The sequence below is a fragment of the Tachypleus tridentatus genome, chromosome 10 (assembly GCF_004210375.1).
Source record: "Tachypleus tridentatus isolate NWPU-2018 chromosome 10, ASM421037v1, whole genome shotgun sequence".
Classification (NCBI taxonomy): Eukaryota; Metazoa; Arthropoda; class Merostomata; order Xiphosura; family Limulidae; genus Tachypleus; species Tachypleus tridentatus.
In genome coordinates, this window is record NC_134834.1 from 77,068,050 (window position 1) to 77,140,138 (window position 72,089).

Genomic DNA, 72,089 nt, shown 5'->3' on the forward strand with positions numbered 1-72,089 from the left:
CGCTGTAAGTGCACGGAAATCTTGGACATAGTATCACTACTTGTTAGAATTACCATCATAGTGTTACTACTTGTTAGAATTAGCGTCATAGCACACTATTTGTTAGAATTAACATCATAGTGTTACTATTTGTTAGAATTAGCATCATAGTATCACTATTTGTTAGAATTAGCATCATAGTATCACTACTTGTTAGAATTAGCATCATAGTATCACTATTTGTTAGAATTAGCATCATAGTATCACTACTTGTTAGAATTAGCATCATAGTATCACTATTTGTTAGAATTAGCATCATAGTATCACTATTTGTTAGAAATAGCATCATAGTATATACTATTGGTTAGAATTACCATCATAGTATCACTATTTGTTAGAATTAGCATCATAGTATCACTACTTGTTAGAATTAACATCATAGTACCACTATTTGTTACACTTAATTTCATCATTTCAGAGACACCAAATCTCTTTCCGTAGAATATAAATACAGGACAGAAATGTTACGAACTATAATTTATCTCGGACGATTCTCTGATTTATTATGTTGCATTGTGCTTGATAACGACTTTTTCGGCTTCGAGACATTTACTTTCTTTTTCCAATTCCGTACTAGCTTGTTTGGTCTCGCTTCGTTTACATTGTCTTTCCGTTTCGATATGGGTTTGCTCTTTCTCTGCTTCGATGCGGGCTCGTTCAAGCTCGATTTTTCTATTTTAACAGGATTTCTAAGTTATCTTTATCACTCAACTCTAATTGGCTAATGCCTCCTCAGATAACAAATCATCATCGATTAGTGTTTCAACAATACGTTTTTTAATTATTTTTAATTTGATTTTTAACCTCTAATTCTTTTTCTTTTTCATTTCAGGCAATTTACTTTTGTTATAATATAACTTTCTAGTTGTTTGAGGAAGGGTGATTCAAACAAACCTTGACAATCAGACATGATCATGTCTTGTTGGCACTGATAATTATTGTTTGTTTTCGAATTTCACGCAAAGCTACACAATAGCTATCTGCGCTAGCCGTCCCTAATTTTGCAGTGTAAGATTAGAGGGAAGAGAACTAGTAATTACAACCCACCGCCAGCTCTTGAGCTACTATTTTACCAACTAATAGTAGGATTGACCGTCACATTATAACGCCACCACAGCTAAAATGGCGAGCATGTTTGGTGCAACATAGATTCAAACCCGCGACTCTCAGATTACGAGTCGAACGTTTTAGCCCACCTGGCCATGCCGGACGGATATTTATTTAACTTCTGAGTTTGAATTATCATTTAATTCAGTTTTAGGGTATTCGAAATTATAATATGTTACATAATAAATCGAAGGCTCGTACAGGACAAATTTTGATAAGTAACTATCTTCTTCGTTATATAGAAGACTTAGATACGCAATAACTGTATATCTAAAAGGCATAGACATGCGATTATTTTACCTCAAAAAAAAATGAAAATTAGACACGTGATCTATGTATATCCAAAACAACTAGACATGATTTCTATAACCCCAGAACTCCGACACTTAGTAATGTGATTTTTATATATCTGAAGAAGTGATGTCTGACAAAATTTAAATAATTTCATAATGATCATATGCGTAAACCATATCACCCCATTATGTGAAACTTTGATTCATACAATCTTACTCTTCACCGTGATTTCTACAAGCAGTAACTTAACCCCAAAAGTTCGAAGAGTTAATAGGAGACTAAACGTTTGGTCTCAGCAAAAAAATGTCAAAACGAAAGGTACTTCCAAGCATGACAATAGTACCTTATATAATCATGTGCTAATATTAAGCTACACTGAGAGATACCAATGTTCTAAAACATGCTGCTATGAATTGTACTCCTAGTAATAACAGTAGTAAAATAAGATGATAAGAATGTTATTGAAAAAAAACAATAAAAAGATGTTCTTTGCAGTCCTAGCATAGCTTAGTGTCAGGGGTACAGACTGTTGGGGATTCCCGTTATGTTGCCGTATGAATAAAACCGCACTTTGAAGCTGTAAGTGCTTTACAAGTCCTATTATTAGATTAGAGTATCCAAAAGATTTTGGTGAATACTTTTGACTGAGCTCTTTCCTTGACGTATATCAGTTCAGAATAAGGGACGGCTAGCTCAGATAGCTATTATGTAACTTTGTGCGAATATCTGAAACAAATCCAATTTTTTTTCTATATAAAAGAAATTTCATCATGACCTTCACTATAATGGAACACTTCAGATGTTCATTGTAGAAAATGCGATTCTCATACGTAATATAATAAAAAATGAAATAGTTGATATCAAGTGGATTTTCAAACTAAAGTTTAGGAATAAATATGCAGTGAAAACGTTGAATAACACTTGAAGGTAAACCCATACTTAAAGTTAGTAACATGTTGCCAATATTCGAAAAGAACTTATGTATAAAAGTATTCGTTAGCTAAATATTGTTTGTTTGTATTTTTAATTCCGTGTTAAACCACACGAGGGCTCTCTGCACTACATTAAAACTATCTGCGCTAGACGTCCCTAATTTATACGTGTAAGACTAGAGGGATGTAGCTAATCATTACCATCCACCGCCAACTACTGGCTTACTGTTTCACCAACGAATAGTGGGATTGACCGTTACATTATAACGCCACCATGACCGAAGGGGCGAGCATGTTTTGTGTTATGGAGGATTCAAAACCGGGATCCTCAGATCATGAGTCGAGCGCCTTAACCATCTGGCCGAGTCGTTAGTTAAGGAAAGTATTTAATTAAGTGATACTGGAAATTTTACCTTCATTTTTATTTGTTTACTCAACACTGAATTAATATTTTCTTAATTACTTTTATATATATTTTCTTACATGGCCCACAGATTCATATATAATATGAGATTTATTCACAAGAAAGAAATTTGTGAAATATTTATTTACTATGGAAAATTAAATTTTGAAATACTTAAAGCTATGCTGTAACATCATTAAAAACAAAAAAAACTCTTATAAATCCAGATTTATTTTATCATTGCAACACGTATCATAGAACCGCATGAAGTTTAAATGATGTGAAAATATATCTGGATTTTATTTTCACCTCAAAATAATTTAAAACGTTTTCTTTGTAGCGTCTCCAAAATGTATTTGTATGTGAATAGCAAAATTTATGGTATTTTCTTTATTTGTATTATTTTGCGTTAAATTGATTCTACAACATTATATGGGATGTGCCTGGAGTTTGAACGTACAGTTTATACTTAAAATATCAAAGAGCAACCATTCGAAATTGCACTTGACTTCTAAGGAGATTGGATAATAATATTGAAGCTCTAAGACGTATTTTGACTAGAAGACTTGAAATTGTCAATCAGCTTTGCCTATGTATATTTCAGGTAAAGTTTTACAAGCTTTCTGGCGTGGAATAACTTAAGCCCTCATTATATTATAGAAATATACTTGAACCTTTACGCTCCCAATTATCTCATTGACAGCGTTCACCGTGGGATGTTCAATATGTATCACATAAGCTGCTAGCATTCAGAAATACATCACTATCACAGTCACCTAATAACTGACATATTCTAAATTCCGCTCCAATCAAAAAAAGACATCAATCTCTTGGATAACCAATAGACATACTTGAAAGATTGTTCTGTGCCTTCACGTTTTGGTTGGTATTATATTTACACATTCTGTGAAGAGAAATAAGGAGTCAAACTATTCCAAACAAGAACAAAATGTTGTCCTTTTTTGAAAATCTAAAATTAGAAATAATAATTTCTGTTTCATTCCGTTGCCTTCTCTTATTCTATATAATAAACATGAATTGATCAAAGTAAAGATAACTTTTGATTTATTAAAAGAATTGTAAAAAATGCATTTCCTAATGACATTATCCTAAACAATAATCCCCTAGTTACAACAACTAAGTCTGTGTAAATAAAGCAGTACATCCTCAGCGTTTATAAACAATAAAAACTTATTAAACTTATTTCAATGCACAGCAGCTATTATAATAGTTAAAGTTTAAAATAGCACAACAAATGAGCTTTCCTTATCATATATTCAAGACGATGGGTCTCTAGCATCTACAAATAACACATAATCGCAAATAAGCTTTAGTACACTACATTAGTATATACTCATCTATACATTGTTAAAATTCGAAAACATTCCAGCCTAGCTCTCTAATGCAAAAGAAAACCAAAAATACTTGTTACATAGAACCTTGATTTCCAAATTTAACCAATAGTAGCAGGAAATTTAAATGTTATTCGATTTTCTGGAAAATTGAAAAAGAATCGATTATTCAAACTATTCAAATAAGTGTTTCTGAAGCAGTAAAACGAGAGTAAATGTACAATGATGCAATAATACATGCTATATAATGATCTAATTATAAAAGAAAATCGTTTGACAGGATAAATGTGAATTGTAGATAAATTAGATTTTAAAATAGCAAAGTGCACTGTAGCAAATTTTCTGCCTTTAAACAATGTTACCTGCCTCATTTTCTTTCGTCTGACCAGAGTAGCTTAAACATAGAATATTAATATAACAATTAGTGTATTTCCTTTAACCTGAACTGCTTTTGCTAAGCCAATACCCAAATCCTATGACTTAGCTATGCTCTTAAGACTAACAGCATATGGTTAACATAAAAACATAACCAGAATTAGACCGGGAGACAAAAGCCTGGAAAAAACGGTTTTACACAAAAGGTATGATTGTGTATTTAAATAAAGTATACCTTTCTGATAATCCACAACTTGTAACAGAATCAAATTGTGGTGTCAGCTATTTTTCCAGTTGTCCTTTTTCAATATGGCCACCATCGGAATCACGATTTCAGGCATTTCATCATATCTTCTGTTCTAGATAAAAATTTGATGTGATTCCAAATTCCAATAAATTGTATTTGACTTAATGGCCATGATGATTCAGAACTGAGCATAAAAATTGAAAATATGCATATTCCATTTCAAAATAGCCATGGGTAAATATTGTTTTTTTTAATAAAGCTTGTAAAGAAAATCTGGTTTCTAACCTCAAATTATATCAAGTAGTGATTAATTTGGGCCAAATACCATATGATAATTAAGAAGATCTTAAATGAAAAGCAAAGTTAAAAACTTAAACATTTAAACAGTTATTTAATATGACTCAAAACCGCTACAATGAGATATCTGATGTTAAACCGCTAGCCATAAGGCATTATCAAGTGACATTATAAATCGTAATAATAATTTAACTTTAGGGTGTAAGTCTATTTAATTGTTTGAAAATACAGCCAGATTATGACATCTAGGTATAAAACCATTTATAAAGTATGCTGCACCACAAAACAAAAAGGATCCTATTTTAAAAACAAAATGGCAACAGTGGCTTATATTTTTGGGAAACCATACTAGTTTTTGAAAGCTGAAGATTACTATTTGTTGAATTTTGTACTTCCAGAATTAACATGTTATCAGTTTAAAACATACACCAAAATTACAAGGACGTATGTCACAAATGCTCGGACCTTCTTGTCAGAAGTTTCTTCTACCCATCTAGAAGGAAGGATTTATCGCTTATTGGATCATTCTTCACGTGTTAGTTTTACACCTGTTGAATCAAGTTCTACAATTATTATCCAACTCAGTAATCAACACAGGTTACTAGAGATAATGGCTTTGCTACTTCCTCAATGATCTGAGATACATCAAGAATGTTGCAAGAGGTACTTTGACAACCCTCGAGTTTATACTTGATGATTTTGGTGACCTTGGAGAGTAATGGACGTTCATCCCTTGTGACATCCTGACAGGATCTCGTTCTGTATGAAACACAGGAATTATGAAAATTCCCATTTCTAATCTGTAGGTGTTAGTTACAACATCTTGTCGGGATATAACCCTAAAATAAATTAGTTGAGCCTTGTTATCATATGGCTGATGTAATACTACGTCTCCTTTGAGAAAGTTGTTTAATCGAAACTTTAATTTCTGCGTTGTGTGCGAAAATCCATCCCACACTCTTTCACTTAAATATTTCCTGAGTGGTGTCACCACTTAATATGCTCTACTTGCACACAACTACTCCTGAATATCAAAAACCAGAGTGTTTAATGCATTTTTAAGGTTTCAGCGTCATCATATAACACATCAGTCATATAGAGGCAGATCATTACCGATCTCATGTAGAATGACTGACACCTCATTGTCATCTTTTGCTCCAGCTTTTGAAATACATCATTTGTTAACACATTTATCATCTCCCATTTTTTATATTAATTTTCTCGACAAAACAAATGTCAGTCAAAGGACAATGTTGGTAAGCGAGATACAGTCCACTGATGGCCACAAATTCAACGTTACGTTAAGGGAACAAGGAATAACATTCTACGTCTCTCTTTGATGTGATCAAGATTGTTTGTATTGTAGTAGTGCAATAACATTTCCTAAATGTTCATAAACATCATCGACCCTCTGATGTAGCGCATCCACCATATTAGTGATAGATTGTGATGTAGCGCATCTACCATCTTAGTGATAAATTGTTGCTTAGCCTTCGTTAAAGTTTCTGTTGCGTCTCTCTGACATATTTCACAATTGTTAAAGTTCATTGGGTTTAGTGTCCTCTTTGAAAAAAAGCTGTAAAGTTAATGTCTGTTCTTCATTCACCTGTAGGCTCAGTATGCAAAAGTATGAAAAACTAAGAAAAAACGACATAATATCTTAAGGCGTTTAGTTATTTTTCCGGTGAGGCTTAAATATTTATATACTCTTATTCATTAATTACATTTTAATTACTACTTCTTAATTAGTCTTGTGTTGTCCACTGGAATAAAAAATATTGCAAAAAAGAACAGTTAGGATGATTTACTAACATGATCATTTATTTGGAGAATTTATCATGCACATTTAAGAGTAATGGTATTGTGCAGGAAAAAAGCCAGATCTATCTTTAACACCAATTTATACTGAAAGATATAAAGCCAGTGTCTCTTGCATCTGAACGAATCATTTAATAGCAAAAAAAATTATGTTGCTATGCACAGCATTAAGAAGTGAAAAGTCACGTTTGAACAAGTACATATTAAAGATAAAAATACAGCTGAGGTTGTGTTGGTGCCACTCGATAAAGTACACAAAGTACATACTTAAAATGCTTTTAGGTGGAGGTGTTTTAATTATTTACTGGCATGATTATCGTTAATAAATGATAACTGAGAAGTAGCATCATACAAAATATTAATTTTAAGACTTAAAATGCCGCCATTTTGAAATAGAATCTATAAAATTTCAAATTTTTATTTTACGTTCTATATCCCTATAGGCTACGAAGTCATGTACGATTGAGTAGAGTTTGAAATAACATTTTCATACAGAACAGAAGTTATGGTCAAATATACGAAATAATGATTTCGATGGTGGTCATATTAGAAAAAGGCCTCTATAAAAAAGAACAACTGATTCCACAACTTAACTCCGCCGCAAGTTGTACAGTGATCAGAAGGTTTAGTCTACCTAAAGGTAAAATAGAACTTTTTTGTACAATAGGTTGAATAAACTTCTTTATTAGAGCAGATACACAGAATGGCTCCCGATCTGAATGATAAAACTTGTAAGCTAAAAGCATTCTAGTGTTTCTTGAAGCAACAATAATACAAGACTTGAAACATATAAAAAAACAGGCGTTATATATACATTATTAATTACCCAAGAGTATATTTCTGGTATCAGTCTGTGATTTACTGTTGCATTATTTAATAATATAAAACATTTTCAAGAGAACGACACTGACATAGAATACACGTTGGAAATCTAAGTCGTAACCAGAGGAAGAACCTTTACAGCCTCCCTTTACAAATAAAAGCTACAGACAAAAGGAGCTCTGAAAATGTCTCAGAACAATACAAAACCGTATCCGATGACGCAGTATTTTCCTTTGTTATTAACAATTTTAAATTGTTGATTTTTTCTTATTACGAAATCGCATTAGTTGAGAGCTGTCACCAGATTTATGACGAGCCAAAAGTAAACTTTTCCTTCATTTTTTCAAGACTCATTACCTAAACATCTTATTAGACATTACGTATACTATACTCGTGTGCAGTTTGTAATTACCGAAGCTAAAGACATGATAAAAAAATGTTTTTAGAATGAGGCCCAAACTGTCTGAAATATCGTTTTTGTTCCAAACGTTTATAGCCTAAGTAATTTGCGCCTGGCATGGCCAGGTGGTTATGGCACTTGAGTTAATCTGATGGTCACTGGTTCGAATCCCCGTCACACCATATATACTTGCCCTTTCAGCCGTAAGGTCGTTATTATGTGAAGGTCAATCCCACTATTCGTTGGTAAGATTGTATCCCAAAAGTTGGCGGTGAGTGGTAATGACTATCTACCTTTCCTCTAGTCTTACACTGCAAAATTAGGGACGGTTAACGCAGATAGATCTCGTGTAGCTTGGCGCGAAATTCAAAACAAACCAAACGTTTATAGTTTAAGAAATTTGTATTGTTTGCCAGTCTACATATTTTTGCAAATGTACAGAGAGATTAAAAGTCGTATGGGAACTATGTACGTAAGTTTCTTGAGATCTAAATAAAAGATAAAAATTGAAGTCTGAATGCAGTTTAGATAGAGTTTTTCACTTCAAACTGTTTTTTCAATATTGAAATTAGCGCACTGGATAAACCTTTTCTATATACGCTAAGAGTATATTTATGGGCTATCCAAAATGCTGACCAAGATAACACATAGTGTATAAAACAAACAACCTTATTCATATTCAGTTAAAATAAGTCTTTTTTTTTTTTTTGTTTTAACCATGTAATGGAAAATAACATAGACTTATAAATACGATGAACAAATATTTCATACTCATAAACGTTCATTTACAGTTTTGTATTACAAGAAAAATATTAGCTTCAACCTTGATCTTTAAGAAAATTAACGCTACTCGCAGATAATATTATTAGGTAAATTCTACGTACATTTTGCACACTCATAAAGAAATAAATTCTTCCTACTGCCTTGTGTAATACATGTTCCTTTCGTGACAGTGAGGAAATCAGTTGCTTTGAATTTAAATTGCTCTTTAAACAGAACTATGTGTAATAAAAAAAGATCAGTAAATCTATTAAGCATGAAACATGGAAATGTATTCAATCCATCTTAATAATCAGAGACAGTTTTGTATTTCCATTCGTCTCTGCAGTAAAAGTTCATTACAAAGAAAAATTATTATTTTTCTATTATTCATAAATTATTGGCTGGTATATGAATTTTATAAAATTGACGCATACTAAATGGATACGTGGAAAATGAAGATTATACAAACGACACGTGTTTTTGTTTTGTTTATTAAATCTGTACCTTTAAGATAATCACTTGAAATACAGCTTTACGCATACAAGTTCCCCACGAAATGAGTATCGATTTCTAGCAAGCTGATTTACAATGCGATGAATAATCAGCTGTGGTGTATTAATGAACCGGTAACCGTCTCTAGCCAGATATATCAGATTTTATCAATAAAGTTATGTTAGACTCTATTCGAGGATATTTGTAGACGAAGTTTCATTTAGTTGTCTTGTTGATCGATAAAAGTTACATTCCTTGTTGAAAAAGATACAGTCTTTTATATGGTAAGATATTGATCCACAGATTAAGAGAAATTTGTAGCAGTAGATCATTTTACTCTTTACAAGTATTGAATTGAATGAATCAGAAAATAAACATGCATATCTGATATTAAATTAATCACCCATCCCCTAATATTATTATTAACTTTCACATGATTATGTGCCTAAATTATTAACTTTCACATGATAATGTGCCTAAATTATTAACTTTCACATGATTATGTGCCTAAATTATTAACTTTCACATGTCTAAAACTATAATAGTCACTGACTAGTCTTTGACTTATGGTTTAATCTGTTATTTTATACTGAAAGATCATCGTGTGCCCCAACAGATTTAGAAGCAAAGAATTTTCTAGGCAAGAGATTCGGTGTGCGACAACGTCCAGGAGGTTTAGTGCTTTCAAAACACTAAAGTCCATAATCAAGCTTTCATTATGATTTCATAATCATACTTTCACATGATTATGTGCCTAAATTATTAACTTTCACATGTCTAAAACTATAATAGTCACTGACTAGTCTTTGACTGAGGGTTTAATCTGTTATTTTATACAGAAAGATCATCGTGTGCCCCAACAGATTTAGAAGCAAAGAATTTTCTAGGCAAGAGATTCGGTGTGCGACAACGTACAGGAGGTTTAGTGCTTTCAAAACACTAAAGTCCATAATCAAGCTTCTCTCATCCAGAATGTTCAGTGCTTCCTAAGTTACTGGGATCTATAACTAGCCGTCTTTTATCTAGCATAGACTAGATTTCATAACTCAATCTAAACATTTCAAATACATACCAGAAAAAATGGCTACCGTTAATAGAATTTACTGAGCCCAATTAAAAACATGCTAATTAAAGAAAATGTTCATATGATAAAAAAAATACCCATTTTCAGAGCAGACGGACTTCTAGCCTTTCACGTGTTTGGTATCAGAAAAACATCAGAAATGATAATTAATATTTTATTCATCATCAGACATGATTTATGAAAACGATGTAGAGGATGGAAGTAGCTTATGCCACAGTATGTTCTGACTTCTAGTAAGTGTAGTACATTTGTCATAATATGTTCTAATTTCTAACTGGTGTTGTGAATTTGTAGCTTATGTCACAACAGGTTCTGAATTCGAAATTGTGCTGTAAATGTGTAGATTAAGTCACAGTATATTCTGACATCAAACTGGTGTTATAAATTTGTATCTTTGTTTTCAGCACATTCTGATTTTGAAATGGCGTATAGAATGTGTAACTTATAACAACGTATGTTTTGGCTTTGAATTGTTATTGTAAATTTTTAGTTTTGGTCTCAGTGTATTCAGACTTCAAACTGGTGTTGCAAATTTGTAACTTATGTCACAACGAGTTGTGGTATAAACTACCAATCCATAACACTAATTCGAGGTCACAACTCAAAGTCAGAGTATCTCAATGAGCCTACAGCTTAGTGACCTAGAATATGTTACATACATGAAAGGTTTTAGTCATTGACCTGTGTATTAATGGATCATTTATAAGGTCACGCAATCTGTACCACCATGATCTACAAATTTATGTAGGTCTTTTTGTGAGTGATTCTACTGCTCTAATTTAATTCATAGTTCATTGTTTTTCAATGTAAGAGAGGTATTACTGTCTTGAAAATTTTAAATACCTGATCAAGCGTATCTTTATGGTCTGAGTGAATTAATGTCTTTCCTTGGGGATATGTGGACTCAGCAGATAGCCCGATGTGGTTTTGCTATAAGAGAAACACACATACGCACACACTTTGGAGATATCTTTCCAAATGTGATCATTTGTTACTGCCATCCAATTAGCATTGAAAAGTCGAACAATGTCACAAACTATGTAGTTCTGATACTCAATAGTGATATAAACTTTTATTGCAGTATGACTTGTTTTACACATTTAAATCGTATGGGGAAAAACAGCTAGACCACAGTACTCACCACAACTTAATGAGATACTTAATCTAATAGAATTTGATTATCAATTTCATAACGTACTCAACCCACAGGGCCTCAAAATACAGAGGTTAATCTTGTAGCAACGTAACATGAACCGTACGCCCTCATACATACCATCTGGCAGTCCAACCGCTGAATGAAACATTAAGTGACAGAAAAACTAAACCGTGAGGGGAGAAATATCAAAATTCTAGTATAGCCACCTTTACTTCTGACAAGTTGAGTGCCTCAGTCATAGGCCATTTCAGGACTTGATTTTATTGGCCAACAACTCATAGCAGTGAAAATACAAATGGTAAGGTCTCTTTGTTTTATAGCAAAGTCACATTGCGCTATTTGCTTCGTCCATCACGGATAATTGAGCCCTGGATTTTTACGTTGCAAGTCAGTAGACTCACGGCTATCCGACAAATAGTTGAGAGAAAATTATTATTGTTGATTTAAATAATTCAGGAAGTTCATTTGTATGTCAAGTGCAATATATTAAAATATATATATGCATTACTGACACATATAAGTAGTGTCCTTTGTTATGTGTTGCTTCAAAAATAAAAGTGGAGTTTGATAAATATTGAAGCCATATATTGAAGAACAGAACTAAACATGTGTCTTTTTTGTTTTCATTGAACTGAGGGCCCGGCATGGCCAATCGTGTTAAGGCGTGCGACTCGTAATCTGAGGGTCGCGGGTTCGCATCCCCGTCGCGCCAAACATGCTCGCCCTTTAAGCCGTGGGTGTGTTATTATGTGACGGTCAATCCCACTATTCGTTGGTAAAAGAGTAGCCCAAGAGTTGGCGGTGGGTGGTGATGACTAGCTGCCTTCCCTCTAGTCTTACACTGCTAAATTAAGGACACTAGCACAGATAGCCCTCGAGTAGCTTTGTGCGAAATTCAAAAATTCAAAATATACACGTGTTAAAATAATAAGCCCTGAAACTGATTTCATTAACAGTTAACTAGTATATTTCTTCCAAACAATATTGGAATCTACAGTATAGTTTGGACAAATAGCCTATAGAACTAATATGTTATTTAAATAACACTATTGATCAATATTTTAAAAAATAGGATTATAAAACAAGGATGTTTCAACAGCAGCTAAATTTTAATTATCCTATTGGTCATGTTTCATAATAACTAATTTTTTTCATCTGATATAGAATAACATATGTAGTAATAATTAGCTTAATGATTTAGTTAACATACCTTATTATAGTTATGATAAGGATATTATCAAATTCGAAACTGAGGAATCTTCAGACTTAAATGAAAGTATCTATTTGTCAGTACACTTTTAACTTAGATTTATTTGAATCTAAATTCCCAGGCTTTGAAAAGAAAGGCGAAAGTTGCGGTAGATGAAACATTTATTTTTATTTCTAGTTTAGACAAGAGAGCATTTTATAAATATTCACTTACATTTAAAAAAAATGTTTTCACAAACTTTCATAGAAGCTTAACAATAGAAAAAATGTTATTGTATATCGCCATTTTCCTGATTTCTAGTTACTTATAAAATATCAATGATCAAAGAATATCTTCAAAGGAAGATGTAATTTGAGAATTATCTGTATTAACATCATGTAGTTCTCCACTGGGGTCAACTATTTAGAGGTTTATTTGACAGATTTTCCTAGCTTCTAGTTACTTATTATAAAATATCAATGATCTTAGAATGTCTTCCAAGGAAGATGTAATTTGAGAATTATCTGGATTAACATCATGTAGTTCTCTACTGGAGTCAGCTATTTAGAGGTTTGTTTGACAGATTTTCCTAACTTCCAGTTACTTATTATAAAATATCAATAATCTTAGAATGTCTTCCAAGGAAGATGTAATTTGAGAATTATCTGGATTAACATCATGTAGTTCTCTACTGGAGTCAGCTATTTAGAGGTTTGTTTGACAGATTTTCCTAACTTCCAGTTACTTATTATAAAATATCAATGATCTCAGAATGTCTTCCAAGGGAGATGGAATATGAGGACTTTGTGGATTAACATCATGTAGTTTTCTACTGGGGACAGCTATTTAGAGATTTGTTTCACAGCACCTGAAAGATATACACTCCCTCTTTCCACCAGTGAAATGACTGTGATGTTTTCAATGCATGCATTTTCGAAGAGACAAAGCTATTCCGCATATAATATCGAATTTTATTGAGCTTGGAGAAGTTGTTGTTAATATTCATCCGTAACATCTCTCTACATTAAAAGAGTGCTGCCGATTAGAATCTTCGCTCACTTATCTTTCACTTGTAGTTCATAAAAATAAATTTTCGTTTTGCTTTACATTGTGGTGTTTTTATTTTTTACCTCATTTAAGACAGAAATTTAATTTCAGTTTCCCATTAGATTTTTTACCGAGAAGTGGGTCGCCGTGGGGGTTTAAATTTGGCTTCGACCCTGAACAACTTATAAATAAATTTGTTTAATGCCAGGTTACGAAATTATGAGTTAAGCATACAAGCCACCAGCTAGAGGAGGTTTACAATTGGAAGAGAAAAAAAACAACAACAGAGACAGTGGCGTAGCTATGGGGGGGGGGGGGCAAGGAAGGACACCTGTCCCTGGGCGCAGCATCGGGGGTTGGGGATGCCAAATTGATGTTACATAATTAGGAAAATTGTGTAACTGAGGGGGCGCGAAAATTGACTTTGTTCCCGGGCACTAAAAACCTTAGCTACGCCTCTGATCAGAGACTGTTTAACACAAGCGCAAAACAATTTCAATACAAGATATTCATATACTCGTCTGTGTCAGCGTTTCCGAAATTATACTGAAAGAATTCAATATTAAAATTATTAAAGTCTTCGTTCTAAATGGCAATGTGTTCATTGCTTAGGCCTTTATTATATTAATTAATATTAAAACTACAATTAACTAGTTATCAACCAAGTTATCTCGAGATATTCTTTCAGACATAATTTCGTTTGTACAATTGTATTAATATTTTTTCTAAAATGTTTATGAGATGAAAATTAACATTAACTACTTAGAAGTGGTCTGTACGCGAAATCCCTGCAATTCTATGTAGTATAATAATTCTGAAGTTGGAAGTACAGCAGAAATTATGTGCAGGTCTAGATTAGTTTGAGAACAACAAGATATCTTGGCAAGTCAGGAAACAGCGAAGAACCCCTTTCAGAATCACATTCACAGCCTTTTTGTACTACTTAATTAATATAATTACGACTCATCAAGTAGTTTAATCTGCTCAGTTCTGCTCGTGATTCTTTTAATTTTACTGGTATTTTCACTTTCTTGTATCAAACAAAACCCGTAACGAGTTGTTAATTTATATCTCAGAACGGCTGGTATGGGTATTAACACTTTTACTGATAAGGAGAGAACAACGTTTCGAACTTCCTAGGTCATCTTCAGAGTGTATATCTCCTTAACGTGAAGATGACCTTGGAAAGTCGAAACGTTGTTGTCTTCTTATCAGTAAAAGAGTTAATACGTTAAACCGGCCGTTCTGAGATGTATTTTTATATCAAGTGGGTTTCTCGACATCAATAATTAGTTGTTAATATGTTTGTATGGAACTATGCTGCGGCAAATATTCGTCCGTACTGGTGTACATATCCGAAATTACTAACTCAAGACGTGTGGATACAAACCGATTAATTTTGGTCATTTTTACACATATTATTCCATTTGTTACTTTTCCTCAAGGTTATGTTCGGCGCTAATGAGCAAAACCACAAGTTGCTATTTCTCACGTTCCACTCTGGAACGTGTTTTCAGCTAACTCATATAACGTATTTCGTGTTTCATGTAACGGTCTGATTTGATTAATGGTTTCATGTCATCCACTCTCCATTAATATATCTCTTAAATTGTTCTCAAAGGTTTAAGACATACAATATTTGTAATTTCGACGAATCCTTCAGCCCTATTTCCTGTTGTAGCGCCGCTATTAAAGTAAGGTAATCAATACACGGAAAAATACAACAGAAATATATAATGATGTGAAATAGTGTGCACTTACTACAAGTTATTTCTAAGGTATCGCTGTACTTACTTTCTTCTTTTTTTTCCATATCATATGGAATTGTTTACATTCAAAACAGTAAGTGAGGGGATTTATCTATCTTATTTATAAAGCAGGAAACATGAACAAACCTAAATGTCTATCGAATAGTAAGTTTGACATTTTCATGTAAATATTATGTGTATAGAATTTCTCAAAGCTTGTTATTTACGATAGCGAAATACTACGTTCTGTAAAAGAAAGACAGAGTTATTTGTATAAGTGAAAGAAATGTATTTGTTGTTGTTTTTTTAGAATAAAGCCACATTGGGTTATCTATTGTATCCACTGCAGGGAATCGAGCGCCAGGTTTTAACATATTAAATCAGTAAATTTTCTGCTGTCCTACCGAATGAAAGAAAGACACCTTTTAAGATAATTCGTGTTAAGCTTTGGAAGATTTATTCAATCAATAACAGACATAACATTTAGTTTAAGTCGTGTATGTCAAAACATCTTGTCCTTCAAACAGATTAGATTTGTTGATGAATCATTAAAAAATATTTGAGTCTGTTTATAAAGAATATTTTCAAAAAAACATTAAGTACTTACGGTGCTGCTAGTAATGCTTAAATACGATAAAAAGTTTATGTTGATGTAAAATCATACGTACATACTACTTAGACTTTTACAGTAATAAACTAGGGATGTGTATTAACGCTATACAATACTTGTGAGTGATTTACATATCTTCCCAGCTATAGAGAACAATTAAGAAATGTATACACAACAAAACGTTCTTATTGATGTTTTGTGATGCGTTATTTATAATTAAGAATAGAAATCAGATTACTCGGTTGGTTGTGCTGAACCGTTTTTCAACACGTTAAAAGTTGTAGAAGTTATTTATTAATACGAGTAAAACAAATTTTGTTTGATTCCAAAATGAATCAAATAGTTTCAAAATTTTGAAGAGTTGAGATTGGATGGTGGTGATAACATAAATATTTGGCTTTTACTTTCAGTCCAGAGGAGCCCTAGTGGCATAAAGACAAGTTTGAAGGCTTATAATGGTAAAAACTGTATTTTGATACCCACGGTGAACACAGCTTAGTTAGCCCATCGTGTAGTTCTAAGCTTAGATAAACATATACAAAGTTCAAAGGTTTTGATTTGTTTTAATTTTGCGCGAAGCTACACGAGGGCTATCTGCGCTAGCTGTCTCTAATTTAGCAGTGTAAGACTAGAGGGAAGGCAGCTAGTCATCACTCGTCTCTAATTTAACAGTGTAAGACTAGAGGGAAGGCAGCTAGTCATCTCTCGTCTCTAATTTAACAGTGTAAGACTAGAGGGAAGGCAACTAGTCTTCACTCCTCACGGCCAAATCTTTTACCAACGAATAGTGGGATTTTCCGTTACATTATAACGTCCCACAGCTGAAAGGACGAGCATGTTTGGTGTTACATGGATCGAAATCGCGACCCTCGATTTACAAGTCGAGTGCCTTAACCACCTGGCCATGCCGGGGCAAGTCCAAAGCAACTGGTTATAAAAGTCAGTCTTGTAGAATTAGTTTAGGTGGTAAAAAAAACATAAAAAATAAAAATTGCTTCTACAGATAGGAGTTGTGTGTTGAATTATATCATAAGAATGTTTGTGCCGAAAAGTTATACAAATTTTAAATTATGGAGCGGTGATTTATAGATGCCATCCACTTCCTAATATAAAGCATCGCATAAAACGGAAAATAAATCTACATTACTATATATTCAGGTCATCCGTATTTTCTGGTTTGAGATTTAAAGATTCAATCCATTTTGTGATACAGAGCACGGGATAGTAAAGTACATTACGGGAAGATTTAGGAAGAACAAAAATACAATATTGGTAAATATGTTAGAATACTGAAGTAGCAATTTAGTTTGCGATTACTAGGTTGGTTGTTTGTTTGTTTTGAATTTCGCGCAAAGCTACTCGAGGGCTATCTGCGCTAGCCGTCCCTAATTTAGCAGTATAAGACTAGAGGGAAAGCAGCTAGTCATCACCACCCACCGCCAACTCTTGGGCTACTCTTTTACCAACGAATAGTGGGATTGAACGTCACATTATAACGCCCTCACGGCTGAAAGAGCGGGTATGTTTGGTGCGACCGGGATACTATGTTGCAATAAGTAACTAAAATATCATTACCTAAAATCGGGACCACTTGAAAGCTAAAAGTAGGTTCGCATGTCAGACCCAAAGTCAGTGTTAAATCGATATAGTATGGCGAAGATGTGATGAAAGTGTAATATATATATGTATGTCTTGTCTTATGATAAACTTCGGCGAAAAATGAATATCATAAAAGGGTTAAGGATGGAATCGTTAAACATTGTATTCTATTGTAAAATTTACATTTAATGTTGAAAAATAACTGTTTTGGGAAATTAAGTGTTAGTGTTATGTTAAAAATGATTTAACAAATTTTAAAGTAGTTTTTCTATAAATTACATTTCTCATTGTATCATATTAACTAAATTCAGTTAATAGGACTTAGCAAAAAGAAAGATTGACTAGAATTTCTCGGTTTTTTTATAACTTGATAAATGCTCCTGAAGATGATAGAGAATATATATATTTTATTAATCAATTGATATATATATGTATATAATAATACTACAAGTATATATAATATAAAACCATTGAGAAGAACTGTTACTATTTACGAAGCTCTATGATACATGTTAGTTATCACCATTAGATTCCATCTTGGAACATAGGGCCGCAATCGCTTGCGGATTCTTCAAAAGTATTTAAGTGAGTAGGTTATTAGCCTACTGCACCGAGCCGTCCCTAATTTAGCAGTGTAAGACCAGAGGGAAGGCAGCTAGTTATCACCACCCACCGCCAACTCTTGGGCCACTCTTTTACCAACGAATAGTGGGATTGACCGTCAAATTATAACACCCCCACGGCTGGGAGGGCGAGCATGTTTGGCGTGATGCGGGCGCGAACCCGCGACCCTCGGATTACGCGCTTGGCCATGCCAGGCCCCTATGATACATGATAAATTAAAATTGAACTGCCAGCATTAGTGTAAGGTTCAACTTGTTAATTTTCAAATATATATCTTTATATGTATTATCTGATGCTATCGTTATATGTATTTTTATTAAATATTTCTTAATGAAAGTCTGTCTGTGTTCAATGTTAAATTTAAAATCTGAAGTATATTGCTCTTCAGTTGTAATGATTTTATTTAAAAATAAAAAAAAAACCTTGAAATACCAAAAGATCAAATATAATTTAAGCAACATCATGACAAAGAAAGAAATTACCATAAATATATAATATACAAAAAACTGAGCTTTTGTAAGCTTAGCAAATATGATTGGTAGCACTAGTTTTTAAATGTTACCTGTTATAATTTATCTCGGACGAGTCTTCGATTTATTGTGTTACGTACGTTACGAATTGCGATTTCAGATAGTCGGAAATTTTAATTTAGAAGTTAATTAATTGTCGATATGGATTAAATTTATGATATTTGCCAACAAATTGACAAACATAATTTTCTTTCTTAACACAAATACACTTTAATATACAAAAAAACAGCGAGTAACCACCACCCACCGCCAACTCTTGGGCTACTCTTTCACCAAAGAATAGTGGGATTGGCCGTCACATTATAACGCCTCCGCGGCTGAAAGGGCTAGCATGTTTGGTGCGACTGGGATTCGAACCCGCGACCCTCAGATTACGAGTCGAACGTCTTAACCCGCCTGGTCATGCCGGGCCGTTTTTATGATGATATTTAATGTTCTCGTAGAATTACTAACGTCAGAAGTTAATTCGCTTAAGTGTATAATGTTCGAAATCTATAAAAGTTCCTGCTCAAATTCTGTAGTTTTCCGATTAGTAGTCATGTATCACAATTATAGCTTCAGAAGCTTATAATATATTTACTGTAGCGACCAAAAATATTCTGTAGGCTATCTCTTGGCGCATCGGTTTATTTACTCATTAGGCGAGATTCTTCAAAGTTCAACAATATTCTAAGACACGCTAGTGTTTTCGTAAAACATATATTGCTGATTCTTGATCTCTAGAGTCTTTACAAATTTAGAAAACAGACGAGACTTGCGCAATACACATCCGACAAATACGTCACGTGCATCAAACTGAAACAAACGAAAATATTGAAATAAATGTATAACAGTATATCCGTTAAAACAAGCTCATTACTATTAAAAATCAAAAACAAAATAAGTCATACACAAGTTTATTTATTGTTAATTGTCTAATACTTTTTTCTTAACTTCTCACAGTTGGAGCGATCACTATACAACATACATTAAGAACCAAAAAAGAAAGTATTTTATAAAAACATGAAGTAATGAACATGAAAATATCTCCACACATATGAACATGCATTTACGGAAATATATACACACAGAACAGCTTTTTAAGTTGTATGACATACCACATTTCAACCACAGAAAGTAACTAAATTTAAAAATAACTATATCATATAAGCTAAGTTTAAATTTTAGAATAGATACAGCTATAGTTTAAATTTTTTTATTAAGAATTTAGGCTTCAACAACTTACCAACATAGTTTCTTGAGTATCAAAATGAAATTAGTTTTTATCACACAGTAAACAAAAAGTTATGAATACACTATCAGACAACTTGTTTGTACACTAGACATTCTGGACAAGGTTATCTTTGCCAGAATAACCACTATATGCACGACACGATTATGAGAAGTTGATGACTTACTGTGGATTTCAGGGAAACAATGCAAACGATTGTCCATGTAAGAAACAGACTTTAACTTCACAGTTTACAACAGAGTTGGTATTTTTGACAGTAACACAAAAAGTGCTGCAACATTTTCACATATCATTCAATCATTAACTTAGATTTGAGTCTTGAACATCATATGAAAACAAAATGCTTATTGTAGCATTATTGAATACGATAATTTAGTGTTATAACAGTTATGGTTTGGAATTATTATCAATAATATATAATGTTATATCACTTGATCTACTGGTATGACATTTTATATGGTTAACTTGACAAGAATAATTGCTGGTACCATACTACTATGACTGTGATGGATTTCTCTGAGATGTCACCGACAAGGTAGGAAAAATACGGATGTAAATTATGTAAATTACACTTGACATTACCCTATATATTATGCAATCAACATCTTAATTCACCATGCAACAACAAAGTGCTTGTTACGTTGCAGCGGCTGACAAATGCGACAAGTTAATCATTTAAGTTTCTGCTTACACTCCCAAAAATTGGTGTTAATCCTAGAAAGATTCACACTTTTCATAGTAAATTACTTTTTGCTGAGTGTGACTTTCACACGAATTAATTCAGTCAGACCATAACTCTGACCACTGTAAATATGTAAGCACTCATATTGCAGAAAGTATAAACAGCTATGTACTGTCAAACAAACTGCTTAATTACCTATATTCGTTGAATATATAGTGATACTATAACATATAATATGACATTCTGGAATAACGTGTGGCCTATTGGTCCATTTCTGCTGTTCCATCCTCTAAACTACACTTACACTATTAATAAATAGGTATAAAAAAATCAAACAAAACCTTAAAGTCAGTCCTTATCATTCATACCTTTATGTTTTCTCTGAAATTCACTTAAATGTATTGCCTCCACAACATCCAAAGTCAAACCATTCCAAAGGCCAACCACTCTTTCAGAAAAATGAAACCGACTTAGTTGAAGATGGCTCATACTTTGCCAAAAATTTATATTTGTGTTTCCTAGTCCTACTATTCTCACTGTCAATAGAAAATAATATCAGAGATTTCAACCTCTCATCATATGATATCCCCTCTCTCCCAGACACCATTCTAGTAACCCTTCTCTGAACTGTTTCCAACAACACAATGTCTTTCCTAGGGTAAGAAGTCTAACACTGTACACAGTATTCCAAATGTACCCTAACCAGTAACTAATATGTTGAAATTATAAACTCTTTAAACTAGTATTTAATATTTCTGTAGATACAACCTAAAATTCTATTTATCCTACCACTAGCAACAGCACACTGCTTGGATGGCTTTAGAGTCTGATCAACCATTATGCCAAGACCCCTTTTAATAATGACACTGTTAGGGTTATTCCAATTCATATTTCACTTATATTTTAAATTATGGTAACGTACATGCATTACTGTCAATTTATTATAATTAAAACCCATTTGCCATTTATTTTTCCCAATTCACTAAATGGTCTAAATTCTTTAATAAATCAGCAGTATCCTCTTTACAATTAGAAACACCTTATTATCAACTGCAAATGGAAATAATGCATTGACTCTTCCTTCATCTGTGTCATTGATATAAACCAAAAATAGGAATGATTCTAAGACTGAACCCTGGAGTAACCACTTGTGACATTAATTTCCTAACTCATTTCAGCTCATAAGAATAACTTAGCCATAAAATCCTGCTCCATTAATTCTGGAGCAATTGTTTTTTTTTAATGTACTTTGGGTAATTGTGTCACATTTAGTTAAAAATATAGTAAATACTGTGTGTAGTTTGAAAATAAAACAAGACACAACCATGAACAAAAACACCTAAAATTAAAATTTATCCAAAGATTTTACATACATATATATGAATAACAATTCAGCATCATGCTTCAAAACTGGAACTATCAAATGGACACGAGGTGTTATAAAAGAGGTATACTGCCTATCAATTTTTAGGAACACATATATGTGTAAAATATTTTTTTTAAAAATAAGCAAAACAGAAAATTATTCAAACAAAATAAAAATAATAAAAGAAAGATGGTGAAATCTTCTTGTATCTCACACATTACATGCATGCTAATATAGTGGAAGTTTTGAGGTATATATGGAGAGAAAAAGAGACATACACATTACCTATGAAACCGATATTAGGGATAGATAACATAGGTGAATTCCTAGGAAGCTAAATACTTGAGGGATTTAGTGTGAGAAAGGGCAAAACCTTAAATTATACCTATGGTGCTGGTTAATCTAGTGTTAGCCCTGGTTGTGCATGTGTGTACGAGATGAAATGAAATATGGGTAAGCAATGACACAGAGAAAGGAATAAAAATATTATATGACAGATGGGTACAGGCATACACACACATACACGCATAAACACACTGTTACTTGAAGTTACGTTTATATAATAATATTATAAATTGGTTTTCAATGATATTACACAAAATAATTTAAAGTTTTATATCAGTCACAAGGTAGTCTTCTGAAAATTATTTTGAAGGTTTTATACACATCCCAATCATGTATCACAGGTCACTTTTTATGCTATGTTTACATTTTATCCAGATATTATAATATGAAGACTTATTGTCATCAAGCTTTATGATACAGTTAACATTACAACCACTAAATTCAGCATAAATAATTTAATAGGCCACTTGCCCAAATCCAAGGTGGAAAATGATTCAAGTAATACTTATTTATGTAACAAAATTCAAAATTATAATCAGAACAATAGTTTGTTTGTTTTCTTCTTTTATGATTATTATAGGCTTAAATTACAAACCTTATTCAGATAGATAATACTGTAAAATTAGATACAAACACTTAAAAACTTTGATCTCTCCTGTGATTAGTAACATATGCAATTAAATGCATGAGTAATAAAACTAGAACTGCAAACTTAATTAATACAATATTGTAATTGTAAAATAAGATGAAAAAGATACAATAAAATCAACTATGATCCTTTTCTGTAAGAGACACACACACGTATATTTATGCTTATATACAATGCTTGAGTTGTAAAACATTAACAATGGAAGTCAGCTTTGATATCCAATTTGTGAACAGCTGTCCTATGTAGCACAAATCACTTGAGTAGTTTAACAACAGAAACAATTTGATATGAAAAACAGATAACACTACTTTTACTTTTATTCACATATTTTAAAATAAAAAGAAAATAACCATCACAGCCCAATGATAAACTTTACTTATTTAATGAAGTTTTGAACCTTCATATACAACCAGGATGAAATTCTAGGTATACTTTGTATTATATATATATTTATGTATATATATTATACAGTATATACTATACAAGTAATTTTCAAACTTTGGTAACTGAAGGAGCCCTTTTAATTTAAAATATTTTGTGAGCCCTGATGCTTTTTCCTTTGAAAGAAAGATTCCACATATATGAAAAGCTGTATTCAAAAATTAAATGTTTTATTTCACATCTCTTTAATGTTATGAAAAATATGTTTTTATTCTACAAATCACACTTTAAAAAATACTTTTATGACATTTTGTACATAACCTCCCAGGGTACCCACATGTACCCAAGTTTGAAACACACTATACTACACAACGAATGGCACATTAAACAGGGTAGGACCCATACAAACAGAGTTACTGGTACTTAAACAGATTTTAAAAAATTATGAACAATTATATATGTTGTTGTAATCAGAGCACTGGGTTCCATCTATACATGATATTAATAAAAAAATTACATAATTTATGGAACATGCACCAGGATTATAATGATTCAAAAAAATACAATTTTTACAACTTATTGTGTTGATAATTCTATGTTCTTTCTTTTTGTCCTTACTAATGTAACACAAATCAATTAATCAAGATAACTTTGATAGTAGACTCAAATTTTAACTTTCTGAAATTTCTGTAATGAGACCTAATTACTCTAGATAAAAGACAATACATAAAACATGCCATAAGTGAAATTTCAGTAATCAATACTATGTCCGAGTGTACCACTACTACCATGAAAGGAAAATTGATGAAAGTAAGGCTGTGTTGTATCTTCAGAGATAGAGTTGAAGGGAGCTTCATCTGGTGGAGTTAACTCTACAGTTTCTCCAGTAAATTCTTGATCAAAATATCGAGTATCTGTGTCTGACATAACTTGAGGCTTGAAGGGTGGTATAACCTGATCATACACACAGTATGTAAATACCAATCAGTATTGTGGCAACTAAAATCAAAAGATAAAAAACCAGCTTCATCTATAAAAAAATAAACTGTCCTTCACACCAGATTCCGTTTTTCCTAAATAAACGGTTGCAAAATTTCCAGTAGCCTTAAATCATTATTTGGAACAAAAAATTATATTTTGATCTTGAAAAAAAACAAAAGTCTTTTAACACTTTCAATGGATAGATTTAGTAAACATTTGTGTTGAATGAACAAATATCAGAAGTGTTATTATAATAGAAGTAGTCAACTATATTTTGTTGCATGACAATTTAAAACTCTGAGGTGACAACCTCACAAAATGTTTGTTTTTTCATAAGTAATCAGTTAATAAATTGATGTTTCAAAAACTATTTGGTCAGTTTTATTACTACTATTATTACGCATTATAATATAAAATACTAACACAAAAACCACCAATAAAATTATTAAATAAATGTATTTATTGTATGTGCACAATTCCAAAACATTACGTTTGGAAATGTGTAAAGATACCTGACTTTACACATAGATTCAGAAGTGCATACGTCTTCATTTTGTCACTATTAATACTTAATTTTTGGAGGAAATATCTAATATTCATATTGTTTTTATGATTTTTGATGAAACTGCAGTATAAACATCTTAGGTTTTTAATTCCTTTCCACCAAATGTTTATTTCAATATTTTAATATATTTCACAGATTCAGAGTTTCTCAATAAAAGTAGTAAAATGAAAATGAGTCAGCTAAGAAAGTATAAACATTATCAGTATAGAATTATAACACTCTTAAAAGAGAAAATGAATAAAGAAAAGAATTACTGAAGATTAAATTGTTCTATAACCTTTTTTTCTAATAGATCCTGCCAGTTAATTACACGAAAAAATGGATGCACCATAATCTCATTAGCATCATCCTGGCCTCCACCAAGTCTAAACAAAAAAAAGGCACAAATTAAATATTTCATTGTTTAAGAAGTTAAACTTTAAATATCCTACTTAAAAATTATCTGTAATCCTTAAATATCAGATAAAATATATGAAAATCAAAACTATCAATATATATCATTTATTTTAATCAGGGGCTTAGATTTTTTATACCCGATGGGAGGGATGATTTTTGCAACCACTTATGTGGACTGTTCAATTTGCAAATTGGTAATCTCTGATTACATGAACCTGAAAGCTGTAAACATGCAGTCATAGGGTAATCTTGTTGCCACAACACTTGCATGTATACTTAAGCCTACTGACTGATACTTACAAACTATCGCTTAGATCAAAAAACTTAGAAGCACGCCTATATTAAAGATGTACATTTTAGCTACTGAAAAAGCCTACATCTAGGCTTAATTATGTAATTCGATTAGTAAGAACACGAAAATCACAAGAACAAACGCAATTTATAGGCCTGTAATGCAATAAAACAATTCAACAGACCAAACTGTAGGGGGGGGATGATTGTATACACCATACCCCCCACCTAAAATGAAGAGGGGATGTATACCCTCAATCCTCCCCAGGATCTACACCCCTGATTTTAATATTAACTTATGTCAGTTACTCTGTGTCAAGTATGACTGAAGCAGTTAATCTTATTAACAAAACAATTACTGTATTCAATAAGTAATGTTACAAATACAGAAGTACCACTTACATAGTAGCTGCTAAGTTTTGTTTACTCTGTCCCAAATATTGGTACTGCATCAAATCTAACTCAAAATTCAACTTAAAATATATTTACAATATGTAAAAAATGTCAAACTATATTTATATCAAGTTTTCAGGCCATTTTAACTGTCTTACATGTTTTAAAGGGCATGTACTATTAAAATTACAGTAAGTCAAGTTAAAAAACATAGAAATGTGTCATTCCACAATGCATAAAAATATAAGCCAATTCCTTATATTTTCCATCTGGCCTTATAAGCAAACCACATCAACATTTGATATCTGTGTACAATCTACAGCTCTAAATAAACCCAAAATACTGGTATTGTTCTCCATTACAGGAATGTTTGTTATGAATAACAGTGGTCTTAGACATTTCAATTTTAATGCATTTCTTTGTGAAACCAAACTCTAGTGTAAATGTGCTTTTGACAACTGGATTAAACTGTTGTAAGAAAAAATTATAAATGATTCACTTTTGAATTTCAAAGTAATAATGGTTAAAGTATTACCATGGCAGTAATATCTTGATCCTTGTTACTTAATTCATTCTGATCAAACCATAATTTGAAAAGTAATTGTTAAATTTCACAATCTTAATGCACTTCGTGTATGGTCTTTTTACAGCATCAGCTAGTCAAAAGATAACATGAGTTTGAGAAAGGTGGAATCTTTTTTCACAAGTCTAGTAGTAGTCTAGGTTTTGCATTGACACAGACATATTTCCACGTGAGATTGATAGGCTAACAAATTTAATATTTTTTATCAATAAAATGTCTTACACTAAACTGTGGTAAACATTTCGTAACTTAAGTGGATACTAATAAAGAATTTCTTGTACATTTATTACTGTTTCTTAAGGCATGATTAAGCGATAAGCACAAATCTTATTGATTATTAGTAGCTAAAACAGTGTTCTCGTTTATAACAAAATGTATTGACGAAATTAATTTTGATGACTAAACTCTACGAGAATAATCATTGGTGACATGAACTGTGAATTTTAAATAAGTGGTAATTATCAAAAGAGAAGAAATATTCTTAAATAGGTTTAGAAAAACAAATATATACTTTACCTTGGTGCAACGTATGATAAACACCAACTCACTCAGCCATTAATAAATAAAAAACAAACTTGATTTTATGTTTCAATTTTAACCTTTTCCCTAATTGTACTTAAACGAAGAGTTAGAAGTAAAACTGATTAAACTACACTGTTATGTTTTATGTGTTACATATCCTGATTTTGATTTTAAATTATTTTTATAATCACTTATTAAGCCTGAGATTGATAAAATACTGATAAAATAAGACATCATTGGTTCAACGATTCAAAGAAGTATCCTTTTATAAATATAGTGAAGTTGAGACAAAAATGTTTTTGTTGTTATTTACATTGATCTTCATGTAATGCACTTAACTACTAGTTGCTTACATATATGAAAATATTTTTCATTTTATAAAGTTTTGAAACAACAAGGGACTTATTGGTCCATATTGGCTGTCACTTCCTCTAAATTAAACTAAAACTATTAAATAAATTAATAAAAAACGTTAGAGCAAGTCCTAGTTATCAAGCTTTCTATTAAACACACTTAAATTTACCATCTCCACAACATCTTAATGCAACCCCTTCCAAAGCCAATGACCTTGTTAACAAAATAAAAGTCTTAGCTAAAGATGAAAGCTATCTTACCAAAACTTATACTTGTGTGCCCTAATCCTTCTATTATCACTGTTAATTATGAGAAAAAGCTGATGCATCCACACTATCATCTCCCTTTACAATCTTAAACACCTCAGTCAGCTCATCTCCAACTCTTCTTTTTTCAAGAGAAAATGAGTTCCAACTATTCAGTGCCCTTCCTGAGGTAAGGAGCCAAAGATTGAACATAATATTCCAAATGAAGACTGGTTAGTAACATATTACAAATTCTTTAGAGCAGGGTATCTAGAGAAATTTTTCCATGGGGGTCAAAGTCAAACTGAAGGGCTGTTAGACCCTCCTACAAAGTCTTGTCATTGTAGTCAAAAGAATAGGCAAGCTTCCATAGTCATATTTGATGGCTTTAATATTGGTTAGGTTAGTTTATGCCATAGTGAAAACTTGCAAATATATATATATATATATATATACTCCACAATACTAAATTTTGTTTGATCCCAACCATGACGTCTCATGGGATTTCTGCAAAACTGCATCGATTTCTCTGATAACCTGTTGCCAGTATTACCAGCAGGTGGCAATAGGTTAACTCTGATCACACTGTGTCAGGGCTGAAAAGACGTCGATAAGAGTGTCTTGGTTTCTATGATGGCCTAATAAAAACTGCCTTGTCCAATATCTGAAATGCCACTGTGGTAGCAATGTGTTTTTAATATTTAACTACAGGATTAGTATCTAGACATTTTAAGTTGCTTACAAATCTGGTAACTTTTATTAGAATTGAAAATTAAGTGTAAAAGATAGTGTGAAACTGTGAAATGAATAAAAAACTTGAAACTTCATATAAACATGCTGAGTGAATAAAGAAAAAAAATATTTTTCTCCCCCTTACCTCCCCTCCCTGTTGATGTCTATGCTTTAGACTTGTTTTGAATATTTTTTATAAATACAACTTAATATCTATTCACTCTATCACTAGAAACACTGCACTGTCTGAATGGTATAAGAGACTGATCAACCATTCCATCAAGATCCCTTTCTTTTGTGATACCGTTCAGGTTAATCCCATTCAAATTACACTTATAATTCAAATTATGATAACCACATACATTACCTTGCATTTATTATAAATTAAACAAATTTGTCATCTATTTTCCCAACTCACTAAATGATTTAAATCCTTTGGTAAATCAGAATCCTCTTCACAGCCAGCAACATCCAAGATCTTAATATCATCAGCAAATTTAAGTAACTTATTGATCATTCCTTCACCTGTGACATTGATGTCAATCAAAAATTCTAAGAGTGAGCTCTGATGTACCCCACTTGTGGCATTAACCCCTTAGCTGCAGAATGTGCTATATGGTGTGACTGTAAACTGACAAGCAATTGTGGAATGTGCTACATGATGCAATTACAAACTGACAAGATATTATGGAACACACAACATGGTGCTCTTTAATTTCTTTTGAGCAACAATCTGCAGAACACACCCAATCGATTACTGTGCTGTTGTTTTCAATGGAAAACTCCACATCTAAGGGGTTAATCTAGTTTGATGAACTCCATTTATAACAGCCTTCTGCTTTTTTCTATCTGGTTACTAACTTATCAAATTTGCTAACTTATTTTCCACACCTGTATAGAAAATTTTTGCTACCCTTTTATGTGGCACTTTGTCAAATACTTTCTGAAAATCCAGATACATCAAATCTACATCATTTTTCTCATTTACATAAGCAGTATGTTTTTCAAAAAATGTCAAAAGACTTGTAAGGCAAGATTTCGCCTTAGTGAAACTATGTTGACTGGCTATCCAATAAGATGCTAAATTTTGTTAAATTGCTTTGCAAAACTCTTTCCCACAATTGATGTAAGACTAATGGGTCTATAATTAATGGGAAAATATATTACCTCCCTTGAAAAAAGGAGTGGCACAAGCCAACTTCTAATCCTCTGGTATCTGTCTATTACTCAAGAAATAAAAAATGTAGCACCAACTGGCTCACATATCCAATCTTTAACCTTCTTCAAAATCCTTTGGGAAATATTATCTGCCCTAGGGAAGTTATTGTTCTTTAAAGTTCCCCATTTGTTCTTAACAAGCTCAGAATTAATGTAGTGATCTTGTTCAATCTTATTTCCATCTATCAACTGTTCAAATATGGAATATTGCTTAAATCTTCATCAGTAAAACTGAAAAAAAGCCAAATTTAAAAACCCAGCCATCTCATAATCATCAGATACAAGCTGTCTTTTTTAATTATCCCTCAAGAGTCCTACCTCTTGCATAACATTGGTTTTCCCTTAATATACTTGAAGAAATTCTTACTGTTAATGTTTACTTTCTCAGTCAACCCTCTCTTGTAAATTATTTTAATATCCTAATTTCCTGGTTAAACAACTTTCTTGGTCTTCTATAATCTTCTAAACCTCCCTTAAACCAGTCAATTTAAATTTCTTATGCTTTTGTTTAATTTTATCTCTTATATTTTTTGTAAGCCAAGATGGGTTTTATTTGCACCTACCCTTTTCTTAATATAAGGAATGTATTTACCTTGAATATTTAAACATTTATTTTTAAAACTTTTGCACACTTGACCAGTGTCTCCAAATAACTCAATTCACAACAGATAATTCTTCTTGCATCCATTCCAAATTTGTAACCAAAATATTATTCTTTATTTTCACATGCAGTAAAACATCAAACCTAATGGAGCACTGATCAGTAAAACATCAAACCTAATGGAGCACTGATCAGTAAAACATCAAACCTAATGGAGAACTGATTTCAGATGTTACTTAATTTCTTTCTTCTCAATCATTTCTACATTTGAACTTAACAATAAATCTAAAATGGCGTTATTTCTAGTACGTTTCTTGACCAACTTGTGAAAGATATTTATCCTGAACAATTTCCAAAAACCTTTCTCACTTGCGATTTGACTGTAGCATTTCCCAAATGTTAAAGTTCAATATTCTCCATTAGTCTAATATTTTATCTGTTATCCTCTTCTGGTCAAAATCCAAGCATTTATTTTCTGTTTTGAACAAGTTTATAACTCATTAAGTCAATTACGTTCACATACAACCAAACATCAGATGATAAAAGTAGTGTATTTATGAAACTCATGATAGTTAAAATATATTTTTTCAATTTCTTAAATTTTCGATTTTATAAATACATGACTGAAAATCTCAGGGTTATCTCACTTTTACAGTTATTCCTTAATTACTACTTAAATATATAAGACAAGTTAACTGAATTAAGGGAACTAAATAACTTTATAAAATTATGTTGTTTTATCAAACTAGTTACAAGAAACTCATAGTGATCACTGAAATATTAATGATATTATGATTTCAAAGTTGAAAGTACTTATAAGTTGACAGTTGTAGTTTTAATATCAAACAACTTTTCACATACCTTTTACAAAAACTAAAAAAATACTTGTAAATAATGAAGCATATAATTGTTCAATTTTTAAAGGAATATAGAAGTAAATGAGTATGAGCTTTGAATAATTTTAGTAATAAAAACAACACATTTGTTAACATGAAGCAGTGAAAAATAATTTTCATAAAGGTTAATCATTTATACTTTCTTGGATAGTACAGAAAAAATGTACCTTGTACATAACATGTACCTCATTTTGGGATCTTTAACAAGAAGGCCACCTAGTAAACTTTTAGCCTCAGCAGAAAGAGACTTTGGGAACTTGACATCTTCTACCAAAATTAACTCAAAGAGAATATCATGGTCATGGCTGTAGAAAGGTAAACATCCACACATCATCTCATAGGTGACAACTCCTAATCCCCACCAGTCTACTGCTCTACCATAGTCTGTATCTTCTAATACCTATGAAACACAGAAAAAAATTTGTTCTCCAATATATTTACATGAGATTACCTTTTTAATTAACAACTATCTTCTTTTAGTCACAATTTAGGGAAATAAGTCCTAACTTTTAGGTTTTTCATTCATTTAAACTGAACGATACTAAATGGTCTTACATCTTCTTTCATGTTCAAGCCTTCCTTCATATCCATTTCCAATAACAACTATGTTTAAATAACAGTAATAAACTTCATTAATATCAATATAAAAATGTTTATAAATTTTAAGTAATATAAATAAAGATGTCCTTTACTTGTATTTTGGCCCCTGCTAGTATGTCTACGGATTTACAATGCTAAAATCAGGGGTTCTATTCCCCTTGGTGGGCTCAGCAGATTGCCTGATGTGGCTTTGCTATAAGAATTTGTTTGTTTGTTTGTTTTGGAATTTCGCACAAAGCTACTCGAGGGCTATCTGTGCTAGCCGTCCCTAATTTAGCAGTGTAAGACTAGAGGGAAGGCAGCTAGTCATCACCACCCACCGCCAACTCTTGGGCTACTCTTTTACCAACGAATAGTGGGATTGACCGTCACATTATACACCCCCACGGCTGGGAGGGCGAGCATGTTTAGCGCGACGGGGCGCGAACCCGCGACCCTCGGATTACGAGTCGCCCGCCTTACGCGCTAGGCCATGCCGGGCCGCTTGCTATAAGAAAAACACAAACACACATACTAGTATTTTATATGTCTTAAAATTGTTTATGTTTCATTCACGTATATAAGTTATATTTTTCAGTTTGGATTCATATGAATAAGCCCCCCGCTAGTACAGCGGTATGTCTCCGGATTTACAACGCTAAAATCAGGGGTTCGATTCCCCTCGGTGGGCTGAGCAGATAGCCCTTTGTGGCTTTGCTATACGAAAAACACACACACTCATATGAATAAACTCAACAGATAGCTTGATGTGGCCTTGCTGTAAGAAACACACATATGAATAATAGATTCTTACAACAAGCATTTTCATTAATAAACACATCTAAATTTCTGTCTCAATATTTGTGACATACATTTTTGTTTTATCATAACAAATTTAATCATAGTCAATGTTAGAAAGTTTAGTACAAAATGTTTTTGTTTTTAATGGTGGAACACTGAATGTTTCACAGAGAAACCTTGAACTTAACAGTTTTGTTTCTTTGCTGTTTAGCACAAAACTACAGCATAGGTTATCTATACAGTACCCATCCACAGATATTAACACCCAGTGTTCTAGCATTATAAACCTTCAGACTTACCACTGAGCTACTGGAAGGGGAAAGGGGCAAGGTTTTAACTGAAAAAACTATCATTAAAATGAGAGATACGTAAAATTACAACCCATTCACTAGTTAATAAGTGTTAATATATATGAATCAGTATTAACTCTTTGGTCAGTTTTGAATATTATAAATGTTATATCTATATACATATATTGCTAAAGATATACAATAAAATAATAGATATAGAGTAATTAAATGTTCACTACTCAAGGCATTTCAAAAATCGTGTTTTTTGACGTTACACACACAAACAGTCTTGTATGAATCTCTGTTATTATAGAAACAAAATACATATATCATAGTGCTTTCACTTTTTTATACACAGTATTGTATTTTCAGTACAAGTGATTGTTGTTCCTAATCATATGCATAAACAGTTTAAATAGTACAATGTCTTCCAAACTGTAAATGCTCAAAACATACAAGTTGTGAACTATATATACCTCAGGGGCTAGATACTCAGGTGTTCCACAAAATGTTTTTGTTGTTGTACCATAGCTGATATCTTCTTTACAAAGACCAAAGTCTGCTATCTTGATATGTCCTTCTTTGTCTAGTAGTAAGTTCTCCAGCTAATGAGAACAAATATATACACATATATTTAGTATAAATAATGCAAAGTTCATTTAATGATAATAAAAACATTTTATTTCTTCAAGTATATGTTCTACAAGTTAGTTTTAATTCTCAGTGATAGAGCTAAGTTCACAGTATGCAATAACATAACAATTTCACTAACTCATTAACTGCACATATGATACTTTCTTTTATTTCTATTTCTTCATCATAAACATAAACTCAAAACTTAGAAAACTTGAGTAACTTACTTACTGTCAAACACTAACAGATAAACTATGTAACAAAACTCGCTATTTCAAAAATCGAACCTTATCTGTGCTATATTGTTTTATATTGATGAACTTATTTCCCAAACTCACGAAAATTCTAGTGTTGATCACTATATGATCACTTGACGTGAAAACTACCTCTAGCCAACATTAATACAAATGTCTAAATCTAAAAACACAATTTATTATAATCTGTTGTATAAAAACCTAAAAAAAAAACTTTTCAAATTACTCTCTATACCTTCTTTAAAAAATGACTTGAAATATAATTCATATAATTCAAATATAATTAAGTATTCATAATTCACTCAAAAGTATTTTTATTTGAAATAAAATAGCACAGAAATTTTCACTTGTGCTTTGTTTCATTAATTTAAATACTATGTATTGTGATTTGATATGATACTGAAGGTAAACTTTTTAACACAATGTTTGTACTATAAAGAGAAAGTATTTCATATCTTGAACAAGATCCAGGAAACTTTATTTAAAAAGTCTCTATAGAATGCAATAATGAATTCACAGTGTGATTACTGACTCAAGCAAAGTTTAATGTTAACAACTTGTGACAAGTGAGATTAACAATAACAAACCTTCAGATCCCTATATATAATTCCTTGGGTATGAAGATAATGCAGAGCAAGTAACACTTCTGCACTGTAAAAACAAGCTCTTTCTTCAGTAAAAATTCTTTCTCTTGAAAGATGAAAAAACAGCTCTCCACCATTGACGTACTCCATCACAAGACACAATCGATCAGCTGTCTGGAAAGAATACTTCAAAGACTGAAAGGTAAAAATAACAGTAATAATTTTAGTTTTCTTTCATAAATATCTTTTTGAACTTGACACTAGAAAAAGAGTATGACTGTTATTTTTACTTTTTCTCAATGTTTTCAAGGTATTCTAAACATTTCAGAAAAATTAATAAAACCTTTACCTCATCAATGACACATAAAACAGATTAGGTAAACTTCTTCTGGAAGATGTCAAAGTAAATTAATAGTGTTTAGGGATGTTTATTAGTATTTTGGATTAAGACAATAATACACTAAAAACTGCAATTAACTTACTTTAAGTTATGTAAGTGTATTGAGTCTTACACGTACACTCTTGAAATCATTTTATTTAAATGTCCAATATGCATACAAATTTGAAATTTCATAAAATATCTGTTTCCTTCTTGCTATTTCAGTGAACCAAAAATAAACTTATTTGTTTATATACAAGTAAAACCAACTGTCTCATCTTACAACAGGATGTCAATTCACATTACCACATCAAAACCAAAAACAGCATGAATTTTTCAAGTCAAATAAATTCTACAAGAATTTATCTCTTTCTACATCAATACTTCGATAGAAAATTCTAAGTGACAGTTTCCAAGGAACAAACTATTATTAAAAATGCAATAAGTTTGTGTATATTACAAAATCATGGAAACATTACTAAGAAATTAGAACTTCAATTGGACTGGATTCACATAATGCAAAATAATAACAATGAAAAATACTTATTTGTTCTTTTGTTTATCACTAATAGATATTTATTGTTATTTTTCAGCTTGATTATGAACATTTGAAACAAAATTTTATGGTGTATCTGATATTTAATATTATTGGTTTATTTATGTAATAACTGTGAACTCTCTATTCAACTACTTTTAATGCTTAACTAACACTTAATTTATAATGTTTTTATTACTATAAAAATTCTTCAATTATTCCAATTTAAATAAAAAAGACAAATTTAATGATTTCTTAGGTTTCTTTAAATAACATAACATAATGTTTTGGAGCAATGTGGGACCTATTGATCCATCTTTGCTGTTCCATTCTTGAAACCAAACTAAAACTATTAAATAAATAAAACTAAGAGCCAGTTCTAATTATTTATATAGTTACCAAGCTTTTTCTTAAGTTCATTTAAATTTATAGCCTCCATAAATTCCGAAGGTAACCCATTTCAAAAGCCGACCACCTTGTTTGGAAAATAACACTGACTTAGCTGAAGATGACTTCTATCCTACTAAAATTCATACTTGTGTCCACTAGTCATACTGTTCTCATTAAGTATGAAAAAACATAATGCATCAACACTATTATCTCTCTTTAACACCTCAATCAGATCCCTCCTAAATGTTCTTTCAAGAGAAAAGAATTTAGGAGGTTCCAAACTCCCTCTTCGTAAGACAAGCCCTCCATCCCGGGAACCATTCTAGTAACCCTTCTGTGAACCCTTCCCAACAATTCAATTGCCTATCCTAAAGAAATGAGCCCAAGACTAAACACAATATTCCTATTGTGGTCTAATCATAGATACGTACAAAGAAGTTATAACCTCTTTTTGCAGATTATTTTGTAAATACAACCTAAAAATCTTATTTGCCCTACCTCTAGCAACAGCACATTGCTTAGGTAGCTTTAGAGACTGATCAACTATTACACCAAGATTCCTTTCCTTCATGACTGTTAAGGTTATTCTCATCCAAAATTACACTTATAATTCAAATTATGATAACTCATATACATTACCTTACATTTATTTTAATTAAAACTCATCTGCTACTTATTTGTTTAACTAATTAATGATCTAAGTCCTTTTGTAAATCAACAGTATCCTATTGACAGCTAGCAACACTAAAGACCTTAATATCATCTGCAAAATTCAAGTAACTTATTGATCATTCCTTCATATTGATGTAAAGCAAAGCATTTTAAGACTAAGCCCTGAAGTTACCACACTTGTGTTATTAATCCAGCCATTCTTTTGTCCAGTCTGCTAACTTACGACATAATATTTTACAAACATTTTATGTTTCACCGTGTCAAATGCTCTCTGAAAAAAACATGTTACCAAATCTACACCCGTAGCCTCATTTACAGAGGCAGTAACCTTTTCTAAAAATGCCAAAAGATTTGGGAGGCAACACTTCCCCTTATTAAAACCTTGTTGACTATCCAATAAATTTCTAAGCTTTGTTAAATGGCTTTGCGAAGCATATTTTATCACACTTTCTAAAATATTTTCCCACAACTGATGTAAGACTAATGGATCTGTAATTACTGAAGCAATTTTATAACCTCCTTTGAAAAGAAAATTTATGCTAGCTATCTTCCAATCCTGTGGTACCTGCCCACTGTTCAAAGATTGACAAAAGTAGTAGCAAGCGGGGGCCTGGCATGGCCTAGCGCGTTAAGGCGTGCGCTTCGTAATCTGAGGGTTGCGGGTTCGCGCCCGAGTCGCGCCAAACATGCTCGCCCTCCCAGCCGTGGGGGCGTTATAATGTGACGGTCAATCCCACTATTCGTTGGTAAAAGAGTAGCCCAAGAGTTGGCGGTGGGTGATGATGACTAGCTGCCTTCCCTCTAGTCTTACACTGCTAAATTAGAGACGGCTAGCACAGATAGCCCTCGAGTAGCTTTGTGCGAAATTCCAAAAACAGTAGCAAGCGACTCAGATATCCAATTCTAATCTCCTTCAAAACCCTTGGGGAAATATTAAGTAACTGATTTACTGTTATGTATTTATTTTAATACCGATGTTTGTTTTAGTTAAATATATACTTATAAATGCATGCAACTTATAATGTTAAGTATCTGTTGCGACATTCTCGGCTATTCCCTAAATTTGTAAAAGATTCTTGAGTGTAAGATTCAACAATATGTACTATGCATGTAAGTAAAATATTGTTTCTAACTGAAAATTTAAGAACCTCGCCTAAAGTGTACAAATCGATGCGCCAAGAGGCAGTTTTTATTGTTGTTTTGCTAGAATCGGTATACTATAAACCTAGAAGCTATAACTGTGATAGACGCTTATTAATCGGAAAACTACAGATATTTGACCATAAACGCGTACAGAATTCAAGCATTAGAAACAGTTTAACTTCAGTGAATTAATGTCGGACGTTATTATTTCCACGAGAACATTAGATATTTTTGTGGATGAAAAATAACGCCACGTGTGAATGATCAAGCTTAGTTATCGTCAAATGAAGTTACTCCTGTGTATCAAAATAGAATTAATTCGCTCATCGTGAACCGTCGGTAAAATATTAAGTTCTAGACAAGATAGAAGACTAAGTATTGTGTGTAAGTTTGTTAAACTTTTGCACATAAATCATTATTTTCAATAATTTTTTGTAATATATTTTGTTATTATAATTTGTATCATTGTTTGTATATTAAAATATATTTGTGTTAAGAAAGGAAACTGTGCATATCAATCTTTTTGGCAAATATAATAAATTTTATACATATTGGCATTCAATCAACCACTAGATTAAAATTAAAATTTCAGGGTATTTGAAATCATAATGCATAACATAATAAATAGAAGACTCATTCGAGAAAAAATTGTAATATTTAATAATTACTTTGTCAAGAAGCCTTTTTTTCTCTCGTTTAAACTTTCCACTTTTTAATTAACCAATTTATAATTAATTCAGTAAGCTTGTTTCCATCTATCAGTTGTTCAAGATATGGAATGCTGCTTAAATCTTCATTGGTGAAAGGAATGAAATCCAAATTATAAGTAATGTTCAAGGAGACCAGAAATTTCAATTGCTAACGCTATACAAGAGCTACTTACTATAAGAAAGGGATGTTTTGAATTTCTTAAAACCCTTTTTTCTGTCAGAGTATGAGCAACTTCATCCTGAAGTATGGGAAGAAACAAAAGTTGTTTACATATAAGTATGACTCACAGAAGTATTTGAAACAGAAATAATGAGATCAAGTCACCAAAATGCTTTTAAATAACAGATCTCTCCTAGTTTCATTTCACATAACAGTTCTTTAGGATTTGCAGTTTTAAGTTTGTTGTCCTTAGAAACGTTAAAGTGAGATAAAAGATATTCACATTAGGATACATTTTCAAAACGATATTTGTTATGTTATGTTAACTTAGTTTCTTTCACATTAAAGCCTACATAATGGTATTTAAATACACGTGAAGGTATCAGTTGGTTCAATGATATAGTATTTTGAGAAAAGATTAGCCAATATATATCGCATTATTACTTTTAGTCCATATATGTGTAATTCAATATAATCTTAATTGTGAATTTTTCACAGATTATTAGTTATCATTGACCATAATGCTTTGATAATGATAAATAATGTATGTGCCATTTTAATGTTAAAATAATAATATTATTAATCTAAAGATGTGCCATACCTTCTGAATAATAACCTCCTTTTTAAGTACTTTGATAGCATAAAGCATGTTTGAAACTTTTTCTCTACATAGAATGACTTTACCAAATGTTCCTTTTCCTAGGACCTTTAAGAACTCAAAATCGTCGAGTGACTAAAACAAGAAAAGAGGTAAAATTCACTATAAAAAGATAAAAATAAAACTAGATTGCTACTTAAAGCTAAACAACATGAATTAAAGTATAACAAAACAACAGAGATATTGAAAATTGGTCAATGATTTAATAAATTGCATACGTTACCATAAAAAATGTTAATAAAGCTACAAACAAGTAACCAAAAAAGCAGCGTAAAAAATTATTTACTGATAAAAACTGTTTATTTAGTTAGGATGTAAAATATCATTTATCTGAAAAAACAGAAATAAAATTATGGGTCTGAATTCCACAACTGTACATGTTAAAAACAGTATTAAGTGCTGTTATTATTTACGAAAATAATTTGTTTATTCTTTTGTTAAGTTTCTGTTATCAGCAGATGCGAAGGAACAGCAGTTCCGATGGCTAAATTATGTGAAACGTCAAGCATACCCCTCTCTGTATCTTGTGACCGTAACCATAAGGTTTTGTTTCTCAGTGATGCCCTCCAGTGACACAGTGGAATGTCTGCGGACTTAGGATGCTAGAAACAGAGTCTAAATTGGTGGTTATCAGAGCACGAATGATCTTCAATGCAGCTTTGTTCTTAACTATAAACAAACAAACAAACCATGAAGCTTCATTTCAAGTTCCATACAAATTTCATGTTTCTAGATATTGACCCCATCAACAAAATAATGTGGTTTGGTCTGGAAGGAGAGACATAAATCAGCTTGTTTCGATAAAGTGGGCAGTAGCAGCTATATACAAAATATATTATTTCATTTCATCCTGGTTAGTCCAGGATTTGACAGACGACAAGACAAATGACAAAAAGTGGCACAAAAGGCACAGTTCAGCTAATACTATATACAAATGTATGTGAAAAAGTGATACATACAACAAAAACGTTATAAATGTCAATAAACGTCAAGTTATGAAAAGAGTTCATTCGTATAAACTGAAGGTATTAGACTCACAAAACAAGTTAGACGAAACAATTGAGGCAACCTTGCAAACAGTACTAGTAAGCAATTAGGAACAGTTGCAATAGCTGTGTGTCCCAAAGTTGTTGCAGTTGTTTTAATTCTAAAGATGAAAAATTCAAAACAAGCAGATTTATCTCTAAAACATAAAATCCTAAAATATACATAATGAGGTAGAGAGAATCATGAGGACTATTTGTTCACCAAAATTTGAATTATCATACAGAAAGGTAACAAGTGAGTCTTACAACATTTGAAAATGTATTCCAGCTGAGTTGAAAAGAATTCAGAGTTAGAGTAAAACAAATAGACTGAAATCATGTGAGAACAAATGGAGTAAATCTGCCTCAAAGAGACAGGACCAAATTAAAACATCAAGAAAATTAATTCAGAGCAGGAGGTTACCCTTTAAATAATATATAAAAAATTAAAGCCAGTGGAATGTATTGATCTTAGGTCTGGTCACAGATTGTAACTTAATATGAATTCAGAGTTAAATTGTAAAGCGTTGTCTTATAGCATGTATTGGAATATTCTTAGCTAGCAAGTGACCTGTATCCCAGACTAATGCCCTGTATAATCACATTCAACAAAGACTGCCGAGTATGAGAAACAAAAAACAGACCAGTATACAGACACAAATGGAGAATTGTAAAGATCCAAGGACATAAGTTGTGAACAATTCAATGGAAACACCAAAAGGTTGAAAAGATAAAACTAAAACAGTGAGGTGTTTCTCATTCCGGTCAGACTTATGAGACACTCTACCCTTAGAGTATGGCTGGCTCGCCTCTTATGTGCTGAATGATATGTCCATGAAGTTGGAAAAGGTTTAAACTGATGCATAATCAATCACTAGATAGCATCATTTGTCAGCTTTTAAAAGGCTTCACCCTCTCATTAACAACTCCATTAGAGATAGAAAATTTTGTCTGGGATAATTTCAGTACAACAAGATCTATCAATTACAGAAGCTGGAGCAAGAGTTTAGGAGTGGTTAATCTTAAGGTAGGAATAGCTATTTCTAAAACTATCTGAAAAGTATGGTAACTGTAAAATAATAATATATAGTATTGACAGGACATAAAGGCACTCTTAACAAAGATTATTGCAATTATTCAGGATATGTAAAAAACAGATGAAAATAGTACCTTCTCTAGCAACCCAAGTTTAAGAAAATATGTCATAATTAGGATATAAGTATGATAGTTATGGAGAAAATGAAGTATGAGAGACGTGGAGGGCATTAATATCAGCACATCACCCACTGAGAGTCGGTAATGAGAAAAAAAAAGATTAATCTACAATTAGTAAGGGTTCGAAAAGGGAGAAGCATAGAAATGTAATATCAAACTAAAGATTCCATTTTGGACAAAGCCAAGGAATTTTCGGTTGTGAAAACAAACACTCACCAAAATCCTTTGAATAATGGAGACAAAAACGATTGACAGCACTCATGAATCTGAAAGTAGAAGATAAAGTAGCTTTGGAAAAAGCTAACAAGTCAGTTTTATGGGAAAATGCTAGAAAAAAGTAGTAGTTTGTTAAAGAGTTGGAGATAAACGAGATATAACACTTCTAATGTACTATCTCCAGAAGATAACTCAAAAAGTTAGCTTGGTAAAGAGTCAGAGAAAAGCATCTATAAGAATGGGATAAAATGTGAACCTCTGTGAAGAAAATCTAGTTTCTTGGACCAGACAGAAATTTGAATAATAGCAATCTGTAAAGCCAGATGCGTAGAATATCATTGCGTAAAATAGACTTTCGATGTTCTTGTAGAAGATTATTTTCCGTGAGACGATTGATGTGATAGGGAAATTATGGTTGGGCAGACAAAGATGCAGGAAGATGAGAACCCAATGCTTTGATTAACTGATCTTGATCATAACCAGAGAATGAAGGTAAATTGATAAACTGCCAGACATTTAAATCTGGAACTTGAGGCCTGTAGAGTGGAAGAAGATGGTTGTTTTGATGAAACAAAGGCTTTATTATCGATTAACCCAAATATTCACATGTAAATTCCATGAAGAACCAAAAAATGATAACGAATCTTGAGAAAGAGATTCAGCCAAAATGCTCACCACACTAGAAGAGTGGAAAGCTAAAAGTAAAACATGTTGAGAATGAAGCTTAAGAACTACCTAAGCTGCAGTGAAATAAGTCTTGAAAAATAAACACAATAAAGCTGAACTAGCACAAATTGGTGATAAAAAAGGCAGAAACTCGAGCCAGAATACTTAACAGTTCAAAGTTTAAATGTGTTGATGTAAGCTCTTTCTTCTTGAGGAATCCATTAACATCGTTTGAGGAAACGGACGTTAGTTAACATTTAAATAAGAATAATCTTCTTTAAGATTAGAGCTAGCAGACAATTCTCTACAACATTGAATAGAAGCAAATCTGAAAAAAAAATGTTTTTGGCTAGAAAATGGTGAGTGTTGTGCCATTTGAGTGCACACATGTTCACGAAACCCACCAAGGATACCAACAAATAACAGAGAATTATAGTTCCAAATATAGTGACCAATAAATGGCAGAAAGTGCAGTCATGGGATAATTTGCTGGAGGTAGACTACGTGAGTAAGACCTCTAAAGAAATTGTAGAAGTTCTGATGCTGTTGGAAATATTTTCATCATAATCAATGTTCACTTACGAATTAATTGTAACAGTGTTACTAACACGACTGTCAACAGAAAAATCTGTATTATGGCGGGAAATCAAAGCTTGTACACGTTCTTCTGATGTAAAGCAACAAGTGATGTGGAATGTTGGAGAGTGGAAAACTATGAGTGAATTAACACAGAATATGCATTATGTTAAGGGCATTTAGAGCTTTAGTCCCGAGTTTCTTAACAAAATGAGAACACTCAAAAAGGAAAGGCTTTTCCTATTTCAGAGGTTATTCTACCTGTTTTGAAATTAATTTTCTCTTAAATTCTTCAAATAACATACAATTTTGTTGCCTTTATGCACTGAAGTTCGTGTCGATATGTTTAGTTTTCCCAAGACATTAGCATCTCCTTGCTGGTCCAACATTTCTACATCTTGATCCTGAAGTCTGTCAGCAACATACTGGATAGCTTGCATCCATTCATCTCTACAGAAATATATAAAAAGTGTATACTAATTAATTTATAAGTAATTTCATATTGATAAAATAAATAACTATCCTTCAGTTATAAATGTAAATTGAATATAACATTAAGCAGGGCCAAATGAGTACGATTGATAACTGAAACTTTATCACTTTATATTAAATAAATTGATGTTTTAAAACTCTGTTACTTTCTAATACACATAAATTTGTTGTTGAAATCTGATGTTCGGCTGTAGTATAAAAAAGGTATGGGTTTTTCGAAAAAAAAGTGATTCTGTAAGGAGCAAAGAATCTGACAGTAAAATAAAAAAACGCATAGAAAATTAGTTAAGAATTGCTACAGTAGAAACTAAGAATAAAAACCCAGTATTTGTAGCACCTCTGTGATTTTGTAAAAATCAAGAAAAACATGTATTTAAACATGATATTAGTGTTAAACTGTTAATGGTTGACACTCAATTCGCATACTTCTTTGACATAAATTGCATCAAATGTTATATTCTTTGTAACAGCTGTATAGTAATTTTCATATTATTCTTTATGAAATTTATATTGAAATTATGATCGTGTCATATTATTCTATATGCCGTGGAATAACTAGAAAACATGCCTTAGATTCTTACGAAAACTTTTATAAGATATGTGAAGAATTATACTAAAATATTGGTATTACAAGTGACCAGGCAATTTCTCACTGAATTAATTTGATTGATTTATAAGAAATCATATATAACTTTGGAAGGTACTTTAATTCCTGACATGACTGTTTATAGCCAGTGATCTTTACCAAGTCATATCTATATTTTTACGAGAGATTTATTTGCATATGACGTCATGGAGATGGACGACTTGTATTTTGGAGGTAGCTACTTACGTACTGTTAAATTCTATATATTTTATCAGTAACACTTACACATTCATACTTATATTGTAGTACAAACACTCTTTAAAGGTCTGATGCTTCAGTGCTGCCAGATCATAAAACATTGTAAATTGCACATTACAGAAAGACTTCAATGTTTTCCCTAGATCACCAAATGGGTAATGGAAATGATCTTATACAAGTTCATGCTAACTATAATCTTATTGTGTAGAACTAATACTGTTATTCAACATTAAAGGGGTAGGCGCAAGAATGAAGAAAATATTCTATATCTTTGGTATTATGGAAACTAATATACTCCTTTATAACTCTTTTGTCCATTTAAGGTCGGTGATAATGATGTAAGTAAGCTTCTGGTATTGGACAGTGGATGACGATGAGAGATGCTTAATAATCGTATGTAGTGCGTCCGCCCTTCTGAATGGCCATTAATAAAAACAATTTTATATCTTTTTCTGTGCTCAAACTGTATAATCACATTTATATCTGAATGATTTTCTGTGACAAAAATTCGTTATACTTGTCACCCTAATGAGTCTCCTGACATGCCTGTTAACCATGATTTAAGCTCAGCATGGCCAGATGGTTAGGCGCTTGATTCGTAATTTGATAATTGCGGGTTCGAATTCCCATCACACCAAACATGCTCGCCCTTTTAGTCGTGGGGGAATTATACCGAAACGGTCAATCCCGCTATTCGTTGGTAAAAGTGTAGCCCAAGAGTTGGCAATGGGTGGTGATGACTAGCTGCCTTCCCTCTATTCTTTCACTGCTAAATTAAGGACAGCTACTACAGATAACCCTCGTGTAGTTTTGCGTGAAATTCAAAAACAAATAAACAAACCATAATTTAAACTTATGTCAAACTAAACTCCACAAAATAGAAATAATTACCTTCTACAATTTGCAAAAAAAAAAAATACTGAAAATGTCAGTTTCTCAATGTACAAGACTTAGCATGCATTTATATGCGTATAGGGAGGCAAATCCCAGATATATATATATGTATACACTCTAAACATACAATTATTAAGTGAATTTAATTGCTAAGAAAGCGTTCTTACCTTTCCTTTTCTGAATCTACATGAAAAGTTCTTTCTATGACTGTTGTCCATTGAAGTCCTCGAATTACAAAGGTAAAGGGCTTGGGTCGATCAGCCTTCATTAGCTGACATCCTAAGTGGATTTTTAAATTAAACTTTATTTATATCCTGGCTGATGCTACAAGATAATTTATGAGCTATATATATTGTACACAAAGAAAGTTCGTTACACTGTAATTGCATACAACTGTAACCTTTATAACAGCTAGAACACTGTTGTACGTAAAACTTATTAGAAGCATTGAATATTAAAGAGCAACACTTCCGGTATTCTTCGTAATAAATACATTAAAAGATAATTATTCAAAGAGCACGACTAAGGTAAACCTTGAAAATCGTATGATGTTTTAAAACTAAAATACACAGCACTTAATTTACAGAATTCTGTGAATCTATGGTGTAACAGGCACTTGTAGTCTCAATATAGAATCATCAAATTAAAATTTTTGTTTGCTTTGTTACATATAACGATTCAGTTAACATGATAGCCTTATGAAAAATTGCACATTGTTCTACATTGTTATAGAACTGTCAGACAATTTAATAAAAGGTCTCAGGCCAATAGTTTTCCGCAGGAACTAGCAGTTACACCAGCCCACAGGGCGGTATGTCTGCTAATCAGTGATGTCGAGAAAACCCACTTGTAGAGAAATATATATGCAAAAACGGCTCGTTTTCGTCAAAGAACCTGACGATGACCGAAGAAAAACGGCTCGTAAAATATTTTCTTTTTGCATATATAGGTATTTCTGCTAGTAATAATAATAATAACTCTCTTTGAATAACATTGTAGGTTTAAAAGGTCACACATATAGTTCAAAATTTGAGGGTTTTAACAGTATGTGATTACTATCTAACAAAATGATAGTTCACTAAGAATAGATTAGAAGATAGCATTGTAGCCCCAGCACCTACCTCTAACAGTAAAGTTATTAAGTGGATCACCATACCCATGTTCTGGTTTGCTTTTGAACCCAATTAGAGAACCATCTTCAAATAGAATAAAGTACCTCGGTCTCCAGTTTTTGATGTGCTCACCTGAAACGTTAACATAACAATACAAAAAACAGACATAATTTTCTTTATCTAAAAATAAACATAAGATCTTTTTATCTGTCAGCAAAACCTCTGATGATTAAATTCATAAAATAAACGGTTCATAAAAATCTGATTGTTTTACATCTTAAAACACACTACATTGTTCCATAAAACTGAAAAATATAAGGACATCAACTCATACATCTAAAACAGTTTAATGATAAACAGGTAACACAAACATCAGTGGATCTTTTGAACATGTTTTATTTTCAAATTCCAAAAATACAAAATGTATTTATTCCAGTCTCAGTCTAGGTTTACTGGGTTTTTTTTTGAAAATTGCAATTAATTGCTTGATTTTCTACATTTATATTACACCAGACTGTCACAATGCTGTCTTGATCACACCACATTTATAAGCTTCTAGCTAGAAATTAAACAGTGAAAACAACACAGAAGTTACTTTTATTATATTCCTACTTCAAGTTAAGTTTTCAAAATGTGTTGATTTTACTCTTTATCGTGGGCTACTTGAAAGGGATTTATTGCACTGGAAAGGACAGTTACAATTACAATCTCTGACAGTTAAAATGTTCTCAGTAGTAGATGCCCCAGCTTTTAAAACAATTCCAGCATCTGTGAACACGTGGATTACAAAAAAATAAAGACTATAAAATATAATTTATAAGAACAACATGTATTCTTCTGAAAACAAAATATTTGTATTTGTTGAATGTAAGAGCGGGAACAAGAGTTTCATCCAAAAAAATTGAAATAAGTATAGTCTTCTAACAATGTGATTAAACAAGAAAACACAGAAACATATTATGAAGACACTAAAAATATAGAGCTCATTTTGTTTGTAAAAATAGTTTGCATTTTGCTCGAAAGAGCTCTTAGTTGTTTTTTTTAATGACCCGGCATGGCCAAGCGTGTTAAGGCGTGCGACTTGTAATCTGAGGGTCCGCGGGTTCGAATCCCCATCACATCAAATATTCTCGCCCTTTCATCCGTGGGGGCGTTATAAAGTGACGGTCAATCCCACTATTCGTTGGTAAAAGAATAGCCCAAGAGTTGACGGTGGGCGGTGATGACTAGCTGCCTTCCCTCTAGTCTTACACTGCTAAATTAGGAACGGCTAGCACAGATAGCCCTCGAGTAGCTTTGTGCGATATTCCAAAACAAAACAAACAAACAAACTGTTTCTTAATTGTTTGCAGAAAATAGGGGTGTTTGTGTGATTATTTTATACAACCTAAGGTACATTTTATGATCTCCAAGCTTTAAACAGACTTACTATGTATTACATATCATATAAGAGGTGTGTAAAAACATGATCACATTGTGCTTCAATAAGCTAAAAATTCATCATTCCTAACTCTACACAGAAAGCCTTCCGCTAATACGGCGGTATGTCTATGGATTTACAAAACTAAAATCAGGGGTTCGCTTCCCATCCGTGGGCTTAGAAATTAGTCCAATGTGGTTTTGCTATAAGAAAATAAATACACTTTTCAGAACTTATGCTGAAAACAAGTTTTTATAAATCACTACCAACTAGAATTGTGTAATATCAATCACTAATATATCCTAAATTATGTCTTCATTATGAACATAATCATAACAATATCTGGGCATTAGAAGCGTTGCTAAGCACTGGTACACGGGGCTTGTGTTCCAAATTCCCGGCTGGTATCTTGAAAAATCGGAATAGAAAACCAAACTTTATATCATATTAAAACACTGAAAATTCTGGAGCTTACGGGCCCACACCCCGAATCGTTTAAGTATCTGACGACGCCTCTGCTAGGCACATTTATGATTATGGTAACTATACATTCATGCACACCTTATACCTTTATGGGTACTTGTCTAATTTCTGTCAAAGAAGTCAAATTAAATACATATATATATTATCAAATGATATTTAAAATGACCCGGTAATCTTAAAACTGATGTAAGTAATTCTGTAATTAATCACCAAAACAATACCGGCTTTTAACACGTATATTTTATATTGCATGTGACGTAGAGCTTAGCGATTCTGGTGAATTTACCAGAATAAAGAAGGTTATTAAGTAATAACGTTGATCAAGCATTGGTTTGTTTTGAATTTCGCGCAAAGCTACGCGAGGGTTACCTGCGCTAGCCATCCCTAATTTAACAGTGTAAGACTAGAGGGAAGGCAGCTAATCTTGGGGCTACTATTTTACCAACGAATAGTGGGATTAACTGTCACATTATAACGCTCACACGACTGAAAGGGCGAGCATGTTCGGTGTGACAGGGATTCGAACCTGCGACGCTCGAATTACGAGTCGAACTCCTTGACTCACCTGGCCATGCCGGGACCATCTTCTCTCACAGTCACAGGTATGACTACTCAGTGCTGCCCTCTATATGCAAACATGTGTTTATATAATAACCAACATTTTCAAGTTAAAAACTCCACATAAGATTGTAATTAATAATTAATTACCGTAACATAACCAGTTTTTCTAATTAGTGAAGCAATTAAGTTAATAATGTTAGTTCTTCTTAAGTTCTTTATTTACATTTTCTCTGCTAGCAAATCAAGACCATGTATTAATCAGCTAAACATCAAACATCATGAGAAACTGTAAACGTAAAGATAACAAATAGTTTTAGCATACATCACAATACGTATTTTTATAAATGCATTTATTTTCTATTTTATAAATTAATGCTTCGTATAAAATGTATTAAAGTTCTATAAATGAATAGGGAAAAACAATCTATTTCATTTTAATATGAAATATATCATGCTAATAATCTCAAGCAAATGAGTAATGTTTACTAGTTTCTGAAACATGGTGATTTTTTTTACGGTGGAAGTCATAGTTCTATTGCGACTGTTTGTTTTTAAGACCAGCTCAAGTTATTTAAGCTTTCAAGTTGAAAAACTCCAACCCTCTCCCACAAAACTCTAGTAGTAAGCTAATGAAATTAACAAGTCAGTAGCGTTATAATGTAAAAACTAGAACACTTCTGATTAAACAAATTTATTTGTTTACTTATCTCTAAATCAAAAACAATTATATTTGGCGAAGTTGTAGATCTTGTATATTAATGTATAAAATATAAAAGAGAGAAATTTTATTTTACCAAAATGACATACATACTTATATTGTCATAAAGTAATTAATAAATAAACTGTGGTTTTATGTTAAAATCTTTAAACGAACTTAAATAACAATGTTTGTCCAAAACGATATAAAATAATGAAATTTTGGTAAATTCTATTCAATACTTGTAAGATCATATTTTGTGAGTTAGTAAGCATTCTGTGGTACTTTGTTGTTAAGCGCAAAGATACGCAATAGGTTATCACTGCTCTGCGCATCTTGACACCCCGCTAGTACAGCGGTAAGTCTATGGATTTACAACGTTAAAATCAGCGGTTCAATTCCCCTCGGTGGGCTCAGCAGACAGGCCGGTGTTGCTTTGCTATAAGGAAAAACACACACTGTCCATCTCATGTACCAAAACTCGGCGTTATAAACCATGAAATTTACTGCTAAGAAACATGAATACCTTCTTTGAGTACAAAATACATGATATAGTTACCTCATTATGCACGATGTTTATCTTGTTTTTCAATTATCTTAACTATTACTTTTAGTAGTATTTCTAATAATAAAAGTATTCAAAAACACTCCTTGACACACGTACATTATTTCTAATTATTATTATTTCATCAATAAAACACAATATTGTATTTTCTCACCTCTCTTTAGTAGCCACCCTTCTTTAATGATACGGGGTTCAGACGGAGTAGCGAATAGGTCTGGTAATGAGACCAACCCACTCATACCATGTTCGGATTCTCTCTCCATATTTGCAGTTGAGCGTTTCTACTGTTTAACAAACGTGGATTTCCTTAGCGTGGTAGGACGCCTTCAACAAGCCTTGTTCTAGAACTAACAAAATATTATAATTTATACCACAGCTCAAAAGAAAAGAGAATAATAAAAGAAAAGATAAATAAGCAATTACTTTATTAACTGGTTTAGAATTGTTTTATTTTCTCAACCAGGTATTAACATTGTAATAGTAAAACACAGTTATTCTCTGTAAAAGCTGTAGTACTTATAAGCGAATAAGAGAATATGGTACGTTTAACGCAGTTTAAACGTTGACAGCACATTTATCGGTGTTTCCATACCTAACATTTCAAGTTGTACCTTAAACTAATTTTAACAGTAACTAAACCCGCGGGTTGATAGCTATAATTAATGTGCTTAATTTTTTTTATTTTTTGGAAATAGTAAGCTTCCTACATTTGGTGACGTTTCTTAGAAACGCCTATAATTTATGTGGTAGAGTCCTGACAAAAAAAGCATTGTATTGTATCTACAACTGGCTTGCTCCCGCTAGAACAGCGGTAAGTCTACGGAGTTACAACGCAAAGATTAGGAGTTTGATTCCCCTCGGTGGACACAGCAGATAGCGTGATGTGGCTTTGCTGTACGAAAACGCCCAACAACTAGCTTAATATATAGCTGATCTATTTAACGTTACACTCATACGACCTAAAACACTGAATATCCCAAAACATTACAGAAACCTGGCCTTTTGAACCGATGTTGGTTTAATATGTCATCATAGCTACGTCATACCGACGTCAAAATCGCCAGGCGCACAATGCGACCGCACTATGACACAAACAACTTGCTACTGGTGTTTTCTTTCGTAAACAACGGAAAACTGCGATGGTTCCGGTCAACGAGATTCACAGCTTATCTGTTGTTTGCAATTGTTGTCATCGATTTTTTATATAAAAAATTGGAAACGTCATCGATGAATAGCTAGAATATATGATCGAATGATAATTGTGTTTGTTTGTCGAGGAAAGAAACTGAAACAATGAAATTACAACTAGAACTTTTCTACGAATGCATGAACAATAAGACAGTAGGAGTGGAACATTGGCAATAATAACAGTGCATTGATCGAAAATGTATTACAAAACTAGAAATAAAATCTACGTTCTCTCTCGTATAAGTTTATCAGCCTCCAAGTTTTATACATATATATATTTTACTCAGGCATATTTAGCCTGTTAATGTGAGTTGTGATTGGCCCAAACATTATTTCTAATGGCGCATTATAATTCTTTACATTTAAAAAGTGAGTCACAGACTTATGTATAAGAAAGCTGAAACATACATGCATATAAAATTTTGTAGATACACGGTTACAACGTGTTTCTCCTGGATTCCCAAAACTGAGAACACTGCGGAAACATTTATTTATTTGCTAAATATAAAAATGAAACTTTAATCAATATAAGATATCTAGTAGGCAGATCTTACAGGTAAGTTTATATGTCTGTGTGTATACATAGACTACATATAGGCACAAAACTACTTATTAAACACTTCACAGATGATATAGGAAAAAGGGCACCTGAAACTTTATTTTCGTCATAGTGACAAGACGAAGATACAAAACTATTTATCGAAAAGCGTAGCTAGTGAAAACTTTAGGCATACAGTTTGGGACACATCACACAGGCCCCCAGAGGCTCAGCGGTATGTCTGCGGACTTACAATGCTAAAAACCGGGTTTCGATACCCGTGGTGGGCAGAGCACAGATAGCCCATTGTGTAGCTTTGTCCTTAATTCAATAAACAACAACAATAAACACATCACACATATGCAACTTAGACTTATGGTTTCTCAACTTTTAAATAAAACCCTTCAATGTATATTCTTTTACGCATAAAGTTAAGTTTATGTCCCTCAGAAAAGTGTGCCAAACGTAAAAAAAACAACAACATAGTTTGAACATTTCCAACTATCCCATAAAGAACATGTTTATAGTTTGTTTTTTCAATCAACTGGAGAAGAATTTTCACGTAAAATCATAAAACCTCTGCCTCTCTTTTTAACGTGATCAATAAAATGATTGCGCTAAACACAAACAAGCATAACATAAAAGATAGTAAACTATGCTTGAAAGTTTGTTTGTTGTGTTTTTTTTTGCAAAAACTAGAGTTTATATGGTGTAGTGCAAGGCCACTTTCGGATATTTGCTGTGTCTACCACGGAGAATCGAACCTCGGTGTTTAGAGTTATAAGTCAGTAAACTTATTGCTGACCTGTGGGAAGCAAAAAAAAAAAAAAAAATAGAGAGAGCAAATTTTTTATTGATAAGTATGCACAATCTAAAATACATCTCAGTGAAATAAGTGTTAGTAATGCAGGAGAGCACATCTAGAATAACTGCTGAGCAAATCAATGACCGGTAAAAGTTTAGTCTTTTGAGCAGAAGAATAAGAAAGTTATTCCAATATTTAATGACGAAGAAGTTTTAGGAACATAAAATAATGTGAATATTGTGTTCATTATTCGACTCTTTACCGTAGAAAAGACATTGAATTGTTGGAAAGGGCTCAGAGAAGGGTTGCTATAATAGCGCCTGGGATGGAAGGATTGTCACACTAGGAGAGGATGAAATCTCTCTAATTGCTCTCTCTTGAAAACAGAAGAGTTGGATGGATCTGATTTAGGTGTTTAAGATTGTAAAGAGAATTAATAGTGATGATACATCATTTTATTCATATTTAAGAATGAGAACAGTAGGACTAGGGGACACAAGTATGAATTTTGGCAGGTTAGGAGTCATCTTCAGTTAAGTTACTTTTATTTTTCTAACAGGGTGGTTGGCCTTTGAAATGACTTGTCTTCTGATGTTGAGGAAGTAATCAATTTAAGTCAGTTTGAAGAAAAGCTTGATAGATATATGAACGATTAGGGCTGGCTTCAAATTTTAAATTTTATTTATTATTTGTTTTAGTTTAGTTTAGAAAATGAAACAGTCGAGACGGACCAAAATAGGTCCCATATTGTCTCAAAACGTTATGCTATACCTTATCAGCGAAACAAATATATTTAAAGCTAGTAGAAGGTATAACCAGTAATGAACGTTCAACATCTGATAACACTCTGAAAACAAAGAAACAAACAAGTTATACACATATTGATTGCATGATTTTATATTATCTTACTCATTATATTTTAAAATAACTGTTGTAGAATCAGTGTAGTTGCAATTATTTATAATAAGACTGTGGAGACTTGAACTATAAATTATTTACCAGCTTAAAATTATTGACATAATTAGAATTTATATCCAGTATTATAGTATTAAGTATTAATAAAGTTTTATCTAAGTTTACGATATTTTCACTGGCATATAACTCATTTGTTTTCAAAATAATAAAAAAAGATGTTGTGAGATTGCCAAGACCGAATATTTTAATCAGGGTGGATCTCTCATGAAAGATTTTTCACGAGTGTGGAAATTTGGTTTTAGAAATGATATTGTGAATTAGTGACGAAAAAATATGAATTTCCTTACAATTCATCCTATCTTATCTAATATGTTAGTGTTACATTGCACTTCGTTATATACTTCCATCGCATTTTCGTTAGGAAAGTAATATATTATACGTTAGTTAGCAAATTGACACCAGTTTGATAGCAAATCACTCCAAAGATATGTATGTTTTAAATTATTTTTTTTTTGCAAAATAAATGTGCAGTTGTTGTGTGGATTATTGTGTGTAATATATAGTTATTTGGAAACTATATTTATCCAATAAATAACAAATTCAATTATTATTTACAACGCTCTAATACGTATTGCTTATTATACACCTTTATTTTTCCTTTTCTCTTTCGTCAAATGACGTAAATGTAACTTAAGCTGTAATGTAACATACACTCATAGATATTATGAAAGTATGTTTATACTGATAATGTAATTATATTTATAGACATCTGAGTTTGTGGTTTCAGTTATTAGCTATTAACTCTCTGTTACTTAATACACAAAGAAACACCTCAATTATTTAGTCGAATGCTCTCACTTTAGGGTAACAATGTAAATAAACCATGAAATTAATTTTGTTGGATTCTCCAATGAAAAATGCTACTCTAGATAACTTACCCATTTATGACTTACCAATATATATTTCACAAAAAACAACAACACATTTTTATGCAATATAGACCAAGCTAGGTAAGATTTTTCAAAGAAAACATTTTTCTATCGTATTTTCATAACATACGTAACAAACAGTTAAACAGGTGGTTTCATTGTTACACTTATTATATGTGACTGAAAATGGATTTTAATGTTGTTTACTCAGTGAAAATGGGCCATGTGCACTCTAGTGATCAAACCCCGAATTTTAGCGTTGCAAGTCCGTAAACTTGCCGCTGACCCACCTGGAAACGAATTGTTACAAAAATCTAAGTGTGGTAGGTGTAGTTTTTGTTTTAGTTTTCTAAACTTATGAAGAGTTTTGTGATGATAATGATTAGAAAAGTAGTTTTTAAGTAATAAATTAACCGCATACTGAAATTACTACTACAAGCAAATAGCTAATTTGTTCAGCATGTTAAACGAGCTGCTACTCTAGTTGATAAGGCCTCAACCTTCAAGCAACAATTTTCACATCTTCATGGCTATGGCTAGACATCTCATGGAGACATATTGCCTTCAATGCCATCAACTCAGCAATATAACAACGGCTGAGACGATTGAGGTTATGTCTTTGAACTGCACTCAAGATTGTAACAGAAACTGCTCATGTACCAAGAGACAAGTTGCCTACTACATTGAATCTTCTAAATTTATCATTGGTGAACAAGATTAGAAGACAAATGTAACAATATGTAACAGCTGTTTCAACCAGATGAACACTTATTAAGACAACTAATGAATACTAATTGCTTGTTTGTTTTTTTTGTTTCTTTTTTAATTTCGCACAAAGCTACTCGAGGGCTATCTGTGCTAGCCGTCCCTAATTTAGCAGTGTAAGACTAGAGGGAAGGCAGCTAGTCATCACCACCCACCGCCAACTCTTGGGCTACTCTCTTACCAACAAATAGTGGGATTGACCGTAACATTATAATTCCCCCACGGCTGAAAGGGCGAGCATGTTTGGCGCGACGGGGATGCGAGCCCGCGACCCTCAGATTACGAGTCGCACGCCTTAACGCGCTTGGCCATGCCGGGCCTTACTAATTGCTAAGGAAACACCTCTGGATATTATTAATATAATATTCTAGTAAACACTCTTTACAGACATAGTATTTAACATTCAGTATTTATAAATAACCACGTTCCTTGGTAGCTGTTTGTGATTCAGATGTCTTATATTCACGATATTTGACACGTATGTATTATTTTAGAGGAGTGATAGCAACGTATATTATTATACTAAAATACCTATAAGAAAATAGTTGAAATTGAATACATAGATCTGTGGTTAAAGTTTGTATTATGACTGGTAAAACATGTTAATTAAATTTGGTCGTTGCTATACACCGACGGTTCAAATGATTTTCAATATTTCGTAGTTTGCCATGAATTACTGATAAACTAATCAGAATGTGTATACATGTATATAAGCAGACTTCAGTCTTGAATGACGGTTAGCTCAATATAATATTGCAATATGCGTTAAATTAATATTTATATATTATATTAATGTAGTAAACACCTATTTAACTATTTAAATTCATAAATAACTGTGTATATTTATACTCGCATATGTCACACATTTGTAAGATTCGCGTACAATTTTGTTAATAAAAACAAAAAAGCAAAGAAATATTTTATACACTTTAGTCAATGCTGATGTGAGATAATTCGCGATATAGTGGCATAAGTCGTGATAGGGTTTAATTTCGCACATGTGTACACTTTCTGTATGGATATAGTACCATGGTGTATTCACATACACCAACATTTTGCAATACTCCTATATTCGTTTGATTTCCTCTCAATAGCACAGTGATAAGTCCGTGGTCTTATAGCGTTAGTAACCAGATTTCAGTACTCGTGGTGAAAACAACAAAGCCCGTTGTGTATCTTTGTGCTTTAGTGCAAACAAACGAATACATTATCCAGCGCTCTACCTAGAGCGCAAAACTGATTATTTATTGGCATGAATAAATCAATCTTCGGTGATGATGTATTATATAGTTATAATTGTTTGTTTGTTTAGAATTAAATACAAAGTTACACGATGGGCTCTCTGTGCTCTGCCCACCACGAGTATCGAAACTCGATTTTTAGTGGAGTATGTCCGAAAACAAACCTCTGTGCCACTGGGAGGCATAGTTATAATTATCATACTATCAAATAACCTTTTTATTACTATTTGTATTACACGTGACGGTACTTTGAATACGTTTACTTTATATGTCTAAAGCACGCGACAGTGTTTTGAATATGTTTATTGCATATGTCTAAAACACTTGACGATACTTTGAATATCTTTACTTTATATGCCTAAAACACGACACAGTACTATGCATATGTTTACTTTATATGTCTAAAAGTTAAATACGCAAAATACTTTTACTGTCAAGTCAACTCATTGTTTCGTATTGTTTGTTCCTCACGTCATGGAAGATTGTTTTGTTTTGTTTTGTTTTAATTTAGCGCAAAGCTACACGAGGGCTATCTGCGCTAGCTGTCCCTGATTTAACAATGTAAGACTAGAGGGAAGGCTGATAGTTATCACCATTCACCGCCAACTCTTGAGCCACTGTTTTACCAACGAACAATGTAACAGATCGAACATTATAACGCCCCCACGACTGAAAGGGCGAGCATGTTTGGTGTGACGGGGATTCGAACTCACGACCTTCAGCTTACTAGTCGAGTACCTTAACCACCTGGCCATGCCAGTCCTGTCATGGAAGATCCTTCTAATACGTTTCGTTAAATGTACATGCTTATAAACGAAACGTAAGTATCAATTATTTCATATTATAAACAGCAGACCGTTCTTTTAGATCTGCAAGTAACATATTCTTCGCCTTTTCTTCTCTTTCTTTCTTTTGTGTACAGTGGATGTAGATTCTATAAGTAAACCCGAGGTTAGTAAGTGACAACCAAGACCCTGTGAGTTTGTTGTAAATGTGAACTGCCTTGTTTAATAATTACGTTATTATTTTCGATGTAACTCAGCAGTAAACAACTGTCTAGATAAAGTGGCATAAAAGCATTTTGTTTGAATAAAAACTGACAGACTGGGAACAAACGTAGCATGTGAAACTTATGACGTAAACAAGTAACATTCTTATGGCTGGAAGCATCATAAAGCAGTCTCTATACCACGCAATAAAGCAGTCTCTTCACCCGTCATTGATCACGATAAACACTTCTAAGACTGTTTGTCATTTCACTTTAAGACTTTCAATAACATATTTGTTTTGTTCGGGTGGAAAATTTATCAACAAGTAGCGACATAAGTTTATATGTATATGCACGACCTGTGTTAATGAGGTTTCACTTTAATGAATTCTTGGTACTAAGTGAACAATATGTTGTTATTTTTTTCTTATATATTAAGTCATTTAGTCAAACTGATACATATACATGTATATATCTTTGGATTATGCACAAAGCCTGGTCAAGCTAAATTGTTAGCTTGCCAGATTGTAAAAGCGAGGACCCAAGGTCCACATCCCGTTGTCACTGGAGACGTGGGTGCTTTATATGAGTGAGTTCAAATTTTAATATTCTATTGAAGTAGTTTCCATCTAGTGTTAGTTAAAAATTAGGCACGGATAGTGCAGGTAGCAAATGAGTAGGTGTTTGTGTTTAGTTTTTCGCAAATATCCTAAAATAAACAAAACTGTAAAAGCCATTAAATGCGCTAGCCATTCCTAATTTTGAACCAAATTTAGGGAATTTAACTAGCATACAGCACCCACCGTCAACTCTTAAGATATACTTGTTTGTTTGATTAATGCGATTTGATTTATTATCACCTTTACGACACATTATAGGTCCCAACGTGCAAATCCAATTCATTAATACTATTATTATATTTGTTTTGTTTTTGTAATCGTATGCGACGCCCCCAGTGGCTCAGCGGTATGTCTGCGGACTTAAACGCTAAAAATCCGGTTTCGATACTCGTGGTGGGCAGAGCACAGATAGCCCATTGTGCAGCGTTGTGCTAATTCAAAACAACAACAACAGTATACGACATCAGGTCTGGCAGACTATATTTAGAAACGATATGTGCTAGACCAAGCCTGTCACTTCAACGTTTGCAGAAACATGTTATCAACATATTTTCTAAATTACATTAAGTCATTAAATGCAACATCGGTCAATCTTCTTAAAGTAAGAAGTTGATTCTACTTCAGGATAAAGTTTCCTTTGAAATTTAAGATTAAACAGAAAAGCTTTAAATAAAGATCATTGTTGTTAATTAAGGCACATTGTTTGGACTTGAAATGTTTGTTTATTTTATGATATTAGCCTCAAGACTCAAGGCAAACCTTACTATCCAGTCAGATAAGCATAAGTTTAGGCTTAAATGAAAGTGGGGTTGTGTAAGTTGTCTCTAGTTTTATCAACTAAAATTACTGCTATGCATAGATACGCCTAGTGTAGGGCCCTGCATTGCCAGGTGGTTAGGGGCAATTGACTCGTAATCTGAAGATGAGTTCGAATCCCCGTCCCAACAAACATGCTCGTCCTTTCCGTCGTGGGGGACGTTATATGTGATGTTCAATTCACTCTTTGTTGGTAAAACGAGTAGCCCAACAGTTGGCAGTTGGTGGTGGGTGATGACTAGCTAGCTGCCTTCCAGTTAGTCTTACGCTACTAAATTAGGGAGGGCTAGCGCAGACAACCTTCGTGTAGCTTTACGCAAAGTTCAAAACAAACACATTGCATGCAAAATTGGATTACAATATATTGTTTCACTAAGTAATTTGCTTTACGTAATTATAAATGGACGTCAAACATGTATTTTAAAAAAATCAGAATTTTTTTCCAACAAATATGTACGACAATGAAACTCCAAACCATGTAATAACTGAGTTACATCATATCCTATCAACATATTAGTAGAAGCATAAAATGCACTGTATTGGATTAAAAAGGATAATCGAGATTTTAAAAAAAATGTATATAAGATAGAAAGGAAACCAGTCATGAAACAACGTAAGATTCATCACCCTTATTCATCTAGTATGAAGTTTGCGCCCTGGTGTATTTAACAATATAGTAGCACGAACGAACACTAGTTTGTTTTCTTGTGAACGGGCTGGTAGATCATTTGTTTCTAGAAAACTAAATTTACCTTTATTATTACTTCTCAAACAAGGAGTTAACTGTGGTAAATATTTTATAATACATTATAGTTATTAATCAGTAAGAATCGGTGGTTTAGTGACAAATATGAAGGCTTAACAACGCTACGAATCGGGTTTCGATACTTGTGGTGAGAACTGATAGTCCATTGTCTAGCGTTGCTCGTGACAACAAAATACACTAACGTTCTGATCTCTTGAATTTCGCCTGAATTAAATATGCAGACAACTTACTCAAATAATGTCTGAATAGTAATTTTTATATCACTGTGCAATTTGGACATGTCAACTACCAGCGTGTTTGTGATATTCCAGCCTTCTTGATCCGTTCTGGTATTTTAAGAAAGGCGTAATCAGCACTGGGCATGGCAGACATTGTCAGAATGACATATTGGCATACATGTATCTGTGGTTTCACTCTTTAGTTCTTAGATATTCATTGCAACGTCATAAGATCGAATATAATGATGATTGTAGTAAACCTAGTAAGAAGCAGTTCCTATATTGCTACAGCATACAATGAGATCGTTGTGAAAATTAATATAGAGATGACTGAAGTAAATCTAATGAGGAACAGTTTTTATATGTCTACTGATAGTAACATTTTCTATTCTCTTACACAACCTCTCAGAGGCTCGGCATTAAGTCTACAGGTTTAAGACCTGAACATTGGGTTTCGATGCTAACGGTGGGCAGAGAACAAATAGTTCATTATTACGTTTTTTGGCTTAACAACAACAAAACAAACTAATCTTATATCTGAAATACAAATCCTATGAGATCTATATTTTCAGCCGCGGCATAGCGATTTATGGAATGTCTCTGAGTTTTTCGAGTGCTTTTTCTTTTGTTAAATACAAACTTTTAGCGAAGAGCTCCGTCTTTTCTTGACTGATTTGAGATCTAATTACAGCTCTGTACTCAATAGACCAAACCGTTTTGATTTATATATTTCACCAAGCCCCAGATATAATAGATTAATTTACTTTACTTCTACTTAAAAGAATTTCAGTTTGAGGATAGGTTGGTAGAGATCCTGATGAGTAATAATATCGAATCAGACATGCTCGCGCTCCACGCTTGGTAGGGCTCGGCATGGCCAAGCGTGTTAAGGCGTGCGACTCGTAATCTGAGGGTCGCGGGTTCGCATCCCCATCACGCCAAACATGCTCGCCCTTTAAGCCGTGAGGGCGTTATAATGTTACGGTCAATCCCACCATTCGTTAGTAAAAGAGTAGCCCAAGAGTTGGCGGTGGGTGGTGATGACTAGCTGCCTTCCCTCTAGTCTTACATTGCTAAATTAGGGACGGTTCGGTGCAGTGGGCTAACAAACTACTCACTTAAATACTTGTTGAAGAATCCGCAAGCGATTGCGGCCCTATGTTCCTTGATGGAATCTAATGGTGATAACTAACTAACTAAAATACCAAGCATGGTTTGTTTGTTTGTTTTGGAATTTCGCACAAAGCTACTCGAGGGCTATCTATGCTAGCCGTCCCTAATTTAGCAGTGTAAGACTAGAGGGAAGGCAGCTAGTCATCACCACCCACCGCCAACTCTTGGGCTACTCTTTTACCAACGAATAGTGGGATTGATCGTCACATTATAATGCCCCCACGGCTGGGAGGGCCAATATGTTTGGCGCGACGCGGGCGCGAACCCGCGACCATGGGATTACGAGTCGCACGCCTCACGCGCTAGGCCATGCCAGGCCCACGCTTGGTATTCCTAGCGTAAAAAAAAAAAAAACTATAGCTAATAAAAAGGGGGGAAAATGATTAATCTACTCTAATCCTGCAAAAAACAAATCAAGTGTCGCAGTTATTGAGGATTCTCTCTTGTTTGTATTTAGCATTAAATTAAGAAAATCACATTTTACGTAATATATAGTTTGCTACAATTGCACCAATACGATACTATCAAAGTTATTTACTAAAAAAACACACTCACGATGGAGCAAGTGAAATTAAATACTTTGCTTAGAATGTAGAAAGAATTTGTTTAGAAACCTGTCATTATACATATTTATGAAGCACGACAGAAAAGTCGCAAAATATAATAAGACAAGATTAATAAGTTTAACGTATTAGTTTGTAACGTTAAGGGAATTACTGGGCTAAGCCTAATAATTTCACCAAAATGGTAAGATAACAATAACAGTTTGCTTAAATCAAAAGCAGACTTCGTGTAATTCCAAAATCTGATCAAGAACTACGTTAAATTATATATCACGATCTTAAACTGATGTTCCTTGGTAGGACAGCTGTAAGTCTTGAGGGTTCGATTCCCTTCCATAGGCTTTTCTGTAACAAGAACACATACAGTCTTAAAATAATCTCAGATAGACCAATTATTCAACATTTCTGTGATTTAAAAACCTAAACCATCTCGATGATATGGTGCTCTTTGAACAACTCAATGCTTTATAGGTAGCTGTAGTTATTCTGAAAGAGCACTTTGAAGCAAAAACTCAAATTTCTTTTCCGAGTTACAGCTACTTGCAAGTCGGGGAATACATAAGTGCACTGAAGTTAGGTGTAAAGAAAGAACGATCGAGAACGAACTGATAAAACAACAAAAGTTTTATCCTAAAGGTGATAATGTAAACATGCAGGGTGTTCGGTTTTTGTCTGAAGGTACCTTCTGTAGAGCTTGTTGTATTTACCAGTTTATGAACTATTATCATGAGAGCTACTTTTTAGTTTCCATCTCCTTCTGTTTTGAAGTTCGCGCAAAGCTACACGAAGACTATCTGCGCTAGCCGTCCCTAATTTAGCAGTGTAAGACTAGAGAAAAGCAACCAATAATCATCACCCCCCACGAACTCTTGGGCTACTGTTCTACACACGAAGAGTGGGATTGACCGAAACATAATAACCTCCCCACGGCTGAAAGGGCGAACATATTTGATGCGACCGGGATTCGAACCCGTGACCCTCAGATTACGAGTCGAACGCCTTAACTCACCTGGCAATGCCGGGCCTTTTCTGTGGCACAATGAAAAGAAAATTGTATATTGTTAATTAACACCGACAATGCTTTTTGAAGACAATATAAACACTAGCCCTGACGATAGTAGCTGTGTCACCCAAAATAGTCGATGCTAACTAATAATAAAGATTTTACCTTTCCTTTTGCCAAAAAATGTCGTATAGGTGATTTTTTTTACTTTTAAAATCTTACCATCTACTCCTAAAAGACCTTGGAGTTGCCTTGATGATGGTAACTGTGTCACCAAAAATTGTCGATGTTAACTGATAATAAAAATTTTACCTTTCATTTTGCCAAAAAATGTAGGATATGTGTTTTTTTTTATTCTTAAAATCTTACTATTTACTCCTGAAAGATCTTGGAATTGCAAAACATTTTTAGGGCAACATCTCAAAAATCTCTTTATTACGTAGTTAAAAGTCCATTTTACTTATCTGTAACACTTGAAACAAATGCTAATTAATGCAGAACAGCAATAGGTCTTTCGAAAATATAAAGATATAGTGCCTGCAAGATCAGTACATATTCTGTATTTGAAATCCCTGAAAATAACATAATTGAAAGGTTCACATGAATTGTTTTAATACTTTATTTGGCAGCTTTGTTGTGTTTTCAAACGGAGAAAAATCATTTGATTTCGAATCATGACTTTGAGAAAAACATGTAAGAACTCTTACGACATTTAATATCCTAATTGGTTGAATCTGAAAAATACATAAAATGCTTACGACTATAGACTTAAAATAATCCTGTAATACAAAGATACTATTGTAAATGGATAAGAAAAGTCCACGAACATGCGATGCGTTACCTCACGTGCTAAAAAGCTGTTTTCCTTCTTGGGATTTACAGCAAATTATATCACGAATGAGTAAGCATTGCTCAAAAATATTGTGTTTGAGTTGTGTGATTCTAGAGTAATAACAATTACTGAAACGCGAATGACGGAAACAAAAAAGTATGCGCGTTGAAGAGCTGGTTTGTAATTTTGATTTCGAAATGTACGCAATGTAAACACATTAGCGTATTTCCAAAAGAACAGACAGTATGTAATACGATAGTAAAGTGAAATGTTTCCCTCTTAACAATTATCCACGACTGCATAAAAACACAATAGGAACTGAAAGCAAAATGTAAACAACTATTTAAGAAAATATAAATAACACACAATTATTTTAATTAAACATAAACGAGATCAAGTGACATCTGCTCAATACTAGAAATCAATATACCTTTTTGGACTCCTTTTACAGCCTATACTTACGTGCTTAAAACTCAGGTGCAGTTTGAAACAACAAACTTGAATAAACAGACTCAATGACAAGTTTGATCGATAACTTCGATGACACTTTTTAAATTCTTATATCACTCACGAAAACTTATACTAATAAAAATTACATCCAAGTTTTACTCCTAAGTTCTGTAATAAGCTAGAAAACTTTTCTAAGACGTTCTGTAATGTTTCTTTAAAATATAAATGAAATCGATTACATGAAACGAAAACAATAATGTTTGTTTGTTTGTTTTTGAATTTCGCACAAAGCTACTCGAGGGCTATCTGTGCTAGCCGTCCCTAATTTAGCAGTGTAAGACTAGAGGGAAGGCAGCTAGTCATCACCACCCACCGCCAACTCTTGGGCTACTCTTTTACCAACGAATAGTGGGATTGACCGTTACATTATACACCCCCACGGCTGGGAGGGCGAGCATGTTTAGCGCGACGCGGGCGCGAACCTGCGGATTACGAGTTGCACGCCTTACGCGCTCGGCCATGCCAGGCCCTAAACAATAATGCTAAAAATCTCCTAATTCAGGGATGATAGATCAACAAATAAAGAATATTAAAAAGTCAATTGTTTTTTATATTGGCGATTTATACACACTAATCTAATGGTATTCCACTGAACACGATGTCTTAACACCATAAAACATGTGTAATCTGACAATTCGACAATCTATTGCTGCCACAGTTAGATGTAAGACTTAAGAGAACTTTGGACATATATTAATTTTGAACAAAATTATTCTTTGTGAAAATATTAAATAGTGTTAGTAAAAGTAAACAATATATTAACAAACAGAGTTTTTAAAGTTTCTTATGGAGGCGGAAAAGCTTGCAAAGAAACAAGTTATGACATCAACGGCTCTAAAACTCCACTCCACTTCATTCCACGTCAGAAAATTGAAGGCTGTTGTTATGAAAGACATTGAACTTAAAAAGCTATTGAATGAAGCTGAGTGTGGTAATAAACAAGGGTGTGAACTGACCCACAAATAACAAAATGTTTACAAACTTCAATTTACATCTCAAGAACAACAACCATTTTCCTGAGAAAAACAGTTGAAAAGCAGTAATCACATACCTGTCAAGTTCCACTTTGGTCTGTTTAGTTTTTGATCTGCAACAAACAAATATGTGTACAGAAGATTTAGCAAACGCCTCGTTTTAATATCGGATGTTTCAAAATAGTTCATTTATTCACATGTATGTGCTGTTTTCACATAATACGTTGGTCAAGAGAGACGTTAAGTATCTCTAGCTCTATTTTCCTATTGTTTTGTGTCATCCACCGTAGAAATTATCTTTGTCTTCCAAACTACTGCCAGAAATAAAGGGATTATTAAACAAGAGACATAAAATTACTTTAATTTTGAACCAATAACATACTGTATCGTCTTACATTCCTTACATTAACAAAATTAAAAACCATTCCAAATAAAAATGTTGAGAAGATGTAAGTCTCTTTATCACCCCTTGGAATGATAATAATTCCATTCTAGGAGAATATAAGATCTAGATTTGGTTAAATTTGGTTCTTTAAGCACAGGGTTAGTAAGTTATAAGTGCTCTGCCCACTACGGGTATCAAAACCCAGTTTTTAGCATTTTAAGCCTGCAAAGTCAGCACTGAGCCACGGATGAGGAGGAGGCATCATGGTAGTTAAACATAATTAAGCAAGTACAAGCCTTTGTAATATATATAATCTTTACCTAAAGAGGAAACCTGATGCAAATTTACAACCTCTATCTTGTATTATTCTTAGATACACCACTTTCTCTGAGCATAAAAAAGACGATCTGACGAGTAATGTATAACACAGTTAACACAAAGACAAAACTCAAGCAAGTGTTTATAGTGTATATATAGAAATGAGGCGAAACGGTGAGAGAGGATATAGAAATTACATTTGATTGTTTTATTTCACGAGTGTCTACTACGGAATATCACAAGAGAAGTTATAACTACCTTTTCTACAAGAAAGCTTGTTTCATGACTCATCAGGGTGATCATGCTTCTTTGTGCAACTAGATAGAATAAGAAAAACAGAAATTGCTTAGTTTGTCGAAATTTTATTTAAGCCAAAACTGATAAAAAAAAACAACAAAACAGACATTTCAAAAGTTTTCCATAATATCTAAAGTGGTAGCACAGGTAACTTAACGACATGCACGACACTTACAAGTTCAAACATTTAGAAAAACGTACCTGGATGTATTCTGCTAGTTATGAAACCTAATTATAAAAGGGTTAAAAGTTAGCAGTTCTTTCTGGGAAAATAATTACCTTTACTATGATTTTGTTCAATGTTACTAGCATTTTGTTCTTTTTAACTAAGAGTGTAAGTCATAGATTATTGATTTATTGTTGTTATTCTCAAATAAAACTGATTTGGTCTGCTTTATAATGTGAAAATCAGCAGATGAATTTCAAAGCAAGTCTGAATTTCACTAGTAACTAATTTCAAGCACAATAATAAAATAATTTTAGATACGAGGTTTTAGGAAATCAAATCGATCAATGTGCTTTATTGCTTTAAGACACTGTATTGTCACCTGCAACTAGATTTGTAAATAGTTTAACTGGATTATTCCCTCAAAATTTCTTTCCATCAATCAATTCATTTGGGATCCTGTATCCAATATTTCTCGTTAAGTAAGGAATATTAGATTGAATTTTACATTTCTTTCTTAACAGGAAACGTGGGATTTACACACAGCAACTACTGTCACCTAATTGACTGTTTGTTCTCATTATATATAGAAGAGACCATAATCTCTAGATACCTTGTGTTCTATTAGTGAAAACACTGCTCCCATTTACCTTCTTGCACAACATACAACATTAAAGCAGTGTCCTCAGCTGACAGAGCAGATATTATGAAGTACCATAGTGCTTAGTAATAAGGATCGGCAAGGTTTTCAATTAATTCACTGGATGATAAACCACCCAATTGAGTTCCCAAGTGAAAAACCGACCATTGAAAGTTTTGTCACGAAATATTATGGACATATCTCCTAAGAATGTGCTAAACTGATCGCTAACCTTTCCTTTATAACAATTCTAAAACAACAACACTTTTGTGTACCACCTAACTGATCACGTCAATGGGATTAGCCTTTAGTCTGTTCGAACTATCCTTATAAGGTTTCTCCAGCTTACTTGACTAGTCTGTGGATATCCACCTTTGATATTCTGATAAATATATGCAATTTTTTTTAATAAATGGTAAACAAACCATGCACATACACAAATATATTTTCAACCCAATAAAACGAAAATTAAAATCACAATCACAAATTTAAGAAATAAACCCTATTCTAGCAGCTATATATGCTTATCTGTAGGCTAAAGTAAGGATAATATTTTATAAATTTATGATTGTGGTCTGAGTTCACGTATGATCTAAAGCTATCAAGAACACGACCATACTGAAAATGTATACATTTTGTGTCCTTCTACGGATACATAGAAATTGAACAAATCTGAATTTACAAACCAAAGTAGAGATTTGTCACGGATCGTCTCCCTTTATTTTAAACGCGCCATCTTATCCTTGAGAACTATCATTGTTTTACAGTTGATGACCTTGATGTCCTGCATCACGTCCAAACCTTTAACTTTAGTTCTGTTAGTCTCCAAAATTGGCACGCAAGAAACAAATTTCTTCTACCAGCTATGGCACAGGCATTACCTTCCTCTACGACTGGTCTTTATCTAACTTACGGCTGAGGACCTGAGCTTTGATCCATGTGGTAATTATATGCTGGTGGAGTTGCTTATAAATGGGGATATGCTCTAGTGTGGGTAAATTACTATTTACTGTGGGTGAACTTGTAAGAAACTACATCCTTGGCTTTGTTTCTAAATATGTTTCCAGGGTCATTCAATTGGAAATTTCTTAGTGGCTGCTAAAGTAAAGAACCCTTATCTTGTATGGGTGGTGGTGCCTTTTGTTGTCAACACTGAAATCCCTTCATTCATGGCATAACCTTGGAAGTAATGACAGAGAAGTTGGTTCATAAGCTCTGATAGAATATCTCGCCAGTGATACCATTTCTTCTCTGCTGATGCTACCTCTTTCTTCTATGCGAAGCTCGTCTCTTACCTCTTCTATCTAAGAAATGTCTGTAAAAGCTTCACCTTAACCTTCAATGTGACTGAAAACTACATTTTTTTTTGCACAACCATATATTTTCCTGCATGAACACGTACTTTTAAGATACCTTAATTCGTCTACTTGAATACCATTCGTAGGTTCTCAACTGCAAACTCGAATGTGCAACCAAAACACAAAAATATAATCATTATATACAAGATTTTTTTACATGGCTGCCCTTTTAAAATAAACAGTGGATTTCTTACATAGGTTAAATAGTGTAATGCAGAACTTATCAAAGTAATTTATTATGTTGAAAGTAGTCTTGGATCTTCTCTAATAATTCAATTTAACTTGCTAGTATCCAGATGATACATCTAAAGTTTTGAGCCAATAGCAAAATTTTGTTGCATCTAAATATTCGTCTGTTCATGATAACAGAAAGGCATCATTTAAAGCTATTCTATTCACCCTTCTAAAATCAACACAAAATCCTACCATGCCTCTTTGATAATAACTGTTGAAGATAACAAAACACATTCCAAAAACTGTATGGTACTTGATGGCGAGAAACCCACTTGAAATTAAAATGTATCTTAGAACAGCTGGTACGAGTGTTATTACAGGTGTTAACCTGAAGATGACCTGGGAAGGTTGAAACGTTGTTTTCTGCCATATGATTCTATTCTTCAATACCAACTATATTTCAGTGCTAGGTATACCTGTAGCGCTCAATGGAAATTGGAGTGGTAGTTCCGTTGTACCGTATACATTGCTTGTATTTATATTGTGATGAGTCACTATTGTTCTATCCAGTTGGCCATTTATCCCACATTTACACTGGTATATTCAACCAACAAGGCATTGGACTGCTTTTGTGACATTAAATCTAGATTATCTGCAAAGTCCTGAATCAATGACCTACTTTTGTTTCCAATACAATTATGAAACCCTAATATTACTGCTACTTTGTTCACTTCCTCTCTGCTTATTGCACATATGCCAGTACCACTATTAAACTAGATAACCATCTGCAAGTAATTAGAAAGAAAACGAGTACTTCACCTTCACTCACACTGTTAGTCAATTTTGCCTGCTTTCTGGGCAGAAATCAATTAAATTCATGTGTGCTTCTGTAACAAACCTGATCTCAGTGCAGGTAATACTGAATAAATTTATCACAGATCACCAGTTATGCAGGCAAAACTCGTGGATAATTTCTGCAGTACACCTATTTTGAGGATGCCAATACCAAATTTGAGGGCAAAAATTACCATCTTCTTTCTGAGTGACATTTCCTAGGCAAAAACATTCACTGGAACAAAGTCGATTTCTACTGGCCAGGCTAGTGGTCTCACTTGGAGGGCTTAATACATCACAATATCTCCTAGTTCTCTGGCTACTCTTGTGTCACTAAAAAATTTAATTATTTGACCTTGTGCCCTCACAGATACCTCCCATTCTCAATCCAGCATTGAAAGAGCTGAGTTGACCATCACATTTTTCATGTTTAAGTTGATGGTTATTACTTTGATTATGTTAGTTTATCAAGTTGTAGCAGCAATATTAGTACTGACTGATCGTTCTCCTGGACTTGTTGAGTTGTAAGTTGAAACTGATATCCTTGTCGACTTTGCTCATTACTTTCCAGTTCCTTCTGAGTCTTTGGCTGAATCAACATCCTCATTTACTTTGCTGCTCAGGAAAGTATGTGTTTGAACTTCCACTTATACTAACCTACTGGCTGAAACCAATCATTATTCTTCCGTTTACTTTTTGTAAAAGTATGGGTACCTCATTCACTAGTTCCAAACATACCCCAAGCAAACGCTTGTAGTGCATATATTTTTATGATGGTGGACCCCTTTCTAAACATACATTCGTTGCATCCCACATTTCTTATAACTTACTTTTGTTTATTCTTACGTTCATTTACCATGTACATTTTTTGTCATGGTATGACACCAGTTTTAAAACTACCTTTCTTTAAATTGTTACATTCAGATATAATGGATATGCCTCTGTAGGTAGTATACTTGTGCGTCTCCTTATTAGCTTTCCACTTCATCCCCTTGAGGGTGTGTCCCACATTTTGTGCACGACTGATCTAGGCTGTGGCATGTGAAAAATAAAAGGAAAGGGATAGTCCTGTCAGTTTCTAGCAGTTACCTAACTGAAAATAAAACACTTTAGGAAATGGTTCAGACATTCTTTCTTCAAATTTTCTTCCACAGGTAACTACCACCAAATAGGCCTAATAGACAAGTCTTGTTATCAAAATAAAAACTTCTTCAGCGAAGATTTATGTGAGACAAAAGATTGATTTAAATGTTACTTTTAGACATTTCTGATTTTATATATAAAATGGAAAAATTAAGAAAAAGTGGATGAAAAAATATTTCTTATGTTTGATGGAAATTAGAGTTGAAATTTTAAGGCTGAGGATCATGCATTTAACTGCCTGTTTCGTCATACCTTTCCAATAACTATTTATCTGTAATGCTTCAGAAAATGGTTTGATCAAATCTTCTTTCTCTAGGTCTTCCTCTCAAGAGACCCAACTGACAAGTGTCTTTGCTGATGTGGATTATTTATTTTATCATATTGCTTTAATAACAAACAATAAACTTGTTCATATACAAAAACATGATACTAGTTTATGTACACTTTGTGGTAAAGACACTGAAACAGTGAGACATTTATATTGCTTGTGTCCAATGGTTCAACCCTTATGGATATTAGTTTTCGATACTATTTCCTTTATCACTCAAAAATCAGTCTCAATGAATTAGAAACGGCGAATTCTTGTACAGGGCTTCCTTGACGGATTAAGAAACGATGACAGCCAACAGTGTATACTTTTGATTACATTAGCTAATATTGTATAATGACTGTTAGGAAAATTTGTTTAGCCAAAAATATCCATTTAAATCTGTTGTCATTTCATAAAGCTCACTTAAGAAAGAAAATAAGTTTTGATTATTCCAGGTATGTTATTCGTAATGATGTCGATTCTTTCTTTTAGTTTTATTCTAAACTTGTGTGTTCTTGTTCACAACGTTACGTTATTGTGTGTCCTTTGGTATGAGCTATTACAGTTAGTATTAGGTGCGTTCAATTATATATAACTGTGTATTTGATCTTTGTACTTGTTTTGTATACCATACATGTGATTATGAGGCCTCTTCAAAAGGTTTGTAAATTAAAAAAACAAAACTGACAAGTGTTACTATTAAACAAAATATATCTTTAGCTAAAAATTGTATGAGACAAAAACAGACTGAACTGTTATTTGTATAAGCCTCTAATTTCGAATCCAAAGTGAACAAATTAAGAGAAATGTGTGAAAATATATTAGCAGATAATATAAATATTATTATAATTTTAGGTATATTGTTCTCTATGCCTTGCCAGAGCTTCAAAATTAAGCTATGATTTTTGCAGAACTACAGCACATATGTGAAAATCATTTTAGAAAACCACTATTTGTTGGTAAAAGAATACTCCAAGAGTTGGTGTTGGGTGGTGATGACTAGCTGCCTTCCCTCTAAGTCTTACATTACTAAATTAGGGACGACTAGCGCAGATAGCCCTCGTGTAGCTTTGCGCGGTACCCCGCTGGTACTGGTAAGTCTACGGATTTACAACGCTAAAATCAGGGGTTCGTTACCCCTTGGTGGACTCAGCAGATAGCCTGATGTGGCTTTGCTATAAGAAAACACGCACACAGGTTTGCGCGAAATTCAAAAACAAACGAACTTTTATCTCTTATCTTCAAGTTTAATTGGGAATTTTGGTATTGTAAAAACTGACAGGTAGGAGACAAAAATAACTCTGAAGAACTTTCTTTTTATTATTGTTCTATCATTTGGAAACTGCTTTTGGATTATTTGGTAAAAATACAGAATTTACAACAGAAACTCCAGAATTGCTGTAGCGTTGGTCTTATACACTAATAAAGTTTAAATGTAAATTTCCGTAACATATAATAATTCTGATAAATTTATTGATTAACTGGCAGGAACATTAACTAGTTTTCAGCGATCATGATAGCATTACTCAGTCAACTACTGACTCATCTATTATTGCATTCGTACTGAACGTTCACTGATACTAAGCACTGGGAAGTTTCTAGAGTCTAGGATTGTTTGTTTGTTTTGCATTTCGCACAAAGCTACACATAGGCTATCTATCTGTGCTAGCCGTCCCTAATTTAGTAGTGTAAGACTAGAGGGAAGGCA

The 72,089-nt window shown here is 32.9% G+C and overlaps 1 protein-coding gene across 1 annotated transcript; it reads right to left on the bottom strand.

The window, feature by feature from the left end:
* Window positions 1-23,122: 23,122 nt before the first annotated feature.
* LOC143228122 (RAC-gamma serine/threonine-protein kinase-like) lies at window positions 23,123-50,895 on the bottom strand. The gene is made up of 12 exons (XM_076459442.1): window positions 50,620-50,895; window positions 50,067-50,259; window positions 46,196-46,318; window positions 45,242-45,353; window positions 43,150-43,294; window positions 39,090-39,221; window positions 38,502-38,567; window positions 34,503-34,694; window positions 33,505-33,633; window positions 31,544-31,758; window positions 25,405-25,492; window positions 23,123-24,535 (listed from the first exon to the last, which is right to left on the bottom strand). Exons 2-12 carry the CDS (start codon window positions 50,173-50,175, stop codon window positions 24,332-24,334), a joined length of 1,515 nt encoding a protein of 504 aa, XP_076315557.1. The 5' UTR covers window positions 50,176-50,259; window positions 50,620-50,895; the 3' UTR covers window positions 23,123-24,331.
* Between the last annotated feature and the right edge of the window lie 21,194 nt (window positions 50,896-72,089).

What these genes read in the sequence shown, in the direction of transcription:
- LOC143228122 (XM_076459442.1), bottom strand. Translation starts at nt 50,175, where the DNA reads ATGGAGAGAGAATCCGAACATGGTATGAGTGGGTTGGTCTCATTACCA. An exon ending in AGGGTGGCTACTAAAGAGAG is followed by an intron (nt 46,319 to 50,066) that starts GTGAGAAAATAC and finishes TTAACGTTTCAG; the next exon opens with GTGAGCACATCAAAAACTGG. An exon ending in AGGATCTATTAGAAAAAAAG is followed by an intron (nt 24,536 to 25,404) that starts GTTATAGAACAA and finishes GTGTATGATCAG; the next exon opens with GTTATACCACCCTTCAAGCC.